The sequence below is a fragment of the Apium graveolens genome, chromosome 10 (genome assembly GCF_009905375.1).
Source record: "Apium graveolens cultivar Ventura chromosome 10, ASM990537v1, whole genome shotgun sequence".
NCBI classification, from domain to species: domain Eukaryota; kingdom Viridiplantae; phylum Streptophyta; class Magnoliopsida; order Apiales; family Apiaceae; genus Apium; species Apium graveolens.
The window spans coordinates 43495501-43567589 of NC_133656.1; the positions used below are offsets into that span (position 1 = coordinate 43495501).

Sequence of the window (72089 nt, forward strand, 5' to 3'; positions counted from 1 at the left end):
TCGTCAGGATGAGGATGATTCACTATGAGTTAAAGTTGATGGTTGAAGGCATAAGAGATGTACATATTGTACCCCCTTTAAGTTGGGAGAATTCGAGGAAACCTTGAGATAGTTCGAAGGATAAATAATGAGACGCGGATAGACTGAGGAGACGAAAGTAGGAAGTTAGGAAAATTGGATGAAGGAAGTGACCTTCAAGAATGTGAAGTGTAAGACCGGTGGCATGATACCCAGAAAGGGAGACACCAGGTATTAGATATCCCAATATTGAGATGACTGTTGAGGTAAACAACAAGAGTAACTAAGGAATTATTAAGAAGAAGTTCACGTTGAACACGACCAATATCTTCCAGAACATCCTTGTTATCGTTACCGAATTAGGCACATACTATCGAGGTGTGAATGATTGAATAAGACACCCTTATCAGGGATATATGACTTGATTTATCCATGGAAGGATGCATGTACCTTTTTAAAGGTGGAATTAAGGAAAGAACATCGGTAACTTAAAATGAATCCTAGGGGAATGCATAAAGGTTGGCATTTCACCCTTAATAGGGATGGTATGAGTTTTGACAGTATGAATTAGAAAGGATTAAGGTAATAACAACCTTTAAAGATCAGTAGAGAATTTTTTCAGAATTACATAGACAATGGTTCTAGTATTAGTAAATGGTATTTTGATATCCCCTGTATCTAGGGAATACAGGAGGAATGATTCAAGGATAACCTTAGGAGTTTTACAAGGAGAATGGTAATATTCAAAGTTCTCAAGAATAGAAATTTTGATAAAGGAATTATGACGTAATTATAATAATGCCAAGTGGGGCACATGTTAAACCATGAGAAAGTATAGATTGAACCAACGGAGGTCAGAACTGTCAAAGTAAGAAGGACCCAAGATAAAAGACGTCCTAAGTATGATCGAGAGTCAGTCGTGGCAATGTTCACATCTAAAGACTAAGGCAATGACTTATGGAAAAATGGTGATTTTTTTTCTTTTTTCTTTTTTTCTCACCAGGACTTAAGAGAAGCATTTTCACATACGTAGTGATTGAAGTGAGGTAGAAAATTTAGTTGGAGGTGGTTAAAAAGACATTGATTGTAAGCAAATTTTACTATCAGGAAAGGCCAAAGAGGTGGCCGACACTTTAAATGTAAGAGGATAATTATAGGCGCTCGTGCCAGAGGAATACAGTGATGATTGTTGAAGCCGTGAAGGTTGTATTATGGTTTGGAAGATTGACATTCCTTCTGATGACTGTGCAATACCCAACCGTAATAGTAGTTTGGTAAAGGTTTAATTCGTATAATCGCCATGAGCGGGCTATCTATCTTAGAAGGAACTATCCTGAGGATAATCCAGGACCATGTTTCAAAAAGGACTAAACGAACCTTCAAGTTAAGTCTTTTATTGAAGGTATATGATTAAGAATGGTATTAAACTGCTATCGTTGCTTTGATTGAAACTCTTCTGCAGTTTTATCTGCTTCATGTCATATGCACGTCAAGTTCAGGAGTGTTCTTCATGAATCATGAACGGTGATCATGTTACCTCCTTAGAAGAATTTGATACGACATGTATGGACTCCGTATGGTTAGCTATTAAGATTTCATAGAAAATGAATAACTACAGTAGGTCAGCGATGGACCACAGTAATGCAGCAATGATTCTGCGAGTAATGAGTCGATTACAAGCATGAGAGTTGTATTGGAATGGATGTTGAGATTGGGTACCACTAATCGGGTTGTGGTGATGTATAAGTTATCATTGATAGACTAATTAAGTCGATTATCTACCTATTGAATACTTATTCCTTCTTATCAATAGAGAGTCGTATTACTATACGAGAAAAGTTGTGATGCAAGCATAGAATTCTAATAACGATGATGTCTAGAATGAAATCCCAGATTCGATTTTCGATGTCGAGGGAGTTTCAAAGGTGATTGTTTATAAGCTCGAGCAAGAGCATGGGACCATAGAAACAATGGACAGAATAGTAGATATTCGGGAGCGTGAAATGTGATGCTATAATACTTGATGTTGATAAATATACACATATGTTTTGTTCTCCTATGACAAACCTCTATAGTTCATAGGTAGATTCCAAGCCAGATATTTGTGGCAGTGTTTTTCATATACAATTCTCTTCAATTCGTTCTTTTCTCTCCTTTTCATTTTGTATAAGCTGAGAAGAACAACCCTTACAGAAGGGGAGGTATTGCCGAATGACTATCTATCTGTGTGATAGAAGCCTAGTAGGATACCACATGTTATTTAATTGCTTGTCAAGTACTAAGGCTGGCCACCTTCTGTACTAACTATGCAATAGAACAAGTGTTCATGATCATAGTGATCTCTCAATAAATTCTTTTACTTCTATATGATGAATCAAGCTTTCGAAGATAGAAGCAGCTAGAAAGGAAGTAGTATCAGTACGGTGGTATTCTGATTCTAACACGTTCGTGATACTAAGGTTGACGTGGTTATTAAAAGGTTATAGAACGCTAACGAGCAAAAGTGTAACCAGTTTAGTATTATGTACGGAAGATAGTAATGACTACAAACAGGAAAAGAATGGGTATTGCGAAGCAAAATCCATAGTGCTAGAAGCTATGATGAGAGTCTGTGCAATAGACTTGAATTAATTTAGAATGATCACTTAACGCGGATTGAGTTTTCTTACGACAATAGATCATATGTCATTATCGAGATGTCACCTTATAAGATCCTTGAGGGAAGACAATGTCGATCTCCCTTATGATATGATGATGTTGCAGAGCGCAAAATGCTTAGACCAGCAGTCGTCCAAAGGACCAAGGATATAATAGATTTAATCAGAGGACGACTGGTAGTAGCCCGAGATGGACATAAGAAGTATGTTGATTCGACACGAAAGGACAAAGGATAGGAAGTAGGGGACCTAGTGTTGTTATAGGTATTCCCTGGGAAAGGATGGATGAGGTTCCAAAAGAAAGGAAAGCTAAGCCCTCGAATTTTTGGACCCTTTGAAGTATTAAGACGTATTGGGAAGATTAGCATATGAGCTATCCCTACCCCCGAACCTGTAGCAAATTCATAACGTGTTCCACGTATCAATGTTAAGGAAGTATAATTCGGATGCCAGACAAATAGGGGCATATGAGCGCATAGACATGCAACCAGACGTAACTTATATGGAGCAACCAGGAAGGGTTATAGATTGAAAAGGGACAAGTGCTTGGGAGAAGGGCTATCAAACTAGTCAGAGTTTGATGGTAGAACCACAATGTGGGAAGATTGACTTGAGAGTTAGAAAGTGCAATGCTAAGAAAGTATCCTAATTCATTTTTCCTGATTCCGGGACGAAATCCTTTTAAGGAGGGGAGACTGTAATAACCCCAAATTTTTGAACTTTTAGTAACCCTTATGAATAGTGTTTTGCTGATTATGCTGAATAAGAAAACTTTCCATGCCACACTATATAGGGGTTCTTCTATTGTTATTCTGAGATCTTATTATTACTTTATATGGGATATAAGTGTATGTAAAGATCATCAAAATCCAAATTCGAACACTTTGATTTTTCCCGAAAATCCACCAAATACCGAAAGAATGGAGTATAAGGGAACATGATAAAAAGGATTTAAATTCAACGATTATAAGAGGGGATCATAAAAGGAATATAATGTATTGAGAAAGGTTAAGGGAACCCAAGTAATAAGATCCCGGGTATGATCCCTCAAACGATAAACGAAAACGAAAGTTAAGCGAACCGTACAACAGACCAGCGGTCATTAGCCAAGTAATTAGGAGCTAATCAAAGAGGTTAGTGAGGCTGATGTCATCAAACCAATAAGAAGAGGACAAGCATGGGAAGATGACATAAGAATGATGACCTAAGCATGACCAAAAAGGAAGGAAGGTTGGTTGATTATAAACCACACAAAATTCACCATGGTTAAAAGGTAATAAATCAAAACAAAAGTGGATCAACCAAGCCAAACAAATCAAAAAACACAAAAACAAAGTTGACTCTCATTATTCAAGAGAAGCTCTCGGCTTTTCTTGTTTTTCAAAGAGAAAAATTTCAAAATCCAAGATCCAACCATTGTTAAATTGCAAGGTAATTATCCAAGGTTCCTTATGATTAGTTATGGCTATCCTAGGAGTTTAAGCTCCAAATTCCTTCACAATCTCTTTCAATAAATCATTTAAGAAGAGAGTGAATAGTGTTTTCAAGAAATTTAAATTGTTTGATCTTGTGTTTTTGGTTAGATTAAGCTTTGGTAAGGACTTTCAAGGGTGATTCCAAGCTTCTTAGTTACTCTTACTCACCAAGGAAGGTATAATCTCTTAACCTTGAATTGTTATTGAATATTAAGAGCTTATTATGAGTAGGATAGTTCATGAGAAGCATGGTGATTGAATATGTAGAGATTAGTTGGTTTTGTGATGTTTTTGGAGTTGTAAATCTTGGTTATTAGTTAATGAACTTAAGAATAGTTTTAGTTCATGTTTGAGAATAATATAAATTGGAAAACTTGAGGTGTTGGGGCTGTTGTAGTGATGTATGGATGGAGTTTGGTTGTATGGTTGAATTGTGATTGAATTGTGGTTGATTTGGAGTAGGATAAAATTTGGTGATCGCGTAAACATAGCCGTCGTAATGCCCGATTTACTTTAGACTGTTTTTGTTCTTAACATCAGGACCCATGAACTCACTTTTAGGTTTTGACCATTGCCATGATTCGATAGTTCATGTTACGAGCTTCGTTTTGATATGTGGTTCGCTTGAATTCGATGTACGGTTTAGGAAAAATGACCGTTTTAAGTAACGACGTTTCGCGAATGAACCATTACCCCTCTCCTTACTTTAAACCCTTGGTTAAGACCCTTAAATGACTAATTGGAGTATGAAACAATTATGTAAAGTGGATTAGGCAGTTGGTAGAGTACTCGCTAAAGAATTGCTTTAAAACTCTTAATTGTTAATTTATTAAAAATGGTGGAGCCGAGGGTACTCGAGCGACTTAAGAGAATCATTAAGCGCAAAGCGAGCGTTAGAGTCTAATTGGTTAAAGTATAGATTCTTAAGAGAATTTGGTTTAATTCCAACTTTTATGTGGTTTATAGGTTACCAGACTCATCCCAGGACTTTTACCACCCCAGTCGCTCAGGCAAGTTTTCTACCCGTTATACTGTTGTTGTGATGTATATATGTATATGCATTATCTTGTGATAGATGCATGTTGGTTAATTAGCAAATTTTGCGATATATTGAAGCATTCTGATATGGTATATATATGCATGTCTGTTTCGTAATCTGGTTATCTATCTGTTACAACCGGTATTTTCGTGTAATATTATTTGTGGATTTGGTATAATATTAAAGTCAAATGAAAATATATTCAATGATTGTACGCTAGTGTGAGTGAAAATTTCTGCATTATAAATTTGCTTTGTGTAGTACGTGATTTTTCAAAGCAAGAGTTTATTTAATTTCTTTATTTTTGATTTATGAGGAATATTCTAAGCCTTGGAAAATTTTTCTTTTAAAAGGTATTTTGTTCACAAATTTTGAAAATGATTTTATAAAGTCTCTAAAAATCCAAGTTATTTTATGGTATAAATTTTATAATTTTTGAACTTGTATTTTATTTTATAAAAATAAATCATTATAAATTCTAGTTGTCATATTTAGCAAATTACAAGAAAGCCCTTGCATGCAAACCACCCTCTCATTCTTTTCAAGGACAAAGAGGACAATTCCAACCCCACTAACTCTTATTTCTCTAGCCAATTTCCTTCTTTACCCTTGCATGCAAAATGCACCAAGTATAAGTGGAGGGATAGACTTGTCAATTCTCCTTTCCACTCACATTTTGTCAAATCAAATACCATAAAAACAAGCAAAGACATGATCATTTTTACTATCACCCACACCTCACTCTCTCCTCCCTTCCCTTCTCCCTCACTCTCGGCCCTCCCTCTCTCACTCTCGGGTTTAGCCGATAACCAACCCCCCCTCCCCATTTTTCTTCATTTCTCCACCAAGCTTCTACTCTTTATACAAGTAAATGTTATCTCCCATACCATGATCATTCATATTTCAAAGAGTTTTGAGTAGAAAGTTTAAGTTTAAGGGTTGCATGTAAAGGTTTTAGTGAAACTCAAAATACAATCTTGATTCTTATGGATTTAAGGTTGTTTTTGAGAGGACTACAATGAATGGATAAGTGCCAAGTCATGAGAAGGAAACTCTTGATGATTTAATGGCCAGTTCCATCCATTTCATTCGGCCATGACCATATGGGAGCCGAATGAATGGTCCTTGAAATCATTCTTGTTGTTTTGATCAATTTTTGCATGTTTATGTGATAATGACTTGAATTTTATGGTAAAAATTTGATAAAACTCCTTGCATGCTAAGTGATCATCTAGGTATACCTTATGCTAGGCTTGCATGTCAATTTTAAGATGGAATATATGTAGAAAATGTGTTGTTTTGGTTTGAAAAACCCGAAGGCATGCATGCATGAGGATTTCTCTTAGAATGTTGTAAGATTTTGATCATTTGGAAAGATTTTGTTAGTGAGACTTAATTTCAGTAGGTATAATGTGTTAATATTGATTTATGCTTCTTGTTGCATGGTAATAATTCGTGATTATCTTTTATAAAAATGCATACCTTGTTGTTTCAAAAGCATGAAGATTTGTGATTTGTGAAGTGTACATTCCCTTGTTTTGCCATAATTGTACCTTAGGTAAGGATGATCTCACCCAAGGTTATTTTGAGAATAAGGGAGTTAGTTCAGTAGATTACCATGTTTAAGTCTTGGTTTGAGTATTGGGTTGTTGGTAGTTGAGTTTGTCAAGTCAAAACCTTGGAGAATGAGAGTTATAGTTTCTGCAGAAAATCAGTTTAGTACCCTGAGGTTTAGAGTGAGTTTTGACCATGTCATTGGTGTGCACTTTGAGGCCCAAGCCACCATAAGTTAGTATTGGGAGTATATAAAAGGTTTTAGGAGTTGGTTGGAGGTTTGCATGTCTTTTGGTTAGGTGCACAAGTAGAATAACAAAATCTGTCCAGCAGGGGACAGTTTTGTTGCAACTTAGAAATAGGGAGATTTGACCATGTCATGGGTAGGCCCTCATTAGGCCCAATTGGGCCTTAGTTAGAGGGTGTGTCAGAGAAGTTTTTCCAACCATAGTTCATAGGATATGAGTTAGAACCATGTGTCACAAGTTAATTCAAGTCAGGGCATTTTCTGCCCAGAAAAATAGGGGAACCTTGGACTTTTAGCTTAGGCCCAAGAAGGCCCAAGCCAGGCCCTTAAGCCACATCAAGCTTGTGAGATGCCCTTAGGTCAGGAGAGTCTTGTGTAAAAGTTTTGAAGGAAAACTTGTAGTTTAAGAGTGTCTAATGCACTCAAGAAACTATAGTTGTCATTCTGAAATTTGCACCAGTGAGCACTTTCACTTATCACCTAGTTTTAGAACACTTAGGAGTAAGTATTAGGTCGACCACCACAGTTGTAAGATGGTATAAGGTCAGTAGAGCAAAAGTCAAGTGAGGGTCAATAGGTTTTGGATAATTTAGGAAAGGCACATCGAGTTAGGGAGCCAAAATTTGAAGACTTTGTCTAGTTTAGCGACCAAGTGACTTAAGTGGTGAGTCGAGATCATCCAAGCCTAGTGTTGCATTATGATATATATGGTGTTATTTGGTGTTAATATATGATATGTGAATATGTGGCTATGTGTGGGCAATTGTAATTTAAAAATGAATATAAATTAAGTGTGTATAGGCCTAAGTGCCATCCGTGTTTAATTTCGGATTGTAAATAGGTTAAGTTAGTGAGAATATATTATAATGAGGATTATTATTTATGTAGGATCTCGAGACGAGGGAAAACTTGCCATAAAAGTCGAGTGAAGCTCCAGTTGTTGCTCCTACCAGTCAGACCAGACCAGCCTATCTCAAGGCAAGTGATTCAACTTGACCTTCGTATTTACTATAAACAGTTCATATATATCGATGCAATTATCCTGAGTCATTTTGATATGTTTAAATCAAGCGTATCTCTCGCTTATCTTTGAATTACATAGAAATGTTGTGGCGCCCTCCAAACCCGGGTCAGAAGTTTGGGGTCCATAACACATACTCAATATATAAACCTGTATATAAATTATTATTTGCAATGACCCTACTTTATATAACCACGGACCGCAACAGGTTAAAGTATGAAAACAAGCCACAACCTTAACTTTTATTACATCGTACCAAATCCCAACTAATTTAATTTACAACTGATATAAAATTATTCTTACAACCTTACTATCTCACTACTGCAATAAGCTCCTGCTAGCTCGATCAACCATAATCTGGAATCCTAGCTCGAACATTGAACTGTGAAACCTCGCTATCAACTGTATCCTTTGTAACTGTAGCATACATAAAAAGATTTGCAAGAGTGAGCTAACTAGCTCAGCAAGGCATATCATTATTCACTGAGGTTAAACAATAATAAACAAGATGATTCAAAGGAATCAAGTTTCTTATTAAACAACCAATAGAATTGGATATTTATTTTAAGTTTTTAAAACCAAGGTTAGGCTGCTGATCAGTCACGCACTAACCCCGAGCAAAGCACACAACATTGCTCTAACTACTGGATCCAAGGCACACATTGGCCTAACTTGACCATTGATATGGTCTGGCCACGAATCTGGTCTACACAAAGAAAAGTATCCAATTCTAAAGCAGTTCAATATGATAAACAACAGAATTCAATAAAACCTGATCATAATCAATAACAATAAAACTTTTGCATAAAAGCATGGTAAAAATTCATGGTTACTGAAAGGGTATGTCAAAGTACATGAAAGAAGTGGCCTCCACCCTGCAGGACAATCGGGTATTAGATGAATAATGTTTTTACAGGGTTTTAATACTTTGATGTCACAAGGTATGGTTAAGTATAAAAGTTTCTGCATGTTTAAAACAATTTTGTTCCAGTGTTTGGTATGTGATGGTTATATATTTGTGGAGTAGTATCGTATATGTGTGGTTTAATATTTGGTAAATCAACCAGAAATGGTTCACAAAGATTAAGGTTTACAGCTCAAGATCAAATGATGTGGCTCAGGTTCAAGGCTGAAGGATTCAAAGTATTTCCAATATAAAACAGAGCTATTTTGAGTATTAACAATATGTCACAAGAGAATTTAGAAATATTTGCAATATATCTTGAGAAAGGTTTAGAAGTACTTGCCTTATCATAATCGATTTCAACTTCACTTGTACTTATCTACTGACTCCATTCAACAATCACTCGTCTGCTTTTCTTATGCCTCGCTTCTATTCTCTGATTACTTGCTGTATTTTCTACATGACAATTCTATTTTCTGATCACCTGCTTCCTTTTCTTACGCCTTGCTTATTCTGCTAGGCATTATAAATATCTATCAATATTTAACTCATACGATTCTATTCGACATATACTTCTATCTACCCTTCGTTTCACCCAAATCCGATTAACGGATTGAAAGTTATGCTATAAACAAGTAATCACCTAATATATAGATCGACAGTCAACCAATAAGTCACATATAACACATAGCACGTCATATAATCAGTGATATATCACTTATAAAGAAGTCTCAGGTCATAAACAGGCTTTCAGGTAATAAAAATGATTTTTAAAACATTTTTCAGAATTAAAACGGGTCGTGGGGATCAATTTCAGAGTAATAAACAGGGTTCGATTGGCCACATCTGGCTTCGAAACAATTTTATAATAATTTTCGAGCCTTAGAAATAATTTACAATAATATTTTAAAGCTCGAAACTATTTTTCGGAATTTTTAAATCATTTTTTAATAATTAAATCTAATTAAATAATTAATTAAAATCAATTAATAATTAATTAAATCAATTAATCAATTAATTTTTGAATTAATTGACTAATTAATCAATTAAAAATTAACTGAAATTAATTAAATAATTAATTCAAATTTATTTTTGGATTAAAAATAATTTTTGGAATTAAAATAATGATTTTTGAAATTAAAATAATCATTTTCGGATTTTTCTGAAATTAGAAACAATTTTGAAAATAATTTATAAAAAGAAATCTAAATTTTAAAAGAATTTAAAACAGGAATCCAGAATTTGTAAAATTCAAGAAATTTCAGGTACTAACTTGCAAAAACGCCAAAAATAACTTTGATTTAGGGATATTCTGGATCAAAACCGGGTTTTTAATAAAAAGAAACGGGTCAGGAACCGGGTCGCCGGGTCGGGATGAACCGCCGGACGAACCCAGAATTCGGTGACCCTTTCCGGATTCCGGTGACCTCAATCGGGGTCGAAAACAACCTCGTTTGATCTATTTTTCAATGCAAAATCAGTCTAAGCATTTCCAGAAGCCTAACCATTCAACAATCTGTCCACAACAATCATTTAATCAATTTTTCGGCCAAAACACGAAAAACTCCGGCGAGAACTTCAAACAACAACTCCGTTCAATCTAGAAATCGTCTGATAACATGTTATATACGATTAGATTGCAAATTTTAAGGTGAACAAAACCCACCCCTTTAGAACTTCTGATAATACCTAAATAAGAAACCCCCAATTTTAATCAAGAACATTCAAACAAATATAAACCCTAATTATACAATTCGAGAATCAAACCCTAATTTGAACATGTTATTGAACTCCAAATTCGAAGTATAATATACCAAAATGATCAGGAAAACAAGCTCTACAACATACAATCATCAAATCATTCAAACAACCATCCGTACAAAAATTCATAGTTTAAATACCAAGAAATTCGAATATGAATAATTAAATAGAAAATCACCTGATGTTTCTGGGTTGAAATTGATGGAAGATTTGGATTCTAGATTTCAGTAGCTTCGTTTTGAGTATATGTACGCCAAAATCGGATATCGATAACGCCTCCGAATTTGTGTTTGATTATGAAAAACATAATATAATTATAGTATTTTCTCTGTAAAAACTCTGTAAATGCTATTTGTAAATGATTTTCCGGTATAAAATAAAATACGGTAGAGGCTATTTATAATTACGGAAAATTAGTATCCCGTTGGATCATTCCGGATATAAAACGGTACGTTTATTTATAAAAGCTGATCCAAACGGTACCGATTTTCGAGATAATTATCCAAATCAGTACAATTTGTACTACGGTCTTGGTCTCAGCGCCTGGTTTCACGTATTACGAGGTGATAATTATGATATTTTAATAAAAAGCTCTCGTTTATCGAAAATACGAGTTTTATTGATTTACCGAAACGAATAATGTATCGAAAATATTGCGCCGGGACCCGCGCAGGACAAACCGTACGCCGGATTGAAAAAGTCGAAACACGGAAAATGCTTGGAATATTGCGATTAGGTTAGGAAGGAGTTCTCGGAAGAGTTTCGGGTTCTAAAAACGTAAAAACGAATAACGGTGGTTGGTTCCCGTTTTTATAAAATAGATTTTAAATACCCGGAAAAAGATTTTATAAAATCCATATGATTCTTATAAATTCATAAATCAACATAAAAATAATTAGGAAGATATGACAATTATCTGTATTTTATTTTGGACATATGAAAATTAAAATACTCAACTAATAATATTTTTAAACATCCAACACATTTAACACTTAACCAATAATTCACAGAATAGATACTGAACACATATAATAATTATTTAATAGCAAAAATAATTACACGATATATCCCGGATATTACATCCTTCCCCCCTTAAAAGGATTCTGTCCTCAGAATCTCCTAAGAAAATAAATGAGGGTACCTTTCTTTCATATTTTTTTTTTCTTAACTCCCAGGTTGACTCTTCAACCTTTGGGTTTTCCACAATACTCTTACTAACATCATTACTTTATTCCTCAATACTTTCTCTCTTTCCTCTAGAATCTCTATTGGACTTTTTACATATGACAAATCTTCCTGGAGCTTTATTGGCTCCTATTCTATTACATGCTTGGAGTCTGGATTATACCTCTTAAGCATCAAGTATGTGAAAAACATTGTGAATTTGCTCCATGTGTGGAGGTAACGACAACTCGTAAACTACTTTACCAACGTGCTTTAAAATGTCAAAAGGTCTGTCATATCTTGGGCTCGGTTTTCCTTTCTTTCCAAACCTCGTTAATCCCTTCCACGGTGATACTTTTAGTAATATCAAATTCCCTTCTTCGAATTCCATATCTTTCCTTGATTAATCTGCATATTTCCTTTGACTATCTTGTGCTGCTATCAATCTTTTCTAGATAACTTTAATAGCTTCCTTTGTCTGCTACACTAATTTAGGTCCAAGTACTTTGCGTTCTCTTACTTCATCCCAATACACTGGAGATCCGTATTTGCATCCCTAAAGGGCTTCATGGAGTGGCATCCCAACACTGGCGTGATATTTGTTGCTGTAAGCAAATTCTACCAGAGGTAAATGCTCGTCCCAACTTCTTCTAACATCAATAGAACACACGTGCAACATGTCCTCGATTATCTGGATCGTTCTTTTACTCTGGCCGTCCGTCTGCGGTTGGTACGACCGGTTGGTAAGCCGTACTCATATTCAGTCTCGTTCCCAAACATCCTTGAAAACTCTCCCATAATCTTGAATTAAATCTTGGATCTTGACCGGATACGATGGACACAGGAACTCCATGACGAACTACGATTTCCTTTGAGTACTGATTTGTTCGGTGAAAATCTCCTATTTATAGACAGAAAATGAGCTGACTTGGCAAATCTATACATTATAATTCAAATGGTATCATGATTAACTTTTGTGATTGGTAACCCCAACTATGAAATTCATGGTGATATGCTCCCACTTCCACTCTGGAACCTCTAATGACTATAGCAATCCACTTGATCTTTGATGCTCTACTTTAACTCTGTTGACATATATAACATCTGCTAATTCATTCCGTAATTTCCTGCTTCATATCTAACCACCTATAATTTCCTTTAAATCTCTATACATTTTGGTACTCCCTGAATGGATTGAATACCTCGAATTATGAACTGCCTGTAAAATTTCATCCTTCAATTCCGTCCCTGGTGGAATCCAAATTCTAGAAGAAAGCCTAAGAATACCTTGATCATCCTTTTCGCGTGCACAATTTTTCACCTACTAAATGATTTATATCCTGATCCATTATCTCTTCCTGACACTTCTTTATCTTTTCTTACAATTCTGATTGAAAAGTTATACTTATACATTCTTACTCCTTTTTAGATCATGAACTCTGACCTCCAATTCCAACTGCTAGAATTCCATAGATAATTCCGCTAGTATAGTCTCTATGTTCATTCTCCCTCCTTCTTACCCATCTCTTGCCACTACATTTGCTTTTCCTCGGGAGTTCATACTTCAAACTCTTATGGTCCGTATATATCTTCATCTTTCTCTATACTTATAATATTTCCCAATCTTTCAAAACAAATATTATGGTTGCTTTTAATTCCCAGTTGTGAGTAGGGGTACTTCCGCTCATAAGGTTTCGGTTGTCTGGATGCATATGCAATAACGATATTACTTTGCATCAACACACATCCTATTCCCTTACGAGAAGTATCACTATAAACTATCAAATCTCCCTGATTCTTTTAAAGTGATAAAATAGGTGTTGTAATCATTCTTTCATTTAACTCCACAAAATTTTCTTCATCCTTCTCCAATTCATATATCTTTCTTGCTTTTCCTGGTTAACCTCATCCAAAATATTGCAACTTTCAAGAATCTTGCACAATCTCTGATAATAACTGGTCCACGATAAAACTTCTTACTTTTGTTGGTACCTCTGGTTTTTCTTCATTCATACTATCTTTAAACTCTTCTGCTGAATCCTCTTTCTATCTCCTCCTTACTGACTGTCTATACTAAGAATTATACTTCCTGCCATTAAAGTTTTCACCTGGTAAACTTTTTATACCGCTTCTTCCTTCTTTGACTCCTCAGCTATCATTGTATAGGTTGCATGGTTCTTCTTAAGTAACACAAGTACGTCTTATCCAGATTCCTCCTTCAAAATTCTACTTGCCAAATTTAAATATCACTGGTATATCAGTTCATCCAACTAACATTTCTAGAATTTTGTAACAACAGTACTGACTTCTGAAAATTATCTTTGATATGTCCATAAGTTAAATTTTCACTTGGTAATATACCCAGTCTTAAATTAATCTTATAGAAATACCTTACTTCGCTCATTTAATTACACAAATCATTGGTTCGAGGTAACAGATATCTGCTTTTGAGAGTAAATTTGTTGAGCTTTCGCTACCACATAATCTCACCCTTCCATCCTTTTTATTAACACATCGTGCCGGTGCATTTTAGGGGGTACGCTAGGTCTAGTTGCTTTTTCTTCTAATCATCTCATGCGTTTGCTCTGGTAACTTCTTCATTTTATCTGGTGCCATTCTGTACGGGGCTATGAACACTGGCTTCATTTCAAGTGCTAAATCAATCATAAACACATTTTCTTTATGTAAAGGAAATATTGGTAACTTATCTGGAAATATATCTTGGGACTGTAAAATCTTCAAGTTCGGTTTGCCCCGGACTCTTAGTTATAATCGTCATAGCACTTATATTTTGGTCACTGTAACCTTAAATCGTTCTTAACAAATTCTTTACTTTCCTTTGTCCTTTAAACTTCTTCATGTTTTCATTTGGCGTCTTCAGAACTATCTTCCATCACGACGGTCTACCTGGGCATCACACTTGAATAGTTAATCCACTCTTGAAAATAATGTCAAATCCTCTTATCTCAAATGATATCAATTCTTCGCAGCTTATTGCAAGAAATATCGATTCCGCCATTGGTACTTACTTATTCAATAACTGCACGTTCTTTACTTGCTAGTCCTTTAGTCATCAACATATTGATTCGACAGGATAATTCATCTTATCAATAAAACTTTGAGAAATATATGATCAAATTGCTCCCACATCTTTCAATACTTTAACGCATAAGGTATCTGCGATAATCTTCCGCATTATCATATCCATTTTTTTAATAACATATTTCTCAGGAAAATCACAAATTCTCGTTCTCGGAGATGTATTCCTTATTAAAGTAGATTCCCTTGACTCGTAATATATTCCTGGCTAGGGCCAGTGATTCGTAATTCTCACTATATGCCCTTGTTTCCTTTCCATGCATGAGAGATAGATGAGACTTTGCCCGCTGGGTGTATAATATATTGACTTTTATTTGAAAAGCTCTCGCAAGAACAACGATACAACGAAACAACTAGAAGAATTCAAAATTTTAATAAACTTAGAGTTGAAAAGAAAGAAGAAATAATGATTAGAATAGGAATGAGACAACCACATTGGTACTTAAGATGGCCAGTCTTTCATACCGTATGACATACAACACATGATTAGGTGGCGTCCCACCCAACTCTTCATTATTCCGACAAAGCGTCTCATCATAACACTGTTTGTCCCAATCAGAAAGCAAAATCCGAGGGGAACAATTAAATTTGAAAGGAATGCAAAATCCTCCGTTTTGATATCACCAAAAAGAATTTGTTAAGAAAAGGAGTTCATACACTTTTAGGAACTTAAAAGGAATATATGCTGAAATGTTGAGGACGAGAATGATACCATTGGTCACTATCCACATTGCACTTGTATTCATTTTTCGAGCTTGCTCGATCATTTCCCAATTGTATCACATAACAACTTTAGAAGTATGCTAAGATTGCCTTCGCAACTAAGCATGATGGTAGATTCTTACTTGTTAAGTCTCGCGTCTGTAACGTCGTACCTACACGTATAATACTTTAACAATTCAATTATAATGGCGTTCTTATCAGATAACTTTGAGTTTCCACTTTTTAATTTGGAATAACCATGAATCATTCAACATAGCGATCATTTTATTAATAATATTCTTCCTTTAGAAAAGTCTGAAAATTTTCTCAATCTTCTTCGATCATACTCAGGCTTCCGTTTAATTAATGAATTCTTCGAATTAACAATACTGAATCTGAAACAACATCCTTCCAGATAATCCGGGTCCTTTAACAAACAAGAAACTCAAGTAGTAACTTGACAACCAAGGTTTAAAACTTATTTTATTCAAAAAGGCCTTTGGAAATTTTGTGAGGAAAATCTTTTTCGAAAATTTGTTAAAAATTTTGAAAATTTTGAAAATCACACCTCCGGTTGTCCTTACTGTATGAGTTGGTTGTTGTCCTTCTTATGACCAGATACCAAGTTAAAGAAACAATCACTCAAGGGTCCATTCACTTCCATTTATCTCCTTTCCTTCATTGGGGTCTATTATTCTCCGTAATTAAATGAAAACTTCCGCTATCGTTGCACGTTATCTTATTCGTAACTTCACATTAAGGCTCCCATACTGGTAGTATCCCCGTTAACCCCTTTGTAATCATTAAGTAGAACAGACTATCCAATAGTCAATAAGTCAGCTAATGTCGCATCATCTTGTTAGAATATATATATCATATCATTACAACACCATTTCCTAATTTCGAGAAATCTTCAGATCCCTAATCTCCTCTAACTCTCCCTCTTTAACACTTATCTACTCCATTCCACAAACTAGTCATGAGTGGCCTAATTACCAATAGCTTCTTGTAATCTGATAACAGCCATCCTCCAGAACACTTGAATCTTCTTTCTAAACTCCTTTCTCACCTTGATTTGTATCTCAATACTCACCATTTACTGCAGCTATCGTGTCCCTTCTCGCAAATGATGTTATTTCATTGGAAAGGTTTTTAAACTAAGGATATAGAATATAGTATATAGTAAAAAGAAAGGATATATTCATGGTTGAATGTTTAAAAGAACAAGAATAAGCAAATGAAGGTTCTTGAATAGGTAGTCCCGTATCGAGAAATGATAGAATAGCGCTGAATAACTTGGAGAGGCGCAACTGTTATAACAGAAAGTAATACCGCTAATACTGATGGAAGAACAAGGCGCAAATCGAATCTGGGAGAAGATGACGATCCTTAAACGAAAGGCTCCAAATGATCAGTTGATGCAGGGAAATCAAGATCTGCCATTGTCATTGCCTGGATATCACGTCGCTAGTTGAGAATCCCGAATCGCAACACGACCCGTGCCGAAGACCTACTATACATTCGCACTCAAACTCACGATAACCTATCTTTCTATTTCCTATTCCTAATCCTAACCCTCTACCCAATCCTGACAATATAGGCTTGTTTCAGTGACTTATAACCTGTAGCTCTGATACCAACCTGTGGCGCCCTCTAAACCCGGGTCAGAAGTTTGGGGTCCATAACACATACTCAATATATAAACCTGTATATAAATTATTATTTGCAATGACCCTACTTTACATAACCACGGACCGCAATAGGTTAAAGTATGAAAACAAGCCACAACCTTAACTTTTATTACATCGTACCAAATCCCAACTAATTTAATTTACAACTGATATGAAATTATTCTTACAACCTTACTATCTCACTACTGCAATAAGCTCCTGCTAGCTCGATCAACCATAATCTGGAATCCTAGCTCGAACATTGAACTGTGAAACCTCACTATCAACTGTATCCTTTGTAACTGTAGCATACATAAAAATATTTGCAAGAGTGAGCTAACTAGCTCAGCAAGTCATATCATTATTCACTGAGGTTAAACAATAATAAATAAGATGATTCAAAGGAATCAAGTTTCTTGTTAAACAACCAATAGAATTGGATATTTATTTTAAGTTTTTAAAACCAAGGTTAGGCTGCTGATCAGTCACGCACTAACCCCGAGCAAAGCACACAGCATTGCTCTAACTACTGGATCCAGGGCACACATTGGTCTAACTTGACCATTGATATGGTCTGACCACGAATCTGGTCTACACAAAGAAAAGTATCCAATTCTAAAGCAGTTCAATATGATAAACAACAGAATTCAATAAAACCTGATCATAATCAATAAAAATAAAACTTTTGCATAAAAGCATGGTAAAAATTCATGGTTACTGAAAGGGTATGTCAAAGTACATGAAAGAAGTGGCCTCCAGCCTGCTGGACAATCGGGTATTAGATGAATAATGTTTTTACAGGGTTTTAATACTTTGATGTCACAAGGTATGGTTAAGTATAAAAGTTTCTGCATGTTTAAAACAATTTTGTTCCAGTGTTTGGTATGTGATGGTTATATATTTGTGGAGTAGTATCGTATATGTGTGGTTTAATATTTGGTAAATCAACCAGAAACGGTTCACAAAGATTAAGGTTTACAGCTCAAGATCAAATGATGTGGCTCAGGTTCAAGGCTGAAGGATTCAAAGTATTTCCAATATAAAACAAAGCTATTTTGAGTATTAACAATATGTCACAAGAGAATTTAGAAATATTTACAATATATCTCGAGAAAGGTTTAGAAGTACTTACCTTATCATAATCGATTTCAACTTCACTTGTACTTATCTACTGACTCCATTCAACAATCACTCGTCTGCTTTTCTTATGCCTCGCTTCTATTCTCTGATTACTTGCTGTATTTTCTACATGACAATTCTATTTTCTGATCACCTGCTTCCTTTTCTTACGCCTTGCTTATTCTGCTAGGCATTATAAATATCTATCAATATTTAACTCATACGATTCTATTCGACATATACTTCTATCTACCCTTCGTTTCACCCAAATCCGATTAACGGATTGAAAGTTATGCTATAAACAAGTAATCACTGAATATATAGATCGACAGTCAACCAACAAGTCACATATAACACACAGGACGTCATATAATCAATGATATATCACTTATAAAGAAGTCTCAGGTCATAAACAGGCTTTCAGGTAATAAAAATGATTTTTAAAACATTTTTCAGAATTAAAACGGGTCGTTGGGATCAATTTCAGAGTAATAAACAGGGTTCGATTGGCCACATCTGGCTTCGAAACAATTTTATAATAATTTTCGAGCCTTAGAAATAATTTACAATAATATTTTAAAGCTCGAAACTATTTTTCGGAATTTTTAAATCATTTTTTAATAATTAAATCTAATTAAATAATTAATTAAAATCAATTAATAATTAATTAAATCAATTAATCAATTAATTTTCGAATTAATTGACTAATTAATCAATCAAAAATTAAGTGAAATTAATTAAATAATTAATTCAAATTTATTTTTGAATTAAAAATAATTTTTGGAATTAAAATAATGATTTTTGAAATTAAAATAATCATTTTCGGATTTTTCTGAAATTAAAAACAATTTTGAAAATAATTTATAAAAAGAAATCTAAATTTTAAAAGAATTTAAAACAGGAATCCAGAATTTGTAAAATTCTGGAAACTTCAGGTACTAACTTTGATTTAGGGATATTCTGGATCAAAACCGGGTTTTTAATAAAAAGAAACGGGTCAGGAACCGGGTTGCCGGGTCGGGATGAACCGCCGGACGAACCCAGAATCTGGTGACCCTTTCCGGATTCCGATGACCTCAATCGGGGTCGAAAATAACCTCGTTTGATCTATTTTTCAATGCAAAATCAGTCTAAGCATTTCCAGAAGCCTAACCATTCAACAATCTGTCCACAACAATCATTTAATCAATTTTTCGGCCAAAACACGAAAAACTCCGGCGAGAACTTCAAACAACAACTCCGTTCAATCTAGAAATCGTCTGATAACATGCTATATACGATTAGATTGTAAATTTTAAGGGGAACAAAACCCACCCCTTTAGAACTTCTGATAATCCCTAAATAAGAAACCCCCAATTTTAATCAAGAACATTCAAACGAATATAAACCCTAATTATACAATTCGAGAATCAAACCCTAATTTGAACATGTTATTGCACTCCAAATTCGAAGTATAATATACCAAAATGATCAGGAAAACAAGCTCTACAACATACAATCATCAAATCATTCAAACAACCATCCGTACAAAAATTCATAGTTTAAATACCAAGAAATTCGAATATAAATAATTAAATAGAAAATCACCTGATGTTTCTAGGTTGAAATTGATGGAAGATTTGGATTCTAGATTTCAGTAGCTTCGTTTTGAGTATATGTACGCCAAAATCGGATATCGATAACGCCTCCGAATTTGTGTTTGATTATGAAGAACATAATATAATTATAGTATTTTCTCTGTAAAAACTCTGTAAATACTGTTTGTAAATGATTTTCCGGTATAAAATAAAATACGGTATAGGCTATTTATAATTACGGAAAATTAGTATCCCGTTGGATCATTCCGGATATAAAACGGTACATTTATTTATAAAAGCTGATCCAAACGGTACCGGTTTTCGAGATAATTATCCAGATCAGTACAATTTGTACTACGGTCTTGGTCTCAGCGCCTGGTTACACGTATTACGAGGTGATAATTATGATAGTTTAATAAAAAGCTCTCGTTTATCGAAAATACGAGTTTTATTGATTTACCGAAACGAATAATGTATCAAAAATATTGCGCCGGGACCCGCGCAGGACAAACCGTACGCCAGATTGAAAAAGTCGAAACACGGAAAATGCTCGGAATATTGCAATTAGGTTAGGAAGGAGTTCTCGGAAGAGTTTCGGGTTCTAAAAACGTAAAAACGAATAACGGTGGTTGGTTCCCGTTTTTTTAAAATAGATTTTAAATACCCGGAAAAAGATTTTATAAAATCCATATGATTCTTATAAATTCATAAATCAACATAAAAATAATTAGGAAGATATGACAATTATCTGTATTTTATTTTGGACATATGAAAATTAAAATACTCAACTAATAATATTTTTAAACATCCAACACATTTAACACTTAACCAATAATTCACAGAATAGATACTGAACACATATAATAATTATTTAATAGCAAAAATAATTACACGATATATCCCGGATATTACAAAAGCCATGAACCCTCGGGTATGTATTGCAAGTAGTTCAAAAGTCTTTTCATGATAAGTTAAATGCCATGATAAAATAAAGAGTTGTTATATTACTTGATTGATCCTCTTGATTAACATGCTGATGATTCCTGAGTATTGATATCTCATCCTGATACTTGAACCCCTATAGAACCTTACCTTGAACTCTGATAGTCAGAAACTTACCAACATGATTCCTCATTGATTGATACCCTATTTCCTATCCTAAAGCTTGACAATTCTGATATATATATATATATACTTCCTGAGCTAGAGATCAATACCTTAACACCCATAGTATTCGTGAAGCTTATCTTCTTAATGATCCAACACCTGTACCTTGACGAGAAACCATTGCTTTGAGCCCAGTTTGGCATTACCCCTTCATATTATCCATTAGTCTCACCATATTTTCCTGTCCAAGTTCTAACATATGAAAACCTTTCGGTTATCCTAATAGAGTAAAGTTTTGTGAATCATGGCCCTGAGATTTAGTACCATATTTCCCATGTTTCGAGTTGATCTATAATCCCTTAATAAAAATATTTACTGTTAAAAGAGATTTTGTTACAATTCGGCATCAGCTTTTGAAATAAATAAAATGTGGGTTTTTCAGTCCCAAAGGGGGATAAATGTTTTCTTGAATAGTGGATCTGGACTGAGACGCGAGTCATTTCCACACTTATATTAGGCTTAAAAGTTGCCTAGGGATTCCCGTTAATATTTTAGAACCCAGCGAGGTTCGGGATTACTTCGCGGCTGATCACCGGCTGTAATCCGTAGCGTTATAAAATGATTTTGATTATGACATGATTTTAAAATTGTTTTGATACAAGCAAAATGATGCCATCTCATATAGTTTTATCTCTCGTTATCATTAGTTATATCTTTCCATTGTCATTCTTAAAAGTATATCTCAATTTATGTTTTATGTCGTACTGTTAGCACTTGTTGAGCATTCGGCTCACTCCTTGCTTTACCCTGATATTACAGCTAGCAGCTATGGTTAGATTCAAGCAGACTGCCCGTAAGACCTGTGATGCTGATGCTTATGTTCGAGCTCAGGTAGAATAAGTAATAATAGTTGTGTGAGGACTCGGTATTTGTAATCAGATGTAATAGTTGGTAGTGTTGGGCTGTTCCAAACCCTAAACTGTAAGATTTGGATTTGGTTGTGTATTCTTCATTAAAATGATGTAATAGCTATATTTATTTTGCTGTTTAAGTTGGGGGTGTGACAGGTTTTGGTATCAGAGCTACGGTTTAGAGTCCCTGGACAGCCCAAATAGGTTATAGGATTTGTGTGTAGGTTATATATATTATGCGAGAGAGTAGGTTAAGTAAATTATTATTAATACTCCTCTTATTGGTTGTCAGCAAAGGGCGCATTCCTCGTCATCCTCTGGGTCGGACGACACTATTGCTTTCTCCGTGTATGCTGAGTTGAGGCGCGAGTTCGACATGCTTCAGGGCAAGTATGACCGACTGATAGACCGACTGAAGAACGTGTATCCGGACAGCCGAAACTACGAATGGAAGCCCAAGGAGCAGATGACTGCGAGACTTGAGACCTTGGTTCAGTACGTTAACACTAAGCTTGAGGAGATGCCAGCACACCGGGACCGTACCAGCCAGTATGTCATTCAGATGGTGGCGGATGAGCTCCAGAGCATTGTGAAGACGCTTCGAGAGGAAAAGACTACCAAGCCCCGTTCAGATGGAGTGGAGCCTTAGTTCTTTCCATTTACCTTTCATGTTGTTGTACTATCAGACTCTATGGAATCCCCAGTTGTTTCCGTTTTTCTTTTAAATAAGCCTGTTATTCCTAGAAACAGACTATGTCCCAATCCTATGTATTGTGACCTTTAAAAATTTCAATAATTATGTTCTATTGTTCCATTTGCTCTCAACCGTTATTTTACATTTTTATATGCATCACCATATCTGCTTAATTTGGAAACTTGACCCCATATGTAAATCAGAATGCCATGTGATACCCTCGAATCATTTTATCATTCATATCTGTTTTGACACAACTCTTATTTCAGGATCATGCCTCCCAAAAAGAAGAACCCAACAACCACCTCCACCACAGACCCAAATATTCTTCGACTACTGGAAACTTTGCAACAGCAAACCAATGCTATAGCTCAACAACAACTAACTCTTCAACAACGAATTGAAAACCAAGATAACCGTGAGCCACACCAACCACCTGAACCACCAGTACCACCTAGACAAGTTGTCACTTTCAAGGCTTTTCAGAATGTGAATCCACCTGTATTTCATGATACCACTGATCCAGTGATAGCTAACACATGGATCAAGGAGATGGAAAGGGCTTTTGAGTTGGTACAGTTAGGAGACGATCAGAAGACGCCATATGCTACTTACTTCTTGAAGGGAGAAGTCATCTATTGGTGGGAATCAGTAAAGGCTATGGAAGTCACTCAGCAGGTTTCTTGGGAGAGATTTAAGAAGTTTTTTCTGGACAAGTATTACCCTAAGTACATGCAGAATCAGATGGAGCTAAAATTTTTTGAGTTGAAGCAAGGGAACATGACTGTATTGGAGTATGAGAAGAAGTTCACTGAGTTGTCAAGGTTTGTGACAAAGTATACCAGCACTGAGGAGGAAAAAGCAAAGAAATTTCAGCATGGATTGGAGCCTTGGATCAGAGATAGGGTGGCTATGTTTGAGCTTGAAACTTATGCGGGAGTAGTACAGAAAGCTGCTCTGATTGAGAATAATGAGATGCAGTCAAGGAAAGAGAGGGATAACAAGAAAAGGAAGGTTCCATTTTATGGAGAAAAGTCTGAAGCAGGAAGTTCACAAAATCGGAGTGTAAGGAGGATTGGTTTCCAGAAGGGCGGAAATTTTCAAAAGAAGGGAAATTTGGGCAAAAGGCAAGAATCAAAAGGGAACAACCAGGCAAGCCAAGGGAAAATTGGAGAAAACAGGTTCCAGAGACCGGAATGCAAGCACTGTGGAAGAAGGCACCCCGGAGTATGCAATAAGCTGAGCATGACCTGGTATAGGTGCAATCAGAAGGGACATTTGGCAAATGAGTGCAAGATGCCGAAGCCAGGAGTTATGTGCTATAAGTGTGGGAAGACTGGACATATAGCTAGGGAGTGCAAGGCAACCGGACCAGTCAAAGCTCTGATGAATGTGGCAAGTACTAGTGCAAGCGTGCCAGCCGAGGTATTGGCATTACCTCCACCACCCGCACCAACCCCGCAAGCAACAGCAAGGACATTTGATCTCACTACACCATAAAATGCCTACTGTAACACCAAAAAAATGTTGCATTAGGGGGTAAATATGTTGCTCTTGCCCCATTTTTAAGCTAAGGTAACATTTTCTTAAAGATAGGTTTTTCCATGTTGCCTTAGGGGTCTAAGGTAACATCTTTGGTGCCTAAGGCAACATCGTGTTTTAACTTGTTTATATGTTGCCTTAGCTTGCTAATGCAACAGAAAGAGAGATCAGTTTTAACTTATTTTTTATGTTACCTTAGAGTTTCAAAATGTTTTTAAAAAAGTGGGACCCACATATAGGACCACAGTTGTTACGTGGAATATGGGTCCCATTTTTTTGTATTATAACATTTTATAAAGCTAATGTAACACTTTGCTAATAAAAAAAATGAAAATTTGTTGTTGATATTTATGCAATCCCAAAAGCAAATTCATTAACCCAACGATCCATCCAACAATACCATTTCATAAAACCGATGTACAATTAAATGTACTATATCTAATACATCCCAAACTTCTTAATCTACTAAATACAAACATTACAAGTCTAATTTACGAGAATCGTAATTAACTCAACTAAGCTGGCAGCTATCTTTAGCTATCTCCTTCTAGATCAGTCTACCAAGGCTCTTTTCCACTAATTGATGTATATTGGGACTGGGGATATTGATTGTCCAGAAAATGTAGTTGTTAGCATCTGGACAAGGGCATTTACATAAGAAAGCCAATTCAATGGTGCCTGTGCCACAACAACCTCTATTTTCTATTCTAAATCCTGCAAAGCATATCACTCAATAAGCATTCGAATTCACTCAACAACCTCATTTATGACTCGTACACTAGACGTTTTATGCAAAAACAAGTACATGTAATGTAAGTGACTGAAAATGCAGTTGTCTTAGTAAAACTGATTCTCCCTTTGATAAGTTATGGCCCAATATATCATCATAAAAATGATACGAAGGATAATCGTAAAACAAAACACAGTTGTTACTACCTTGCTGCAGCCAAAAAACCAAGAGTTATCATCATTTCCCAACCATTGATATTGAGGCTGCCAAAAGAGAAAACATTTATTTCTTAAAATTAAATGATGATGCCAAATTATTACAGTGGAATTGTGTATAAATATATACCAGATGGAAAGGGCAACAATGGCAACCTATGCATTCTTCATGTTCCCTGTCAAAAGAATTAGTATCGTGTTGTACCACAGTTCGAGGCTGCGAAAGAAATCACATTTCTAAAATTAACACGCAGAGTTTGTGGAATAAAAAACAATGATCATTGTTTATAAATCATAATTTCTCTCTACTTTTCTAAATTAAATTCCTTCTTAATTCCGTAGTATGACCTCCAGAATGTTTACACCTATAGAATGATGTAAATATGTAATTAATACTTTAAAATAGGCAGAGAAGGTCATTCCAGGTCTCCGTGCCTCTATTAACCAATATATTATTAAGCCTTTGAACTTTGAGGCATGGATATTTCAGAAGAAATTTCAAGGTAATGTGTAATTTTATGAAGAAGGAAAAATTTCTTGCGGACACCTGTTTATTACAACAATAACATTACCTGGTTTGCTTGATCATCTGTACAATTAGTAAATAAAACTGGAATAAGGTGAATAAGGGTGAATTAAACTTACCAGAGCATAACACCTGATGACAAAGAAAGCTTGATAATAGGCCAGAGATCCTTGAAGGCCAGAATTGAAAATCCTTTCTATGTATCTGGGCACCATCCACCAAAAAGATAAACTAGTTGACCTATATTCGGAATCCAAATTGCCAAAATTGTAGAAATCATGGCACCGCCAAGTCCAAATTCATATTTCACTGTTAACAGCCACGAGAGAAAAACATGGATCATCAGTGAAATTAAAGCCAAGTATGCGATTATCATACACATCTCAATCCATACAAAAAAATGCTAATTCGGTAACATGGATCGGTAACATCTATATTCTTTTCTATTTATTTTCTCTTGCTCTTACTTTTGATCCAAAATCTGAATAGAAATGAGTGAACTGCCGATGTCAGTTCAAACCTTGTGTAATGTAGCCAACACCTCGTTATGCTTGTCCTTTCCAAGTACCTCGATTATAGCACATCCATGTGCTTCTGTGCTAAACCCTTTATCATCAATACCATCCACAAGAAGTGATTTTCCAGAAGTTCCAAGCTAAAGTGAATGATTATCTCATTATTAGCATTAGAGGCTATTGACATAAGATACGACATCTGACACAATTCAACATTTTACAAAATAAATAGAGAGTAATAAAGGTCTAACCTGAACAAGTAAAAGATAATTAAAATTCTAAAAAAAACCTTGTAAAGAATTTAAATGAATCCCACTGGTTTTAAAGTTAATGTTTCTACAATGTCATAAATATAAGGTTCATCTCATACCAAAGAAAAATAAATGTTAATGATAGATAATAGTGATCTATTAATAATTGGATTAAATACCTGTCCAAGTATATATATACAACCCCGCGTATAATTCTGTGTTTTATTATCCAGGGAATGAATTTCTGGTGGTTGTTGTGACTGTTGGGTTTGTAGCAGTGGAAGACCTTTATACAGGGTGATAATTATTGCACCTCCTACGCTAGAAATTGTTCCAAGAATTTTGGCCAAGCATTCCCTCCATAATATTAACTTTTTTCTGTCTAGAAACAATAGGTGCAAATCAAGTTATTATGTAAAAACATACTCCCGGAACCAACATTTTTTTAAATACAACTTATTTTTAATGTATATACTTGTTCTGTTTTCTTATATTAAATTTACCTCAAAGTAGAAGCCATGACAAAGGTTATTGTAGGCACTGAGTTCTGCATAGCAAAGGCCAAGGTTGGGGATGCATAGTACAATTCTAAGATATAACATCATTGATTTGCAGTAATTCTGATCAGAGAAGAAACAAAAAGTATTAGTGAATAAATGAAAGGAATATATTGAAAATTGATAGGAGTACATAATTAGGTATATACAGACATCAGATAATGACTGCACTTATTAAGTATATACAGACATCAGATAATGACTGCTATTTATAGAAGAAGAGTACATTAGTCATTTCTTTTTATAAAAAAATTGATAGGAGTACATAATTAGGTTCCAATAATCCATACAAAAATGAAAATGTCAATAAGTCTTCAAGTCCACATAATTTAACAAATCACTCCACAATACATATTTATTTATGTTTCCCGATTTTGTTCATGACAACATTTTCTATACATTTACAAGCAGATAAAAGTGACATACCTGTGAGGCTATGACTTTTTCGAACCAAATGGTAAATACAAAATTCTGGTAAGCTATACTGCAGCAAACTAATGATTGACTGTTTCTGATTAAGTAACAATGATTAAATACATGTGACTTGTTTAGCCAAACCTATTAATGTAAAAGTCCGATAAGCTATTATACGTACATGCAGTAACTAACAATTACTTAGAAGCTCAAATGGTGGTAGTTCAATACCTTCAGGTTTTGTTATTAATCTTAACTACAGTACTTGACAGTTATAAGATGACTACTTCTATCATGATTATCTACAAAATAAAACTATTTCTTAAGATTACAAGACACATAATGTAGTGGGCAGTGTTTATACTAGTGGTAGATGTTAACTTAAAATAAAATGAAAGAGTGATGAGTCAATGAAAACAGAGCAAAACATTGCAAAATATATGTAAAATATAAATAAGGCATAATAGAGAAATAAATTCCATCTCTACAGACATTGACCTCTCTTTAAGAGCCTAATATAATGCACATGTTATATATAATTAAAAATGTGAAGTTACCACTTTGAACGTATATATACTCCTAGATTCATAGATACTCATTTGGTTCTGTGTTCAAGGAATCGATTATAACAATGTTATATTTTCTGCACAAAATAACCTAAATCAGCTTAATTACAATAGCTATATTTTAAAATCTATAGGTCTGGAGCATAAGAAATTTCATTGGCATACATATCAACCAATTATGACTCTGACCATCAAAATGAAGTTGCAATACTCTATCAGAATGAAAGCAATAAGGACTTCAGTTTCCTACAAAATAAGTTGAAGTAGAGAGGGAAAAAAGAATTAAAAATAATTCAACTAAAACAAAGTCAAAGTTAACAATATTGATAATAAAGTAAGGCTTAGAAACACAGATTTGATCCATATTGTATGAATGGAGGAAGAAACACAGATTTGATCCATATTGTATGAATGGAGGAAGAAAAAATAGGAAATATTATATCCAGCAAGAGTTATAGTATAAAAATAAAATCCAGATTAACAAGAAGTAAACCAACTAAGTAGAGAAAAGCTACGAATACAACCAGATTTCTCCAAAAGTAGCAAAATTGTTTTCAACACCTGATATGTTAACTACAGAGGACTATCAGTCTATCACCCAGTATATAATAATTAGATTTCAGATTGGCTGCTTGTTTTTTAAATGCTGCCTTAATTATTTACTTTTGACAAAAAAATATGGGGGTAACTGGAACTCTTAGCTGTGAAAGTAGAAAATGTGATTAAAGTGTAATAGAATACACTAAAGTATTAATCAAGGCCCCTGCATTTGCTTTAGTAGGAGAGCTGCTTGTGCATGTACACGCATTAGCCAAAACATAGGAGTAACAGGATACACTGGTGTCGGTAGAGTGACAGTAAACTGTAGTTGATTATATGTAAAAACATGGCACCAGACACTTGATTTTGATTCACATAAGTACACAGTATGTAAGTCTAGTCTTCTGCATTATAAAATTCTATTTAAATTTACAATGCTAAAGAGCATATGTATGTACCTGTGTTACATAACCAGTATCAAGCATCCAATCCATTGGTATTCCAAATCCTTTGTACCTAATTGCTGCTGATTCTCTCATTCTTGAGAGGTTGTAGACGTTCTAATCTGCTACAAGGTAATAAAAAAGACACAACAAGGAAAGTCTAGTCAATTTTAGTGACAAGTCAAGAATAGAAAGAATAATTGCAAAATGTATGAAAATATGACCACTAATTGAAAGACATATGTTGTGCACACTAATCTATAATGCTTCTATAGACTAATCCATGATGGAAGTGATAACGTGTTCAGTCAGGCAACAATCTATAGACTTAACAACATAGTTACAATTGAATAGGCACTACCTTTCGAGTTCTCCTTAATTTCTTCCAGGAGAATCTCTTCATCCGATAATATATCAACATCTAAATAAGTACCAAAACTCCCAAAATACCTAAAATCGAAGGTCTGAAGCTCCAAATCCATCAACGGAGACCTAAAATCAAAGATATAGAACCTAATTAGTTGAAGTGCGAAGAAGCCCTAATTTCAACCCCAAGTACAAGAAACCCCAATTTGAAGCTCTCAAATTTGACCCGGCCGACTTAAATATGTGTAGTAAGTCATCAACGAATCGACCTGATATATATGTAGCCTAAAGTGAGAGTTGGGAAAGAGATGTAAAGCCGGGCTGAGACTGGGGGAGAGAAATAGAGAGGTTGGGGGAGAGAGATACACAGAGGGGTCACCTAGTGAAAAAATGAGCGGGCATTTTGCCGCTCTGACTAGCACAAAAAATTCACTGACTAATGTGCTTGTATGTTTATATCAGTTTATGTTTAATTTTTATTTAAAATTTAAAATTTTTAATTTAATAAATAAATTTTGTAATTAATATTAAACATACTAATGTATTTGTCTAGTAATACTTTTTTCTGAAAATATGTACTATTTACTTTTTGTCTAGTAATAAATTTTTAAAGATAAAAAACTATTTAATATTTAAATTAACATAAAAACTTAATATATATTTTAAATTTAATTAAACAAAATCATTATTAAAATTTTGGAAAAAACAATTTACTTATCTCGACGAATTTTACTTTTTAGAAAAATATATTGATTATTTTTATGTATTGTAAATATTTCTAGAAATGAACAATTATTTAATTTTATTTTATATTAAAAATAATATATTTGTTTAACAATAATCTAAGGTAACATTTATCCATGCATGTTGAAAAATTCAACACTATCTATCTAATACAACACCAATGATGTAGCTAAGGTAACATCAAAATTACAATGTTGTACTAGGTCAAAAGTAGCATACCTAAGGTAACATAATGAAGCAATACTCACATGGAGGGGGTTGCGATAGGCCATTTATGGTTTAGTGTCTAAAGATGAAGGATGCTGTTCAGAATTCTGAAGTAATAGCAGGTACACTTTTACTCAATAATGTCAAAGCTAAAGTATTGATTGATTCGGGAGCAACAAGATCTTTCATATCAGAATCTTTTGTTGATAAGCTCCAATGTGATAAAATGGTTATGAGTGAGGTAGTAAATGTGGTAATTACAAACCAAGAGAAGATTCCTGTGAATCAATTTTGTCCAAAATGTGAGATTGATATTTCGGGGTATAAGTTCTCAGCCGACTTGATACTCTTCAAGTTGGGAGAGTTTGATATAATTTTAGGAATGGATTGGTTAGGAGAGAATAGCGCTCAGATAAATTGTAAGACCAAGAGAGTGTATTTAAAGACGAAGAGTGGAGAGAAGGTAGTATTTAAGGGGCAGAGGCAAGAACAACTATTTCTTATAATTGTTCAGGCTAAGAAGTTACTTAGAAAAGGTTGTGAGTTGTTCCTGGCATATGTAGTGGATTCAGAGAGAGGTAGCCTCAGCATGGAAGATATTCCTGTAGTTAACGAGTTCCCCGATGTGTTTCTCGACGAACTACCAGGCTTACCACCAGGTCGACAAATTGAGTTCGAAATCAACCTTGCTCCAGGCACGGAACCAGTTTCAAAGGCCCCATATAGGATGGCACCAGCAGAAATGAAAGAGTTGGCGAGCCAGCTACAAGAATTATTGGATAAGGTAGTGATACGGCCAAGTGCATCGCCATGGGGAGCACCTGTTCTGTTTGTAAAGAAGAAAGATGGGAGTATGCGACTATGCATAGATTATCGGGAGTTGAATAAGGTAACGATCAAGAACCGCTACCCGCTACCAAGGATAGATGACCTTTTTGATCAGTTGAAGGGAGCAAAATGCTTTTCGAAGATTGATTTGAGATCGGGATACCATCAATTAAAGATCAAAGAAGAAGATATTCCTAAGACCGCATTCAGGACCAGATATGGGCATTATGAATTCCTAGTAATGCCGTTTGGATTGACCAACGCTCCGGCCGCATTTATGGATCTGATGAATCCGGTATTTAAGAAGTATTTGGACAAATTTGTCGTGGTATTCATTGATGACATCCTTATTTATTCTAAGTCGGAAGAAGAACATAAGCAGCACCTCTGGATAGCATTGGAGATACTCCGATAAGAGAAGTTGTATGCCAAGTTTACCAAATGTGAGTTTTGGTTAAAGGAAGTTCAATTTTTGGGGCATGTTATTGGAAATGAGGGATTTAAAGTGGATCCGGCAAAGATTGAGGCAATTATGAGTTGGGAGAGGCCAAAGACTCCTACGGAAGTGCGAAGTTTTCTAGGATTGGCCGGATACTATAGAAGATTCGTCAAGGATTTCTCGAAGATCGCCACGCCATTGACCAAGTTAACCAGAAAGAATCAAAAGTTTGAATGGAGTGCAGAATGTGAAGATAGCTTTCATGAGTTAAAGCAGAAGTTGGTAACAACTCCGGTATTGGTACTTCCAGATGATCAAGGGAATTTTGTAATATTCAGCGACGCTTCACATAAGGGTTTGGGTTGTGTGTTGATGCAACACAGTAAAGTGATCGCATATGCGTCAAGACAGTTGAAGCCGCATGAGTTAAAGTACCCGACGCATGACTTGGAACTAGCCGCCATAGTGTTCACACTTAAGATTTGGAGACATTACCTCTACGGAGAGAAGTGTGAAATCTACACGGATCACAAGAGTTTAAAGTACATTTTTACTCAGAAAGAGCTCAATATGAGGCAGAGGAGATGGCTGGAATTGATCAAGGACTATGACTGTTCGAAAAATTACCATCCCGAAAAGGCGAACATAGTGGCCAATGCTCTGAGTAGGAAGGAGAGATTGAATACGATGATAACATCAAAAGAGTTATCTAAAGAAATCGAAAAATTGGAATTGGAACTTTGTGCTTATGGAAAAGTCGAGGAAGTTTGTCGTGCAATGACCTTTCAGCCAACACTAGTGGAAAAAATAAAGAAGTGTCAAGAGGAAGTAATGGAAAAAGAGAAGAATCAGTTATCTGGAGAGGAGATTAATACTCAAAGGGATGAGCAAGGGATACTAAGGTTTTTATCCAGAATATGGATTCCCCATGTACCTGAATTAAAGAATGAGATCCTCCATAAAGCCCACAATTCAAAATTTTCAATCCACCCGGGAAGCACCAAGATGTATCGAGACTTAAAGCAGAACTTTTGGTGGCCAAATATGAAGCGAGACGTGGCAGAATGGGTTGCGAAGTGCTATACTTGTCAGAAAGTAAAGGCAGAACATCAACGACCAAGAGGATTAATTCAGCCCCTGAAGATTCCAGAATGGAAATGGGAAAATATCGCTATGGACTTTATAGTAGGACTACCGCGAACGAAATCCGGACATGACGCAATATGGGTTATAATTGATCGTCTTACGAAGTCGGCGCATTTCCTTCCAATAAACGAGAAGTCGTCATTGGACAAGTTGGTTCATCTGTATGTGCGCGAAATCGTACTAAGGCATGGAGTACCCGTATCAATAGTTTCAGACAGAGATCCCCGATTTAACTCGAGATTCTGGAAGCAATTTCAGGAATGTCTTGGCACAAAGTTGAATATAAGCACGGCGTACCACCCGCAGACTGATGGCCAGAGTGAAAGGACGATTCAAACAATTGAAGACATGTTGCGCAGTTGTGCAATCGATTTTACAGGAAGTTGGGATGACCATTTGCCGTTGATTGAATTCTCTTACAACAACAGCTATCATTCCAGTATCGGCATGCCACCATACGAAGCTTTGTACGGGCGAAAATGTAGATCACCAACAAGTTGGGATGAAGTAGGAGAAGGAAGAATTCTCGGCTCGGATTTGGTACAACAGTTGCATGACTCGGTCAAGTTAATTCAGAAAAGGTTGCTTGCTGCTCAAGATAGACAGAGGAAGTATGCGGATCCAGCGCGTAAGGATGTTCAATTCCAAATTGGCGAAGCTGTGTTGCTGAAGGTGTCACCTAGAAAAGGGTTGATGAGATTTGGCAAGAAAGGGAAGTTAGCACCTAGATACATAGGTCCTTTTGAGATTTTGAGTCAAGTGGGAAAGGTGGCATATGAGTTGGCCTTACCACCTCAGTATCAGAATGTGCATAATGTGTTCCATGTGTCGTTGCTTAAGAAGTACAATCCTAACGCTAGCCATGCGATAGAATATGAACCTGTAGAAATTCAGGCAGACCTGTCATTTGTGGAGCAACCGGTTAAAATACTCGACTGGCAAGTAAATAGTCTTAGAAATAAGTCAGTAAAGTTAGTAAAAGTACTTTGGAGGAACCCTAAGGTCGAAGATTCGACTTGGGAGTTAGAGTCTGATATGCGTTCCCGGCATCCTCATCTTTTCACTTAGATTCCGGGGATAGAATCCCTTTAGGGGGAGAGGATGTTACAACCGGTATTTTCGTGTAATATTATTTGTGGATTTGGTATAATATTAAAGTCAAATGAAAATATATTCAATGATTGTACGCTAGTGTGAGTGAAAATTTCTGCATTATAAATTTGCTTTGTGTAGTACGTGATTTTTCAAAGCAAGAGTTTATTTAATTTCTTTATTTTTGATTTATATGGAATATTCTAAGCCTTTGAAAAAATTTCTTTTAAAAGGTATTTTGTTCACAAATTTTGAAAATGATTTTATAAAGTCTCTAAAAATCCAAGTTATTTTATGGTATAAATTTTATAATTTTTGAACTTGTATTTTATTTTATAAAAATAAATCATTATAAATTCTAGTTGTCATATTTAGCAAATTACAAGAAAGCCCTTGCATGCAAACCACCCTCTCATTCTTTTCAAGGACAAAGAGGACAATTCCAACCCCACTAACTCTTATTTCTCTAGCCAATTTCCTTCTTTACCCTTGCATGCAAAATGCACCAAGTATAAGTGGAGGGATAGACTTGTCAATTCTCTTTTCCACTCACATTTTGTCAAATCAAATACCATAAAAACAAGCAAAGACATGATCATTTTTACTCATCACCCACACCTCACTCTCTCCTCCCTCACTCTCGGCCCTCCCTCTCTCACTCTCGGGTTTAGCCGAGAACCAACCCCCCCTCCCCATTTTTCTTCATTTATCCACCAAGCTTCTACTCTTTATACAAGTAAATGTTATCTCCCATACCATGATCATTCATATTTCAAAGAGTTTTGAGTAGAAAGTTTAAGTTTAAGGGTTGCATGTAAAGGTTTTAGTGAAACTCAAAATACAATCTTGATTCTTATGGATTTAAGGTTGTTTTTGAGAGGACTACAATGAATGGATAAGTGCCAAGTAATGAGAAGGAAACTCTTGATGATTTAATGGCCATTTCCATCCATCTCATTCGGCCATGACCATATGGGAGCCGAATGAATGGTCCTTGAAATCATTCTTGTTGTTTTGATCAATTTTTGCATGTTTATGTGATAATGACTTGAATTTTGTGGTAAAAATTTGATAAACTCCTTGCATGCTAAGTAATCATCTAGGTATACCTTATGCTAGGCTTGCATGTCAATTTTAAGATGGAATATATGTAGAAAATGTGTTATTTTGGTTTGAAAAACCCGAAGGCATGCATGCATGAGGATTTCTCTTAGAATGTTGTAAGATTTTGATCATTTGGAAAGATTTTGTTAGTGAGCCTTAATGTCAGTAGGTATAATGTGTTAATATTGATTTATGCTTCTTGTTTCATGGTAATAATCCGTGATTATCTTTTATAAAAATGCATACCTTGTTGTTTCAAAAGCATGAAGATTTGTGATTTGTGAAGTGTAGATTCCCTTATTTTGCCATAATTGTACCTTAGGTAAGGATGATCTCAGCCAAGGTTATTTTGAGAATAAGGGAGTTAGTTCAGTAGATTACCATGTTTAAGTCTTGATTTGAGTATTGGGTTGTTGGTAGTTGAGTTTGTCAAGTCAAAACCTTGGAGAATGAGAGTTATAGTTTCTGCAGAAAATCAGTTTAGTATCCTGAGGTTTAGAGTGAGTTTTGACCATGTCATTGGTGTGCACTTTGAGGCCCAAGCCACCAGAAGTTAGTATTGGGAGTATATAAAAGGTTTTAGGAGTTGGTTGGAGGTTTGCATGTCTTTTGGTTAGGTGCACAAGTAGAATAACAAAATCTGTCCAGCAGGGGACAGTTTTGTTGCAACTTAGAAATAGGGAGATTTGACCATGTCATGGGTAGGCCCTCATTAGGCCCAATTGGGCCTTAGTTAGAGGGTGTGTCAGAGAAGTTTTTCCAACCATAGTTCATAGGATATGAGTTAAAACCATGTGTCACAAGTTAATTCAAGTCAGGGCATTTTCTACCCAGAAAAACAGGGGAACCTTGGACTTTTAGCTTAGGCCCAAGAAGGCCCAAGCCAGGCCCTTGAGCCACATCAAGCTTTTGAGATGCACTTAGGTCAGGAGAGTCTTGTGTAAAAGTTTTGAAGGAAAACTTGTAGTTTAAGAGTGTCTAATGCACTCAAGAAACTATAGTTGTCATTCTGAAATTTGCACCAGTAAGCACTTTCACTTATCACCTAGTTTTAGAACACTTAGGAGTAAGTATTAGATCGACCACCACAGTTGTAAGATGGTATAAGGTCAGTAGAGCAAAAGGCAAGTTAGGTTCAATAGGTTTTGGATAATTTAGGAAAGGCACATCGAGTTAGGGAGCCAAAATTTAAAGACTTTGTCTAGTTTAGCGACCAAGTGACTTAAGTGGTGATTCGAGATCATCCAAGCCTAGTGTTGCATTATGGTATATATGGTGTTATTTGGTGTTAATATATGATATGTGAATATGTGGCTATGTGTGTGCAATTGTAATTTAAAAGTGAATATAAATTAAGTGTGTATAGGCCTAAGTGTCATCCGTGTTTAATTTCGGATTGTAAATAGGTTAAGTTAGTGAGAATATATTATAATGAGGATTATTATTTATGTAGGATCTCGAGACGAGGGAAAACTTGCCATAAAAGTCGAGTGGAACTCCAGTTGTTGCTCCTACCGGTCAGACCAGACCAGCCTATCTCAAGGCAAGTGATTCAACTTGACTTTCGTATTTACTATAAACAGTTCATATATATCGATGCAATTATCCTGAGTCATTTTGATATGTTTAAATCAAGCGTATCTCTCACTTATCTTTGAATTATATAGAAATGCCATAAACCCTCGAGTATGTATTGCAAGTAGTTCAAAAGTCTTTTCATGATAAGTTAAATGCCATGATAAAATAAAGAGTTGTTATATTACTTGATTGATCCTCTTGATTAACATGCTGATGATTCCTGAGTATTGATATCTCATCCTGATACTTGAACCCCTATAGAACCTTACCTTGAAATCTGATAGTCAGAAACTTACCAACATGATTCCTCATTGATTGATACCCTCTTTCCTATCCTAAAGCTTGACAATTCTAATATATATATACTTCCTGAGCTAGAGATCAATACCTTAACACCCATAGTATTCGTGAAGCTTATCTTCTTAATGATCCAACACCTGTACCTTGATGAGAAACCATTACTTTGAGCCCAGTTTGGCATTACCCCTTCATATTATCCATTAGTCTCACCATATTTTCCTGTCCAAGTTCTAACATATGAAAACCTTTCGGTTATCCTAATAGAGTAAAGTTTTGTGAATCATGGCCCTGAGATTTAGTACCATATTTCCCATGTTTCGAGTTGATCTATAATCCATTAATAAAAATATTTACTGTTAAAAGAGATTTTGTTACAATTCGGCATCAGCTTTTGAAATAAATAAAATATGGGTTTTTCAGTCCCAAAGGGGGATAAATGTTTTCTTGAATAGTGGATCTGGACTGAGACGCGAGTCCTTTCCACACTTATATTAGGCTTAAAAGTTGCCTAGGGATTCCCGTTAATGTTTTAGAACCCAGCGAGGTTCGGGATTACTTCGCGGCTGATGACCGGCTGTAATCTGTAGCGTCATAAAATGATTTTGATTAAGACATGATTTTAAAATTGTTTTGATACAAGCAAAATGATGTCATCTCACATAGTTTTATCTCTCGTTATCATTAGTTATGTCTTTCCATTGTTATTCTTAAAAGTATATCTCAATTTATGTTTTGTGTCGTACTGTTAGCACTTGTTGAGCATTCGGCTCACTCCTTGCTTTACCTTGATATTACAGCTAGCAGCTATGGTTAGATTCAAGCAGACTGCCCGTAAGACCTGTGATGCTGATGCTTATGTTCGAGCTCAGGTAGAATAAGTAATAATAGTTGTGTGAGGACTCGGTATTTGTAATCAGATGTAATAGTTGGTAGTGTTGGGCTGTTCCAAACCCTAAACTGTAAGATCTTGGATTTGGTTGTGTATTCTTTATTAAAATGATGTAATAGCTATATTTATTTTGCTGTTTAAGTTGGGGGTGTGACACTATCTGTTGATTTCAATGCTTATAGTTGCATAATACCTATGCTAGAGATAAGCAGTAATTGCGTATACCCTTAGTATAGGGGACCCGAAGGTGAACATTTGTCTAAACCCGGGAGTCGATGTTCCCGAGTATATTGTATATATATATATATATATATATATATGGATATAGTTTTCAAAACTATCAATCGAATAAGGTTTATTCGATAACTTTATTTTATTTAATGAATATTAGTTGAATATTCATTCGAGGACTTATGACTCCGTTTATTTTATTTAATGAATATTATTTTGAATATTCATTCGAGGACTTATGACTCCGCTTATTTATTAAATAATATTCTTTATTTTATTAAAGAATAATGTTTCGATAATCAAACTTATTTTCGATTATTCAACTAAAGATCATACTTTCGTATAAGTATATCTTTGGTTATTTATTATTCATTTCAAGTATAAGTTTTAAAACTTCTACTTCAATTATTTTTATAAGGATTATTCTTTATGGGAATATTATTTAAATAACAATATTCATATATTTTCTAATATATTGGGACTGATTTATTTTATTAAATCAGCATTACTCCAAACATTCTTAAAAAATGGTTTCGAGTCTTCAAAATGATTTTTAAAAGTTAGGGCGGATCCCAAAACCCATTTTTATATTTAAGATCTTCCTTTCGAAAGGGATTTAAATACTCGTTCAAAACCTGAGGGATCCGGCTCTGTGGTGTGTTTTATATTCACAACAAGGTTGCTATTTTGATAAAAGAGTTTTTGATTACTTACCCAACACTCGGGAAGTAAAATTCTTGGAACAAGTTAATCCATTAACAGGCATCACCTGGGAAATATCGGTAAGTTTTCCTTTCCAACTAGATACGACTTCTTGGTGGAGCCGTATCAACAAGTTTCTACTTGGGGAAAGTGGGGATGAGCTTTACGTTTCAGAGTCATGGATTTCATCTGAACTAGGAGTGGCGTAAGTGGTCGAGTGGCGCCGGCCCAGCCTTATTATATTGGCCCAATTGGCCTGGAAGTTCCGCTAAGACGCTCCATTCCTTAGGAGTCCAGTGTTCGGTTGACAAGTAAATCCGACAGGTTCTCCTCTATATGTAGAAAATGGTGGGGTTGCACTACTGCGACTGATCATCGTAAGTGGTCTTCCTGGCACGGCAAACTCCCCTAATGAGTTCATCATCCAGTTGGATATTTCTGCAACACTACCCAGAGCACTTCGATAGAAAGGCTATACAAGTTATGCCTTGTAGTATCATCTATGTGATTCTATACAAGTTATGCCTTGTAGTCTCATCTATGTGAAGTATCTCATAACTTCGTTTCTTTTGAATGATATTTCAAAGATTGATTCTATACAAGTTATGCCTTGTAGTCTCATCTATGTGATGAACTTTTGAAACTAATTATAACTTGAACGGTGGTAGTTCAAGTAATATTTGGAAAAGATATAAGTATATTGGAGTATCTTGTAACTTCATCTTTTAAACTTATATCTAGTAAATGATTACCTTGTGCATGTCAAAGATTTTCAGAAAAACGTTGAGACAAGGTTAGATATATGAGATCACCTTGCAACGATATTTTTATACAGTTATAAACTGGAACTCTGTGGATGTTATACATGTTAGAGGATTTCAAATATTGTGAAAAGTATATATATATATATATGTATATATATACTAAATATTTTGCGACTTGGTCGTGTTAAGATATCAGCTTGGTTCATTTCTTTTGACCAAGACTTTCATGAGTACTATGAGAATGCTCATATATTGTTAATCATTATACATATTATTTTGGTGGGCTTGTTGCTTACCCTTGCTTTCTTCTTTCATCACACAACAACAGATAGAAAAGATGAACAAGACCAAGCTTCCAATTCGCAAGCAGTTAGAAAACGTTCCGCAGTTTTCTGGAAGCGTTGATGCGCCGTAGCTGAGGTAGGAGCTACCAATAGGCTAGGTTTTCAACTATTGATGAACCAGACTTATGTATAATATGAATTGTAATAATGGCAAGGAATATGTAAATTATTCATAAACCCTTTTAAGGTGTAACAGTTTATAATTATGGAATAAAATGACTTGTGTTATTTTTGGTATTCATCTCTGAGACTATAACTTATGGTGTGTGTATGTGTAAATTGTGGGGTCACAGTACTCAATAGTTGGTTGACTGTTAAGATTAAGTATTGATAAGGGAAATAGAACTCGTGACAACCCGAATCCCCGACCCCGGATTTGGGGGTGTTACATTTGCCTTATAGTGTAGCTCTGGCAACTGTGTCAATGACCCAACAGTTGCCTACCCAAGCTACCAAACCATCAAAAATTTCTAAATCCAAGTCAAAGAAAGCCCCCTCTGGTATCTCTCAAAAGATGCCAGTTGCAAAATCTACCTAACCAAAAGAGGGGAGTGTGAAGGTGGGTAAAAAAGGTGCTAGATAGGGTGAACATCACAGAAACCCTAAGGATAAGGTTGGAGAGGTGAGTGTTTCCCAGCCTAGCCACACTGCAGTTTCCCAACAAACTACAGTGCTTAATAAGGACATAAGCTCATTGCTAGTTGCATTCTCCCAAAAGGATGTGACTATTGAACAAAACTCTCAGCCAAGAGCACAGGCCAAAAGGGTAAGGGACACAAGCTCACCCCAAACCTATACTAGAAACCCTTGGGGATGCACAGGGTTCACACACTGTACAAATTGGTGCTGAAGACACAGTCACTGCACCTTTTCAAAGTCAGTTTGATGTGGCTCCAATAAATATGGAGTCACAGCCAAAATCTTTAGTTATAGAAGCACCTCAAACACCAAATTCTCCCACAAATTCTCTAGATATGGATATGATCAACACATCAATTACTGATTCCCCTTCTTTAACTCTGTTGGGGAAGCCAAAATCTAGTGCAAGTGAGCATCCTCTTTTGGATGATTTGTTGGCTCACTTGCCAGTTCTTTCAGGAACTGCTGAGACATCTGTGCTAAAATTCTCTTCAATCGGCACAGAGTCCACAATAGTTTCCAATCCAAACACATTCATTTCTACTCACTCGATGGATACTGCTCATCCGTTGAGTAGTGATTGTATCCCGACGGATAAGCTTAACAGCAGTTATCCGTCGGATAGTCAAACTGGTAACCCGACGGATATCTCCTATATGTCGAGTGTCTCTGCACAGCTTCAAATTTCATCAATTATCTCAAGTGCAGAAGACTTAGTGGAAGTTCAATCACTCCTAGGACTGAGGGAAGGGAGTGAACTGAGTGAGAATCTGGGTTGCTCCCAGGAAAAAGGAGAGGAAAAGAGTGAAAATATGCAATCCAGTTCTTCAAGATTGGCAAAAAAGAGTGTGAGGAGTCCCACCTTAGATGGTGAGGGTGGTGAGCCAAGGTGAGACCTTGATGCAAGAAAAAAGAGAAAATGAGAGAAAAGCAGGTACTGAAGATATAAGGGTGGATGTTATTGTAAGTGAGTTAATGAATGTCCAGGATGTAGACAGGGAGGGACTATCTCAGCAAACTCAAGCTTTATAAATTCCACCTCCTTAGATGCTGAGACATTTACTCACCCTGTTCTAGCCTACCAACTTCTAGCTGGACAGGGCAATGACAATACAGAAAGGATGCTAAACTTGGTGCACAACACACAGTCCATACAAAGATCTAAAGATGCCATCAGCTTTGCCTTCTACAGCTGGTGATGATGATTATGAGACTGGTGGTTCAAAAAAATCCTTTGGAGGTGAAGGTGGAGATAGTGAAGAAGAGCCATTGGACATAGGGGGGGAAGTAGGCTCTAGTTCAAGATCAGGCATGCCATCTTGGGCATTTTCAAAGAAATGTGATGAACACTACTTCAAGACAACCCTGATTCAACTCATAAATCAGACAAATTCTGCTCTTCAAACCACCACAAACGCCAGCACCAAAAAGCTCATTCAAGCACATCTTGCTTCTCTGCACCTACAAAAACTCCAAGGTTTTCAACATGCTCAAGATGTCAACACTATCAAAGGTGATATTGATGAGATGAAAAAGGTCATTTCTAACAAGATGGACTCTAAACTTCCAGAAACTACAATACTTGACATTAAGAGACAACTCAGGAAAAATTCCGATCTTGCCACAAAGATAGATGCATTGGATACAAGAATGATAGTAATGAAATCATCTCTTACAGCAATTCATCTACACCAAGCTCAATAAATAGACTTGCTTCAGAAACTGGTGGCTGCACAAACCTCCTCCTCTACACAGCTTGATGATAACAAAAGGGGGAGAAAGAGAGTTTTATGAGTGAGGGGGAGCAAAAAGTGCTCAACATTCAAGTTAGCAAAGTAATTGTGCCTACAATTACTATCTCAAAGCCACCAGGTAAGGACATTATTGATTTGATAAAGGAAGCAGCAGCTACTTTGAAAGCAGCTGAAAATGAGCAGTTGAATCCAATCAACTGGGAGAAAATTGATGAGGATATTCAAAAGAAGTTTGGGCTAGCAAAGAAGCCAGAAAAGTCAGTCATTCATCACTCTCAAGTCAGGCAAATCTCTGTGAATGAAATGAGCATGAACTATCTTGAAAGAGGACAGCCATCCTGCATCAAATATCCAAAGGCTAAAGTACTTTTGAAGCCAAGGGTGAACTATCCAAAATCATCACTAAAGAACCCTTTGGATATAGTGTATTAGACACCAAAGCCTGATGAGAAGAAACTGTTATCAAGATCCATTGCCTTCTATAAGGATCCAGCTGATTTAGATTTGAAAAGGAGAATTGCTAAAGTTTTCAGGAATGGTAAAGAAATTTGTCTGGTGGCTGGACATCCTCAATTTGCTGAAGCAAAGAGAGAAGAAAAGGCAGGATTAGAGCAAGAAAAGAAGCAAGCTGTAGCTGCTAAAAAGGTTAAACAAAAGAAAGAGCAAGCTGCTATCTTGGCCAAACTACAAGCTGTGAAACCAACACAACAAATTCCTGCTCAGCCATCTGAAATCACTGAATCTCAAGATCCAAAGAAGCAAGTTGAACCACAACAGAAGAAATCTCACAGATACAAGGAATTGGCCAAAAGAACCAAAAGAAAATTGAACTTTATTGGTAAGGAATTAGAGGATCAGTTTCCCAAAGAATCCATTCCAACTACAACTCAAGCATCAAAACCCTCAGTGGTATTTGAAGACATTAAGGTGGTGGATCCTTACAAGAACATTCATGGTGAACCTATTGTGCCTAAGGAAGAACCAATAGACTGGGAAAGTCTACCAATTTCTGACTTCAATTTGCCAATCCTTAACCAACCAAAGAGAACAAAGTCAAGAGCAGTCAAGAAAGTGAAGTTGTCACCTCTCAAATCCAAATCTCTAACCAAAGCTCAATCCAAAGTCAACAAGGGAGATTACATGTACTAATGTGACATCAAGGAATTCTCTGATCTAAACCTCTATCTAGATGAACTGGAAGAAGTTAGAGGGATTGATGCCTACAGGAATCTACCTGAAAGGTTAGTTTTCAAGTACAAGGGAGGAAAGAAGATTCAATGGCCACTTCACAGGATCCTTCAAGAAAGCCAGTCTGTACTGATAAAGGTTTATTTATCATTTAAGAAGAACTTTGGATTCAATGTAACTGCAAGAAGACTTGTTCTAAAGAAGATTGAAAAACTGAGGAGTATTAGAGCTAAAGATGCACTCCCAAAGACTCTAACTATTCCTTACATATGGAGTAGAGTGCATTTAAGGCCCTACTGGCTGATGGAGTTCATGGATGACAAAGGAGTTAGAAGATTTTTCAGATTAGAAGACCAATTGAGCATCTCTAGCAATGAGACTCTTTTGGAAATGCAAGAAAAGCTAAATCTCTCAGAATCTGATGAACTGGAATTCTACAGACAGCTCCAAAATCAGATAGAAGAAAACAACAAAAAGCTTTGAAAGAGATCCAGATCTTCAAGGAATTAGATTAATCTGCTCAGGCTAGAGGAGCACCTTGGAAATGACTGTGAGCTAATCTTTGTGCATTTTGTTATTTGAAGCACTTTACAGTTTTATCTACTTACTTTTAAAGTTGTATTTTTAAAGTGTTTTGTTATCATCAAGTTTCTCTTAATTTATGGCTACAATTCCAGTAGACATAAATTGGGGGAGATTGTTGTGGATATGTTGTGAACTTGATGATTTCATTAATAAAACACCTTAGTAGATTTTACTTAGTGAAAAATGTAGCACTCGACGGATAAGGAATATAGTCCGAACGGATGACTCAATATAGTCGCGACGGATGATGATTTATTATCCATCGAGTGAGTAGCTTGTGTAATAATGAGTCTGTAGCACATTTCTACATACACCTTGTTTAGATTCTGTAGTAGCACTCAAGTCATGTTGACTTTAATTAGATATGAAGAATAGGTTTATTAATTGTACATAGATGATGTCTTGTAATTCTGCATAAATGAAATAAAGTCAAGTGCCAGATAGCTACCCGACGGATAAAAAATAATTCCACTCAACGGATGATCAACAAGGCAACCCGACAGATGATCATGTACCCGACGGATAATTAATTCAAACATCTGTTGATAGTGAAAACACAGTCACATGCGTTGAGTGTATGCAAAAGGAATGTGGAATCCTATTCAACTGGGTTTTAGAGAACAAAGAAGCATTGCCATTTCCATGCTATTATGAAGATATTCGAAGATGCTGGAATAGAGTAATGAAGCAGCATAATATTAGACTTGATAGGTTTTGTTTTATTATCTTGTCTTATTACTTTGTAATCTTGGTGATATATATAAACCAAGAAGTAGCAAATAGAATAACAAGAACAAGACTAAGAACATTATCTCAGAGAAACAATTGTAAACTACATCCTTAGCATTTCTCTGTAAACTTAGTTGTTCATATTTGTAAGCAGCTGTGAGCTAATCTTGCTACATAGAGTTCTCTTGATATAATATATATCTCTGGTGGATATATTCAAATCCATCAGAAAGTTTTTAAAGACTTGTGTTTTTATTTACTTGTGTTTTGATTTTACTAACTTCTTATTCCACACTTCGCAAATCAAACACTTATATATTATTAAGATAGAACATTTTATATTTTTTTTAAAAAAGGTTCAAGAATTCTATTCAACCCCCCTTCTGTAATTCTTGTTGCATTGGTAGGGACTAACATGGATGTAGAACTCGAAGGTGAGTCTCCAGGGCATTTGGGATAAAGACGGTATTACCACATGTTCATTTTAATAACACGGGACTGGTTAATCATAATTCCTTATAGGTTTCCCACGAGGGGGCATCACATGTGAGAACCATGAAGTCTAATTATTAATATACAGTTGAGGTTATCGACCCAAACTAGTTGAAGGTGTTATTTTACCAATGAGGATTTGAATATCGTATTAATAACGAATTCAACAGAGATAGTGTCCAATATAACCTTAAGGTTTTCATTTCTATTAAGGAATGTTTGAATATAATATAAGAATGTTATCATAAGACGATTACACCAGATGATATTATTAGTGTATTTAACATATAAGGTTATGATGGTTTAGCTGAGAGATCAAGAGCGTCAAGAATTGATGGCATGTCTATAATTAAATGGCGTAAGATTACAACGACTGATGGTTCGATCTTGGAACCTTCTAAAATGATATACCAATGAGTCTAGAGCGGAATCCTTCGGTAGAAATGATGTCAGAAACTACGTATATATACTTGTAGACCTCTAATATACTCGGTAATGTATGTTCACTTAAACACACATGCCCCCGAACTTATGGACTACATTGAGATCCCTGAGAGATCTCCTTGATCTGTTCCCAAGGGGAACTGGCTACTTTCAATTAGTAACGGATGCATATAGCAGGCCCCTATCGGCTTAATAGATGCTTTTGGAATAATTTTGAGAAAGGTCTTCGAGTTAAAACACCGGAATGACAGATATACTTGTGAAAGTCTGTGGCGCCCCAAAATCCGGGGTCAAAGATCTAGGAGGCCACGCCATCTTGAATAATATATAACACTTATCTCGTATCATAATATATAAATACTCACACTTTTACAATCCCACACTTATCACACACACACACACACACTGATAGGTTATTGTCTTGGAAATGAACCATTCATTACTAGAGTAAATCAATCCACAAAGTGATAATTATTACAACCCAAAAAGTAATTAAGTCTTACCAGGGAAATAACTTTAAGTAAGGTTAGTCCGTCGACCAAATATTCGTTTCTTATTCATTATCTTACATAAGTTATACTTGTAAATAAGCCAGACTAAAACTAACTGAAAACCAATCCTGCTTATTCGGTCTACCTGTCGTACAACACCAAACATCCTACGGAACAGTTTGCCGTTTCCTACACGTTCCCTAGCTGTAAGTTTCATGATAGGCATCTTGATTCACTGTTGTGTTGTGTCAATTTAGGAAAACAAGTGTGAGCTATAATGCCCAGCATAATAATGTACAGTATAAAATGACTATATGATAAACTCAAGTATAATGCTATATACGATACATACGTTTTATTAAAAATAGGTTTACTTGGTGTTACACACCTTCTTTTGAAAACAATTCTTTCGTGGATTTATTATCCTGCGAATACCTTAATAGTAAACCCAGCACCTAGGCTTGGGTTACGGTATTGCATCAAAATTCCAATTGGAAGTTAGGACATTCACTGGAGCCCCAAGATACGATGATTAGTTGTATAACGGTAACAGTAACCTTTTCTACATGTAGAGGGACGAGTTCCTAACATCCTGGTTGTTACCCAAGCCGCATTCGGGCTTTATATGCTTCCCCATTTTACCCGAGTATATTTTGCATACTTCGTATGTCCTTCAGTACATATGGTACATTCTCATAATGAAAATAAATATGGCAGTATCCCCAGTCCATGAAGTACTGGATCTCTACCCCTCCTTGTCCTTTTAAGAATCCTATCATATACTTGGAATCATCGAACTATATCGAAGTTCCCCAAGCATTTTACTTGTTGATAGGCACAGCTTTACCTCATATATATATATGTACTTTCAAAAGTTTTTGGAGGAAGTACTAAGGATGTGAGTTGACCGTTGTCCACAGATAAGTAAACAAGGGGGAGTTTTTTTTGAAACTATATTCAAAATATTTTAAAATAAGTCGAGATAATAATCTTCGACGATCTGAAATTATTGGAATGACTTTCCGAAAATCAGAAAGTATTTTAAATCATAATAAATCATTTAATAAATAATTAATAATTAAATATTAATCGTTAAATAATTAATCCTCGAATAATTATACTTTAAAAGACTATTTGAAATAATATTCCTCAACTAATTTATGTTTAAGTAATTTAAAGTAACCTTTAATAATAAATCGGGTTTGAAATAAATAATCGCTGGAGAATACTTCTCCTATAATAAATGAATAGTTAAATAATATTCATTATTCGAACAATAAAATATAGTTGAGGGAATACGATCTTTGGAAATCATTTTAATAAAAGTTTGAGGTATTTAATGTTTCGTAAGTGGACGTCGAGGTCCCTTGGAACACAACTACTACGGACTTTAATCGTTCTAAAATATCACCGGAATGATTCCCGGGTTTTTATTTTAAAATCCCGACCGAATCTCGGTCTTATAATTATACATCACGCTCGTGGCGGCGTTAAACATTTCACGACATATACGTATCGTACAACATCGCTACATTATGCGAAAACTCAATTACTTAGTATCATAGCATTTATGCAAGTTATAATAAAACAATCCTTTCACAACACAACAATGTATAGATTTGGGTTCTTAAAATTGCATGGGTATCTCGAGGTGGAGGATGCTCTAGGGTCCCCTCAAAAATCTATAACCATAAACACAAACCGTTTCGTTACGTCCCGTTCTAATTCACGGCGACTCGTACTCATATGCTACTTACTATTCATTTTATTACTTATTTTACCCTAATTATTCCTTTAATTACTTATTCACATCACGGTCGCTTCCTTTTCGAAGTACCTTATGTCCGTTTACATATTCATCGTCGGCTCCGCTTATGAGTTCTAACGGTTTTCTAATCGCGCGGTCTTGGTTCCGATATTTTTATAAAATTGAAAAATCATTATTTTCACTTGAAATTTTTACATAAGTTAAGGAACTATATTTAATACTTTTGTAAAAATTACATGATTTATGAACATTATTAAGTAGATAATTTTTATTTCCAAAGTTTGTATTTTGTAGCAATTTTTGTCGCGTAAATCACTTTTAGTAAAACGACCATAACTTTTGATCCATAAATCGGAATCAAGCGATTCAAGCACCTAAACTATGCTTATAACATTGTATATCATAATCAAGTGTTATTTTCAAGAAACTACAGTTTATATCTTCGGGATTTTCTGCAGAAACTTAATGTTAAGTTTTATTCGTTTTAGCGAGATTACCATCCGAGTTTCGTTTACGCCTTAAATTTCTATACTACACCAACAATCATACATCATCACCACCACATTAACTCCTCTCAAGAACATCATGTTCTTGAGGCAACAATCATCAACCTTAAATCTACTTAACTAAACATCAAGATTACAACAAATCATTCACCAAAACTATGTATACAACGAAGAACCTTAAGAGTCTTGAACTTAATACCTTAAATAAAGATGGGTTAAAGATTTATACCTTTACTGAAATCTTGAGATGTGTTCTTGATGATGGTGAAGTATTGGGAGTGTTTGGTAGGGTTTTTGGAACCTAAATCAACCATTAAAATCAAGATACCAAAGAAAAGTTAATATTCATACTATTCACTATCATCTTTCTTAAATTTATTTCACCCATCAAATCTAGATAAAATGAGCTTAAAAATTTATCTTACCTTATTTTATGATGTATGAAGCTTAGGAATTAATGAGGGATTTTTTCCATGACTGGAAGAGAGATTTTTGAAATTGATTTCTTCCCCTTTTTGTTTGGGGCCAAATGGAAGAAGGTAAGGGAGAGAGAGAGAGAGAGATTTTCAGTGTTTATTTCTTGATTCTTGAATAAGACTTGTGTTTGATTTGAATATTTTATACTATATGTCCTAGAACTAGAGTTATGTTGAAATATCTTTGAACAAATCTTGCTAGCTTTCCTAGGTTACATGCTAAACTACTTGGTTTAGGCTTTAGCTTACTATTTCCTAGCTTTAGGTGATCATTCCTATATATCTTAGCTTACTATTCAATAAAGTAACCATGGTTAATTTTCTACCATGGTTGGTTAGCGTGATACATTTATTTATTCGTTTACGCGTTTGTTTGGTCGCTTAATCATTTTCATAATAATTTATCATAAACGGTTCGCGGCGTAAATCCTTTCGTATTTATTCTTTATGTTTTGAAGTATCTTTCTTGGATATAAATCCGTAGGTTTTAAATTTGTAATTATGTTGTGATTCTCGTAATCCTCGATGATTCATAAATACAGTCATTTTTCAAAGTTCATTTTCTTTGAAAACTAATAGCGTTTACATACACTCATTTGGTACGTATAATCATGTTATAAACTCCGAAACTCAATTTCTCATGAACAATATAGTTTGGACTAAAAACATTTCCCCATCTTTCAGGGTTACTATTCATTATGCGTTTTTACAAAGTCTCAAAAATTTGAGTTATTACAAAGTCAAGTTACTAAGTGATTTTAAAATGATGTTGAGGGAGACACTAGTTGAAATATGGAATTACAAAAATGAAGAGATGGGGTCATCCCCGGATGGATAATGATGAGGGTTAGGATAATCAGTGAATTATTTTGGCATCTACTCACCATCGCACTACTCCCTCCAAACTGTTTATCATTCGCAATGCCTTGATAAGTCATATCAGGCAATCCTTTTAGTTCCCTACTTTGAACTTCTGATGTGACCAACAACTTGAATAGTCTTTCTCCGCAACATGACTTGTTCAATTCTTTTAGTTGATCAATGAACTTTCATTCATAGATTATGATCTTCTTGTTTGGCTCAGAGCTATTTATACTTTATTTCATTTATTCAATGAATTTTTAATAAATTTGCCTCAAATCATCGATGAATATTCATAATGAATATCTTCTTTTTATTCTTCTTTCATACTTACTCTTCCGATTCGAGATTGTAAATATTTAGCAAATTGTTAAAAATTTGGATGATCTAATATCCATAGATTCATCGGGAATCCTTTTCTTCTATGCGGGATGAGAATGTATATTGAACTTTGAAACCATAAGTAAGAGTATAAATTTAATATTGGTATTCCGAATTCAATTCTAATTTAGAATCTGATAAAGTATGTGAACGAGGGCACCTCTAAGTGTACCTTTTTATTGGCAAGAAATATTTGATGAGGGGCTATCGATTGTTCCGATGCCAAGACCACTTAATTCAAAGTTATAATTGCCTTTCTCGGCCCAAATTTGAAAACTCTTTATTCAAAATTATCATCCAGGTTGCCACAAATTCCTTTTGTGGTTACGATGTTGAGATTTCTACGAACAAACTGAAATATTCTTAGATGCATATGTTCTCATGGATGACTAGTTAATTGTCCTAACTAGTCCAAATTTTAATTAATACGAAGGAAACCTAGCTAATCGTCCTAGCTAGTTTCTCTGTGCCAAAGGAATTGAGCAGGCCATTTTCTTAGCCGGTTGATAAAATTACTTGATATGGACTAGTTATTATTTTGCTAGTTCCAGTTCCAAATAATTTTTTTTATTCCATAGTGCATTATATATGCAAAATTTATTTATTGATGAAATTTTCAAAGAATGATTTAATTGAGACCTTACTAGATCACCCACTCGAACAAGGATTCATATCTAGTTTTCTGAAATATTTCATTCATGAAATGTTCTATTCTTTCATTTATATAAAGAAGATCCATTTAAAATCATAAAGTGATTAAAGAATAATATACTTCCTTATTTGTTAATTATTGGATAAAATTCCTTCTTTTAAAATAACATCATTTTGAGACCTTAATGGTTAAAATTTGGTTCATGATTTTATTCGATATTCTTTCATTATTCAAAAAAAGAAAAGTATTCTTTCAATGGGGAAATCTTATAAGTATCATTCGTATGACGTTATTATTCAGCAATCATTGCTTTCAAGAGATATTCTCTATAATATCATAATATAAAATTATAAGTACATGGAAGGATAATCCTTGTTGTATTCTTTCTTCCAAGTTATAAATCTTTTGAGTGTTGCGACTCTTTTATTCAGAGCTCATTATTTCTTCAGATATTAGATTTTCAAATCTTGTTAAGATTGTCTAAATTACATCGATATCATGAAAATCATTTTTACAATGCTGATTGCCTTCCGAACAGAGATAGGTATTGTTGAGAACCGATTGTTGTAATATGAGACTAAAATCTCAGTGCTATGATGGTGCAATCAAAGCATCGTGATGAGTAAGTTGTTTTAAAAAGTGAATACAATGTTTAGTTATTATCATTTAGTTGGGGTCCGACGGTAATGAGTGGCTAAATTTAACAAAATCAACAACAAATACAAAAATAAAAATTACAACAATAATAACAGTGCAATGCTAACAGCATAAGCCAATACTCATAATAGCCGCTAACTACTATCGTAACCTACTAACTAAACTCACATGATCAGACTCGTTCTCGTGAGAGGGATATCTAGAAATCTCTATCGACCACTACCAATAGCACATATACCAGGGAGATACACTAAAGATCAAGGCAATTCCAAGATCCTCAATATATGTCAGGGTTACGCCTTCGAACCCTCGACTAGACTCTTAAACTTGCTCCTCTAAATGTGAGTTGCTGATTCATACCCTATCCACCAATTCTACAGCTTTCCAACTCTATACCTAACCTAAGTCAGGGACTTCAACCTGTAGCTCTGATACCAACCTGTGAGGGCCTCAACCCCGGGGTCAGGAGTTGACGTCACTAACAATAACAAACTGCAATTATCATACAATCAACTCATTTTTGTTTCAATATAAACAACCCCTTCACAAGATCTTTTCTAGGGTCAAGTATAATTTAGGTTACATAATTATTACAAATCAACTTATTCGAAAAAACCTGACATATCTAACTTTCTACAGTAACTCACAAACCGCACCTGGTCTGACGCAACACACTCAGAGGAGCTCAGCACATGAGGAACTGGAAATTGGCCCTTCCTATGACAGCAGAATTTCCTAGAAATCTGCAATATGAGAATATACAAAATATTTAGCAAGAGTGAGCGATCAATCGCTCATCAGTACCACTATATGAATAATAACCAAAATAGTTTATGATAAACAATTATAGGAACAGAATTCATAACTCGTTTATAAAAACAAGTAAACGGGTAAAACTGGAAATCAATAACCAGCATATGCTCTATAAAACATATCATTAATTGTGTTGTGTGAATATCAAAGTTCAATTTTATCATGCTATTTTTATTTCCAAATCTTCCATTCTATTACAGGAACCATAAAACCATATGTCCCGTTACGGGGGCCCAAAAAATTAGTTCCGTTATGGGAACCACAAAATTATCTCGCTTAGATATGTACGTATTGGATGATCCCTGGTGAGATAGCTGATCAGGCTATCTTCAGAGGACAGCTCCATCTGCCATCCCATGAAACTTGTTCTGAAACTGAGAGACTAGCTAGGTCCCTGTCACGCTGGACTAAGTGGTCTAAATAGGCTGCGCAACCACTTCGCCTCTTACGCTATCTTCCTGGCCTTACGGGCCCTTGCGCACGCTCATCCAATTATCTGATCTATTTTATCCAGTTTTCCAAACCACTTACCTCTCTCTTTCAAAACTGTTCTATCACAACATATTTTCCAAATCATTTTCAATTTATTCCAAACTTAGAGATAGGCATTTTCAGAAGTTACTTTTCCCCCAAAACATGAGTTAACAAAACAATTTGAAATACAGGGGATACGTAACTTAAAACGTTATATTCCAGTACATAATTTAAATAAATAGTTATTCATATACTACTAAACCATAAGATATGGCGAGTGGTACTTGCCTCAATAAGCTTTAACAACTATTACTGGCTAGCTCTGCACCGACCGGGATGTTCGAAATTTCGATTGGAACCTAAAGAACCGAAATACCATAAATTAGACGTCTGAATATGCTTGACATATCCTCCCTAACAATCCACACGTATGTTAACAAAACCCGACTCGTAACATACACATTATTGCAATACACATATCAATTAGGGGATCACGTTCTCGAAAGTCGGTTCGGTGTTCGTTTTCAGAAAATACGCATACTCGTCATTTTACGAAATTAGGGTTATTGGTTTTGGCAAAATATTTCACCACAACATACAACAGGTTTCGGATAGAATATATATATATATATATATTTGCTTGACCTCCCGATAATTATTGAATACGCTCCTGTATTTCCGTAATTTGATTTTCGGGCAGCTCTTCCTTTATATACCGGACTATCCCGTCGAAACAATTCGACGTCAATCAAAACAATTCCAACAACCAACCACAATAATCCTCAATTTCAAATACAAATCACCAATATGTATTCAATTATCAATTATTAACTATTATTCGCATTTTTATGTTTTTATTCGTAGGACTCAGAAATATTCATCACCGTCCACCGTCGGCTCGCCGAAGCTCATCGCCGACGGAGATAAAATTCGCGGGTTCCTGTTACATCAGATATCTTTCGCGAATTTCATCGATTAATATTATAAATCCGCATAATTTATTTATATCATGAAACATTAATCAATAAATCCTGCAGAGAAATAAAAGAATTTAAATTAATAAAATTTTTTAAAAACAAAAAGTTCAATTCGAATTAATTCGAATTAAACAACTCGAATTAAGCAACCAACAAATGTAACACGCGCCTACGCGTTGCAGTACATGGGGGAGGGTCGCCTTGCCGGAAAACCCATCGGAAATCGGAAAATCAAAAGAAACGGCAACAGAACAGGAGTAATAAGTCCACACAGACATACACACAGGACACACACACCATAATAACACACATACAGACGTGCACATAACGCGCGCAAATACAGGCTGATGGCTGGAGAACCGAGCAGCATACCGGAAATAAGGGCGGCGCCGGACTCACCCCTAAAAGGGAAAATCGGGGAAGTGAAAAGGGGAATCATAGAGGGAAACAGAGACACAGAGTACAACAGCGAGAGAAGAGAGAGATTTCGGAGATTGATCGAGAGAGGGATAAGAGACTCGACGGGAGAGATAATGAGGAGAGAGAGAGTTGTTGGGAGGATAAGGGGAAGACAGAGATAAAGATTAGGGGATTTTATTATGTCTTTATCCCGATATCTCTAAATTCTTACACCGAAATTTAAGAATTGCACGAGCATTTAGCGGGTAAAATAATTCAAAAACTCACGAAAATAGTTTTAAAAATCCCAAAATAATCCAAACCTAATAAAATATGAATTTCGTAATTTTTGAAGAATTCTGGAATTAAATACTGATTTTACAATTAAATGCAATCAGAAAATCATTTAAAGATAAATAATCAATAAAATATTGATTTCCAAATTTTATAAACTCCTAAAATTAATAAATAAAATTATGAAGCAATAAAAATTATTTTAGAGATAATCCAAGTATTTATGAAAATAAATCTTAAATAAAATCACCTTTAAATATAAAAACAAAACAACACAGCTTCACAACTAATTACACAAATGATCCTCGAACACCAATAATCACTTATAACTAATAAAAAAATAATATCCAGCTGATAGAACCCATACACACATTTTATTTATTTACTTATTCAATAATTACACATTCAAATAATATATAAAAAAATACGAATCGTTATATCCTTCCCCTTTAAAAAGATTATGTCCTCAGAATCTGATCTAATTAAACAAGTGAGGATATTTTCCAAGCATATCTGAATCTAACTCCCAAGTGGACTCTTCCACTCGTGGATTCCTCCACAGTACTTTAACTATGGGAATAAATTTATTTCTAAGGACTCGCTCTTTGCGATCTAGGATCCGGATCGGTCGTTCCACGTATGACAAATCAGGTTGTAGCTCGATTGGCTTATACTCAATGACTTGATTCGAATCGGGGATGTACCGCATCAGCATAGACACGTGGAACACATTATGGACATGCTGCAACTGCGGCGATATGGCTAACTCATAGGCCACCTTACCAACTTTTCTCAATACTTCAAACGGTCCGATATATCTAGGACTCAGTTTGCCTTTCTGCCCAAACCTGACCAATCCTTTCTAGGGCAATACTTTTAATAATACTAGCGATCCTATTTCCATATCCATGTCCTTTCGATATAAATCTGCATCCTTTTTCTATCTATCTTGAGCTGCTTCTAACCTTTTTCGAATAAATATAACTGCGTCCTTGGTTTGTTGAACCAACTCAGGACCAAATAACTTTTTTTCTCCTACTTCATCTCAATAGAGTAGGGACCTACACTTACGTCCATACAAGGCTTCTTAAGGCAGCATTCCTATACTGGCATGATAACTGTTATTATAGGTAAACTCAATCAACGACAAGTGATCATCCCAGTTTCCTTTGAAATCCAAAGAAAAAATCCTTAACATATCTTCTATTATCTGAATTGTTCTTTCACTTTGGCCATTTGTCTGGGGATGGTAGGCGGTACTCATCTTCAACTTAGTTCCTAAACATTCCTAAAATTTTGTCCAAAATCTTGACTTAAATTTTGGATCTTGATCAGACATAATTGAAATAGGGACTCCATATTTGGTCACAATTTCTTCCAAATACAGCTTGACTAACTTATCCATAGTATACTTTTCATTGATCGGGAGGAAATGTGCAGACTTCGTCAATCTATCAGTAATTACCCAAATATCATCATGGTTCGACTTCGTCCTTGGTAATCCTAATACAAAATCCATCGCGATTTCTTCCCATTTCCACTGTGGAATCTCCAAAGGTTGTAACAATCCACTTGGTCTTTGATGTTCTGCCTTTATTGTCTGGCATACATGGAATTTGTTAACCCAATTTGCAATTTCTTTCTTCATTCATGGCCACCAGAAGTTCTTCTTCAAATCTTGATACATCTTACTACTCTCGGGGTGAATAGAAAATTTAGAGTTATGAGCTTCCCATAAAATCTCATTCTTCAGTTCAGTCATATTAGGGATCCATATTCTTGAGGAAAACCTGAACATACCTTTGCTATCCTTTTGAGTAAAAAGTTCATCTCCAGTTAAACTATCTAGTCCTTGATCCATCATTTTTTTCCTGCCAGTTCTTAATCTTGTTCATCAATTTTGACTGAAAAGTGATCTCATACAATTGATTTTTATTATCCTCTGGCACTCGAACTTCAATTTCTACCTTTTCCAATCTTTTTGCTAGTTCCTCAGAGACTTTGGTCACATTCAAGCTTTCTTTCTTGCTCAGAGCATCTGCCACTACATTGGCTTTGACTGGGTGGTAGTTAATGGAACAATCATAATCCTTAATCAGTTCTAGCCATCTCCATTTTCTCATGTTTAGATCCTTCTGGGTGGATATATACTTTAAACTTTTATGATCCGTATAGATCTCACACTTTTCTCCGTACAAATAATGTCTCCACAACTTCAACACGAACACTATTGCTGCTAATTCCAAGTCATGCACTGGATACTTTTGCTCATTGGGTTTTAACTGTCTGGAGGCATAAGCAATAACTTTATCATGTTGCATCAACACACTGCCCAAACCTTTCAAAGAAGCATCATTATAGATTACAAAATTTCCCATCTCATCTAGTAATGCTAGCACTGGAGCTGTTACTAATCTCTTTTTCAATTCTTGGAAACTTTCCTCATATTTCTCTATCCAGATAAACTTTTCATTCTTCCTGGTCTGCTTGGTCAATGAAGTCTCAGTCTACAAATCTTCGGTAATAACCTACTAATCCAAGAAAACTTCTGACTTCCGTTGAGGTCTTTGGTTGTTCCCACTTGGATACAGCGTCAATCTTTACAAGATCCACCTTAATACCATCCGTTCCCACTACATGACCTAAGAATTGAACTTCTTCCAACCAAAATTCGCACTTCGAAAACTTAGCATAAAATTGCTTTTCTCTCAGCCTCTACAAGGCAATCCTTAAGTGTTCAGCATGGTCATCTTTAATCTTTGAGCAAATGAGGATGTCATCAATAAATACAATAACAAACTTATCCAAGTACTCCTTATACACTCTGTTCATTAAATCCATGAAAGAGGATGGTATATTGGTCAATCCAAATGACATCACTAGGAACTTGTAATATCCATATCTAGTTCTGAATGCAGTCTTCGGTATGTCTTCAGGCTTAATCTTCAACTGATGGTAGCCCGATCTCAAGACAATCTTCGAGAAGCAGCACGCTCCTTTAAGCTGGTCAAACAAGTCATCTATCCTTGGTAGGGGATACTTATTCTTGATGGTCAACTTATTTAACTCCCGATAATCGATATACAACCTCATAATTCCATCCTTCTTCTTTACGAATAGTACTGGTGCACTCCACGGAGATACACTTGGCCTAATTACACCTTTATCCAATAATTGTTGAAGTTGCTTAGCTAACTCTTTTATTTCTACTGGGGCCATTTGATATGAAGCCTTTGAAACTGGTTCTGCTCCGGGAACTAAATCAATAGAAAACTCGATCTCACGATCTGGTCATAATCCTCGCAACTCATCTGGGAAAACTTCTGGAAATTCTCTTACTATTGCAATCTCGTCCAGATTAGGTAATTCTTTCTCAATGTCTACTACATGTGCTAAATAAGCTTCGCATCCTTGTCTTAACAATTTCTTTGCCTTTAGTATCGAGAGAAATTTCTTTTCTTGCCTTAATCCTTGATAAATTACCTTAATGTTATCATCGGTAAACATCACAATCTTCTTGTTCTTACAGTCAATATTTGCCTTATATTGGGACAACCAATCCATTCCTAAAATCACTTCAAATTCTCTAGCTAAAAGGGTATTAAGTTAGCCTAAAAAGAATGCTCGTGGATTTCCAATTGACACTTGGGGCAAAACTGAATCACTAAAACTCTATCCTAATTAGCTACTTCTATGGTCAAAGGTTCAGTCAAGTCTTCTAACATTAAGTCCATTTTATTCACATAATCCTTTGATATAAAAGACTTAGATACTTCTGAATCAAGCAAAACCAGGTACGGAGTTGAGAGAGAGCGTACCTGCAACTACATCTAATTCCTGAGCATTGGACCTCTTGGTCATCTTGAAAATTCTAGCGTTAGCTGTGCTGGATACCAGTCCTTGAGCCGCAGTACCTTGAGTAGCCGTCTTACAATTTCTAGTAAGATGTCCAACCTTACCATATTTATAACAAGTAATGGCGGGTTTCTCTAAGTTGCACTATGATGCATAATGACCTTTTTTATGAAATTTGAAACACTGAACATCCCTTCTGCATAGACCACTATATTTCTTGCCAAATATCTTACAATCCACCACCAGTTTGCTGACTGGGTTGGAATGCAGGAAACTGAAGTGGTAGCAGGCCTAGCCTGAGGAAAATTATGTCTTCTAAATCTTTTATTTCTGTTTTGGCCAAATCTCTTCTAAAACCTCTGACTGGATCCTCCTGGATTCGTCTCATCAGTGGTACTTTCAGACTTTCTCTTCTTATCACCTTTTTCTTTGGCGGCCAACTTCTGATCACTTTCAATTACTAGAGCGGCCTGAACACAGAGGGATATATCTTTAGCTGCAAGGCTACAACCCCTCTATGGATTTCTGGCTTCATCCATGCTGGAACCTCTTCACTTTCTGAGCTTCAGTACTCACATACACTGGTACCAATCGGGCCAATTCCGTAAACTTGGCCTCATGCTCTTCCACACTTTTTTCATCCGGCTTCAATTCCAAGAATTCAAGCTCCAACTGATGTTGCAAACAATCAGGGAAATATTTTTCCAAAAACAATTCTGTAAACCTGGTTCAAGAAACAGGATCTTCTCCTTCCAAGGCACGAGTGGACTCCCACCAATAATTTCCTTCACCCTTCAGAAAATAACTCGCATAGTCTGACTTAAGATTATCACTTACTTGTGTGAGGGTGAAGGCTTTTACCATTTCCTTTAGCCATATTCTAGCAGCAACATGGTCCACTTCGCCCTTAAACTATAGGGGCTTCACCGACTGAAAAGATTTAAAGTTAACAGTTTGGTTCACCTCTCTTTGCTGAGGTAGTTGCTGAAGCTGTAGCTGTTGGAGTTTTTGTTTTTTGGTGTTGTATGAACTGCTTTTGTTGTTGCTGCTGTTGAAGAAATTGATGCTGCTGATGCAGAAATTGTTGTTGTCGTTGGTAAAATTGTTCTTACTGCTGAGCCATTTAGTTAGACTGTTGGCGCAGTAAATCTAGCTACTCATTCATGACTGGGCCCCCATCAGAATCTCTATTAGAGGAATTGGACGGGATATTCTTCTTGGGCAGCAACCTCCTGAAACATAACAAATGGTTTTAGTTTAAAAATTTCCCCCGGGTAGCAACATTTTCATGTGCCAAGAGAATGTTGCCGCAATAAAATATTCCCCTCCTCATTTAGTTGGGGTCTGATGGTAATGAGTGGCTAAATTTAACAAAATCAACACCAAATACAACAATAAAAGTAACAACAACAATAACAGTGCAATGCTAACAGCATAAGCCAGTACTCATAATAGCCACTAACTACTATCGCAACCTACAAACTGAACTCACATGATCGGGCTCGTTCTTGCGAGATGGATATCTAGAAATCTCTATCGACCTCTACCAATAACACATATACCAGGGAGACACACTAAAGATCAGGGAAATTCCAAGAACCTCAATATATGCTAGGTTTATGCCTTCGAACCCTCGACTAGACTCTTAAACTTGCTCCTCTAAATGTGAGTTGCATATTCATACCCTATCCACCAATTCTACACCTTTTCAACTCTATTCCTAACCTAAATCAGGGACTTAATCCTGTAGCTCTGATACCAACCTGTGATGGCCTCAACCCCAGGGTCATGAGTTGACGTCACTAACGATAACAAACTGCAATTATAATACAATCAACTCATTTTTATTATAATATAAACAAACCCTTCACAAGATCTTTTTCAGGTTCAAGTATAATTTAGGTTACATACTTATTACAGACCAACTTATTGGAAACAACCTGACATATCTAATTATCTACAACTCCTCACAGACCACACCTGGTCTGACACAACACACTCAGAGGAGCTCAGCACATGAGGAACTTGAAACTGGCCATTCCTACGAAAGCAGAATCTCCTAGGCATCTGCAATATGAGAATATACAAAATATTTAACAAGAGTGAGTGATCAATCGCTCAGCAGTACCACTATATGAATAATAACCAAAACAGTTTATGGTAAACAATTATAGTAACATAATTCATAACTCGTTTATAAAAACAAGTAAACAGGTAAAACTGGATATCAATAACCAGCATGCTCTATAAAATATCTCATTAATTGTGCAGTGTGAATACCAGAGTTCAATTTTAGCATGTTGTTTTCATTTTCAAATCTTCCATTCCATTACAGGAACCATAAAACCATTTGTCCCGTTACGGGGACCCAAAACATTTGTTCCATTACGGGAACCACTAAATCATCTCGCTCAGATATGTACGTATTGGATGATCCCTGGTGAGACAGCTGATTAGGCTATCTCCACAGGACAGCTCCATCTCCCATCCCATGAAACTTGTTCCGGATCTCAGAGACTAGCTAGGTCCCTGTCACGCTGGACTAAGTGGTCTAAAGAGGATGTGCAACCACTTCGCCTCTTACGCTATTATCCTGGCCTTTCGGGCCATTGTGCACGCTCATCCAATTATCTGATCTATTTTATCCAGTTATCCAAACCACTTACCACTCTCTTTCAAAACTGTTCTATCATAACACACTTTCCAAATCATTTTCAATTTATTCCAAACTTAGAGATAGGCATTTTCAGAAGTTACTTTTCCCCCAAAACATGAGTTAACAAAACAATTTGAAATATAGGGGATACGTAACTTAAAACATTCTGTTTAAGTACATAATTTAAATCAACAATTATTCATATACTACTAAACCATAAAGATATAGTGAGTGGTACTTGCCTCATACGCTTTAACAACTATTACTGGCTAGCTTTGCACCGACCGGGATTGTTCGAAATTTCGATTGGAACCTAAAGAACCGAAATACCCTAAATTAGACATCTGAATATGCTTGACATATCCTCGCTAACAATCCACCAGTACGTTAACAAAACCCGACTCATAATATACTCAATATTGCAATACATGTATCAGTTAGGGTTCACGTTCTCGAAAGTCGGTTCGGTGTTCCTTTTCAGAAAATACGTATACTCATCATTTTATGAAATTAGGGTTATTGGTTTTGGCAAAATATTTCACCACAACACACAACAGGTTTCAGATAGAATATATATATATATGTGTATATATATTCGCTCGACGTCTAGATAATTACTTGATACGCTCCCGTATTTTTGTAATTTGATTTCCCGGAAATCGGGCAACACTTCCTTTATTTATCGGACTATCCCGTCGAAACAATTCGACGTCAATCACAACAATTCCAACAACCAACCATAATCCTCAATTTACAAATCCCAATCACCATTATGAATTCAATTATCAATTATTAACTATTATTCGGATTTTTATATTTTTATTCTTAGGACTCAGAAATATTCATCACCGTCCACCGTCGGCTCGCCGATGCTCATCGCCGAGGACGATAAAATTCGCGGGTTCCCGATACATCGGATATCCTTCGCGAATTTCATGGATTAATATTATAATTCCACACAATATATTTATATCATGAAATATTAATCAATAAATCCTGCAGAGATATAAAAGAATTTTAATTAATAAAATTTTCAAAAAACTAAAAGTTCAAATTCGAATTAATTCGATTTAAACAACCCGAATTGAGTAACCAACACAGGTAACACACGTCTACACGCTGCAGTAAACGAGGGGAGGGTCTCCTTGCCAGAAAACCCAGCGACAACCGGAAAATCAAAAGAAACGGCAACAGAACAGGAGTAATACGTCCACACAGACATACACACAGGACACACACACCATAATAACACACACACAGACGCGCCCAGAATGCGCGCATATACAGGCAGATGGCCGAAGAACCGAGCAGCATACCAGAAATAAGGGCGGTGCCGGACTCAGCCCCAAAAGGGAAAATCGAGGGAAATGAAAAGGGGAATCACAGAGGGAAACAGAGACATAGAGTACAACAGCGAGAGAAGAGAGAGATTTCGGAGATTGATCGAGAGAGGGAGAAGAGACTCGACGGGAGAGATAAGGAGGAGATAGAGAGTTTCTGGGAGGATAAGGGGAAGAAAGAGATAAAGATTAGGGGATTTTATTATGTTTTTATCGCGATATCACTAAATTCTAACACCGAAATTTAAGAATTGAACGAGCATTTAGCGGGTAAAATAATTCAAAAACTCACGAAAATAGTTTTAAAAATCCCAAAATAATTAGTAGTTAAATAAAATAAAATTTGTAAAAATTTTAAATCATTTTTATAACGCGCATCGGACCCACATTTTACAAATTAACGAATAGACGTGAGGGTAAATAAAAGCCAAAAAACTTTCAAAATAATTTTAAAATTCTCGAAATATTCTAAACTAAATAAAAAATGAATTTCGTAATTTTTGAAGAATTTTGGAATTAAATACAAATTTTATAATTAAATACAATCAGAAAATCATTTAAAGATAAATAATCAATAAAATATTGATTTCCAAATTTTATAAACTACTAAAAATAATAAATAACATTTTGAAGCAATAAAAATTATTTTAGAGATAATCCAAGTATGTTTGAAAATAAATCTTGAATAAAATCACCTTTAAATACAAAAACAAAACAACATAGCTTCACAACTAATTACACAAATGATCCTCGAACACAAATAATCACTTATAACTAATAACAAAATAATATTCAGCTGACAGAACTCATGCACACATTTTATTTATTTACTTATTCAATTACAAATTTAAATAATATATAAAAAATACGAATCGTTATATCCTTCCCCCTTAAAAAGATTTTGTCCTCATAATCTGATTTAATTAAACAAGTGAGGATATTTGCCTAGCATATCTGACTCTAACTCCCAGGTGGACTCTTCCACTCATGGATTCCTCCACAGTACTCCCAGGTAGCTCGATTGGCTTATACTCAATGACTTGATTCGAATCGGGGATGTACCGCTTCAGCATAGACACATGGAACACATTATGGATATGCTGCAACTGCAGCGGTAGGGCTAACTCATAGGCCACTTTACCAACTTTTCTCAATACTTCAAACGGTCCAATATATCTAGGACTCAGTTTGCCTTTCTGCCCAAACCTAACCAATCCTTTCTAAGGCGAAACTTTTAATAATACTAGCGATCCTATTTCCATATCCATGTCCTTTCGATGTAAATCTGCATTCTTTTTCAGTCTATCTTGAGCTGCTTCTAACCTTTTTCAAATCAATATACCCGCGTCCTTGGTTTGTTGAACCAACTTAGGATCTAATAACTTCTTTTCTCCTACTTCATCCCAATAGAGTGAGGACCTACACTTACGTCCATAGTAGGCTTCATAAGGCAGTATTCTTATACTAGCATGATAACTATTATTATGGGAAAACTCAAACTCAATCAAAGCACAAACCCTTAAAATATCTTCTATTTTCTGAATTATTCTTTCACTTTGGCCATCTGTCCAACTTAGTTCCTACACATTCCTAAAACTTCATCCAAAATCTTAAATTAAATCTTGGATCTCGATCAGATACAATTGAAACAGGGACTCCATGCTTGGTCACAATTTCATCCAAATATAGCTTTACTAACTTATCCAAAGAATACTTTTCATTGATCGGGAGGAAATATGCAGACTTCGTCAATCTATCAATAATTACCCAAATAGAATCATGGTTCGACTTTGTCCATGGTAATCCTTCTACAAAATCCATTATGATTTCTTCCCATTTCCACTGTGGAATCTCCAAAGGTTGTAACAATCCACTTGGTCTTTAATGTTCTGCCTTCACTATTTGGAAAACATGGCATTTGTTAACCCAATTTGCAATTTCCTTCTTCATTCCTGGCCACCAGAAGTTCTTCTTCAAATCTTGATACATCTTAGTACTCCTAGGGTGAATAGAAAATTTAGAGTTATGAGCTTCTCGTAAAATTTCATTTTTCAGTTCAGTCACATTAGGGATCCATATTCTTGAGGAAAACCTGACATACATTTGCTATCCTTTTGAGTACAAAGTTCTTTTCCAGTTAAACTATCTAGTCCTTGATCCATCATTTCTTCCTGACACTTCTTAATATTGTACATCAATTATGACTGAAAAGTGATCTCATACAATTGCTTTTTATTATCCTCAGGCACTCGAACTTCAATTTCCAGCTTTTATAATTCTTTTTCTAGTTCCTCAGAGACTTTGATCACATTCAACCTTTCCTTCCTGCTCAGAGCATCTCCCACTACATTGGCTTTTCCTGGGTGGTAGTTAATTGAACAATTGTAATCCTTAATCAGTTCTAGCCATCTCTGTTGTCTCATGTTTAGATCCTTCTGGGTGAATACATACTTTAAACTTTTATGATCCGTATAGATCTAACACTTTTCTCCGTACAAATAATGTCTCCACAGCTTCAACGCGAACACTATTGCTGCTAATTCCAAGTCATGCACTGGATACTTTTGCTCATTGGATTTTAACTGTATGGAGGCATAAGCAATAACTTTATCATGTTGCATCAACACATAGCCCAAACCTTTCAAAAAAGCATCACTATAGATTACAAAATTTCTTGTCTCATCTGGTAATGCTAGCACTGAAGCTGTTACTAATCTCTTTTTCATTCTTGAAAACTTTCCTCACATTTCTCTGTCCAGATAAACTTTTAATTCTTCCTGGTCAGCTTAGTTAATGGAGTCACAATCTTAGCAAAGTCTTTTACAAATCTTCGGTAATAACCTGCTAATCCAAGATTACTTTTGACTTCTGTCAGGATTTTTTGTTGTTCCCACTTGGATACAGCCTCAATCTTTACAGGATCCACCTTTATACCATTCGTTCCCACTACATGACCTAAGAATTGAACTTTATCGAACCAAAATTCGCACTTCAAAAACTTAGCATACAATGGATTTTCTCTCAGCCTCTACAAGGCAATCCTTAAGTGTTCATCATGATCGTCTTTAGTCTTTGAGTAGATGAGGATGTCATCAATAAATACAATAACAAACTTATCCAAGTTCTCCTTATACGCTCTTTTCATTAAATCCATGAAAGCGGCTAGTGCATTGGTCAATCCAAATGACATCACCAGGAACTCGTAATGTCTATATCTGGTTCTGAATGCAGTCTTCGGTATGTCTTCTGGCTTAATCTTCAACTGATGGTAGCCCGATCTCAAGTCAATCTTCGAGAAGCAGCACGCTCCTTTAAGCTGGTCAAACAAGTCATATATCCTTGGTAAGGGATACTTATTCTTGATGGTTAACTTATTTAACTCCCGATAATCGATACACAACCTCATACTTCCGTCCTTCTTCTTTACGAATAGCACTAGTGTACCCCACGAAGATACACTTGGCCTAATTACACCTTTATCCAATAAAAACCTGAAGTTGCTTAGCTAGCTCCTTCATTTTTACTGGGGCCTTTCGATATGGAGCCTTTGAAACTGATTCTGCTCGGGGAACTACATTAATAGAAAACTCGATCTCACGATCTGGTGGTAATCCTCGCAACACATCTGGGAAAATGTCTGGAAATTCTCTTACTATTGGAATCTCATCCAGATTAGGTACTTCTTTCTCAATGACTACTACATGTGCTAAATAAGCTTCGCATCCTTGCCTTAACAATTTCTTTGCCTTTAGTATCGAGAGAAATCTCTTTTCTTGCCTTTGTCCTTGATGAGTTACCTTAATGTTATCCTCGATAAACATCACAATCTTCTTCTTCTTACATTCAATATTTGCCTTATATTGGGACAACCAATCCATTCCTAAAATCATTTCGAATTCCCCTAGCTCAAAGGGTTTTAAATCAGCCGAAAAAGAATTCCCATGGATTTCTAATTGACACTTGGGGCAAAACGGACTCACTGAAACTTTATCCAGATTAGCTACTTCTATGGTCAAAGGTTCAGTCAAGTCTTCTAACATTAAGTCCATTTTATTCACACAATCCTTTGATATAAAAGACTTAGATACTCCTGAATCAAACAAAACTTTAACAGGTACGGAGTTGAGAGAGAGCGTACCTGCAACTACATCCGAGTCCTGAGTATTGGACCTCTTGGTCATCTTGAAAATTCTAGCCTTAGCTGCACTGGATGCTGGTCCTTGACTGTTAGTGTTTGTGCCCTAGAGACAACACTATTATGTTTATATTATAAAACATTTGGATTATTAATTAAGATTATATGGATTATTCTTTAGTAATTTTTTATATCTTTATTTTCTGTGATAAGATGTTAGATTAATAAATGTCCTTGGAATATGATATGTAAATCTATATCACTAAGTACGTGACTTAAAAATGAGATTATGAGAATAGTATTGATATTCCTAAAGGTCCCTAGTCAAGTATTATTGTTAAGGGACGATAATAAATACATTAAGACTAGTGTGTTTGTTGGCTGATGATCACATCTCATTGATCATAGGTATGGTGATACTAAAGTCAAAACACAAGCACATGTATTAAATCATGGTGTTGGATTGACCCGTTGTGAGATATTACATGTTTATAGTGTCATAAGTTAATCTCACAATGATAATGATGTATTGGTCCTTTGACCTGAAATTATTATATTTCTATACGAGAATTAATATACTTTGATACTATTGATAGTTATCCTTGACCGGGTAATAATAAAAGTAGACATTGGGTACATTATGAATCATATGAGAAATATGAATGATCTAGATGGGATTTAGCCCTCCTTTGTTGAAGTAATGATATTATTGGCCTCTTGATTGAGTAAGACTATAAAATGCATGACCGTGCTCCAATACTGATTTGTGTAATAGTTTACTCATTGATCAAGGAATGAAGGATTGAACGTTAACAGAGGATGACACAATGCATGCCTCGAGTTTGATCTATAGTATAAGGCTAAAGGTATTATATTACATTGTACATTATTCACGAAAGGTTTAATTGATCACCGATTTAATTGTTATTACTTCAGTAACAATGATGTATTACTAGAATTAGGGTTACACATTTTATTTGATAAAACATAAACCCTAGCAGCTTGAAGAGAGATAGAGAGCAAGAAGGCGGCCTCAAGAACGTGCTAGTACACACCCATCCTCCGGGCGATCATTCGTGTGGATACCTTCAAGGCGTAGATCGTTCCAGCGATGGGCTACGTGGTGATCATTCAAGACCTCCATCTTTCCATTAACGTAAAGTTTCTTAAGGTAAAACATCCATTCTCCGTAATTATCCGTTCATTATACATAGATCATGTGGTAGGGATTCGAAAATTTTATTTTTCCGTTGTCTTTTTATGCTCGAATCCCAAACATTGAGATGCGATACCTTGAGTAGCTGTCTTACAATTCCTAGCAAGATGTCCAACCTTACCACAATTATATCAAGTAATGGCGGGTTTCTCTAAGTTGCACTCTGATGCATAATGACCTTTCTGATGACATTTGAAACACTGAACATCCCTTCTAAATAGAGCACTATGTTTCTTGCACATATCTTACAATCCACCATCAGATTTGCTGACTGGGTTGGAGTGGAGGCAACTGAAGTGGTAGTAGGCCTAGCCTGAGGAAAATTCTGTCTTCTAAATCTTTTATTTCTGTTTTGGCCAAATCGCTTCTGAAACCTTTGACTGGATCCTTCTAGATTCATCTCATCGGTGATACCTTCAGACTTTCTCTTCTTATCACCTTTTTTTTGGCGGCCAACTTCTGATCACTTTCAATTACTAGAGCGGCCTGAAGAATAGAGGGATATGTCTTAAGCTGTAAGGCTACAACCCCACTACAAATTTTTGCCTTCAATCCTTGCTGGAACTTCTTCGCTTTCTGAGATTCAGTACTCACATACACAGGTACCAATCGGGCCAATTCCGTAAACTTGGTCTCATACTCTACCACACTCTTTTCATCCTGCTTCAATTCCAAGAATTCAACCTCCAAGTGATTTTGCAAACAATTAGGGAAATATTTTTCCAAAAACAATTCTGTAAATTTGGTCCAAGAAACGGGACCTTCTCCTTTCAAGGCACGAGTGGACTTCCACCAATAATTTACTTCACCCTTCAGAAAATAACTTGCATAGTCTTACTTAAGATTATCACTTACTTGTGTAAGGGTAAAGGCTTTTTCCATTTTCTTTAGCCATATTCTAGCAGCAACAGGGTCCACTTCGCTCTTAAACTCTGGGGGCTTCACCGATTGAAAAGATTTAAAGCTAATAGTTTGGTTCACCTCTCTTTGCTAAGGCTGTTGCTGAAGCTGCAGCTGTTGCTGTGGGATTTGTTGTTGCTGTTGTTGTATGAACTGCTGTTGTTGCAGAAATTGTTGTTGCTGCTGCTGAAATTGTTCTTGTTGCTGAGCCATTTGGTTAGACTATTGGCGTAGCAAATCTAGCAACTCATTCATGACTGGGCCCCCATCAGAATCTCTATTAGAGGAATTGGACGGGATACTCTTCTTGGGCGCCATTCTCCTGAAATATAACAAATGGTTTTAGTTTAAAAATTGCCCCCGGGTAGCAACATTTTCATGTGCCAAGAGAATGTTGCCGCAATAAAATATTCCCCTCCTCATTTAGTTGGGGTCGACGGTAATGAGTGGCTAAATTTAACAAAATCAACAACAAATACAACAATAAAAGTAACAACAACAATAATAGTGCATTGCTAACACTATAAGCCAATACTCATAATAGCCGCTAACTACTATCGCAACTTACTAACTGAACTCACATGATCGGACTCGTTCTCGTGAGAGGGATATCTAGAAATCTCTATCGACCGCTAGCAATAGCACATATACCAGGGAGATATACTAAAAATTAGGGCAATTCCAAGATCCTCAATATATGCCAGGGTTACGCCTTCGAACCCTCGACTAGACTCTTAAACTTGCTCCTCTAAATGTGACTTGCTGATTCATACCCTATCCACCAATTTTATACCTTTTTAACTCTATTCCTAACCTAAATCAGGGAGTTAAACCTGTAGCTCCGATACCAACCTGTGACGACCTCAACCCCGGGGTCAGGAGTTGACATCACCAACAATAACAAACTGCAATTATAATAAAATCAACACATTTTTATTTCAATATAAACAACCCATTCACAAGATCTTTTCAAAGTTCAAGTATAGTTTAGGTTACACACTTATTACAAACCAACTTATTGGAAACAACCTGACATATCTAAATTTCTACAGCAACTCACATACCACATCTGGTCTGACACACAACACTCAGAGGAGCTCAGCATAGGAGGAACTGGAAACTGGCCCTTCCTATGACAACAGAATCTCCCAGGCATCTGCAATATGAGAATATACAAAATATTTCGCAAGAGTGAGCGATCAATCGCTCAGCAGTACCACTATATGAATAATAACCAAAACAGTTTATCATAAACAATTATATGAACATAATTCATAACTCGTTTATAAAAACAAGTAAACAGGTAAAACTAGATATCAATAACTTGCATGCTCTATAAAACATCTCATTAATTATGCTGTGTGAATAACGGAGTTCAATTTTAGCATGCTATTTTCATTTTCAAATCTCCCATTCCATTATAGGAACCATAAAACCATGTGTCCCGTTACTGGGACCCAAAACATTTGTTCCATTAAGGGAACCACAAAATCATCTTGCTCAGATATATACATATTGGATGATCCCTGGTGAGACAGCTGATCAGGCTATCTCCCTAGGATAGCTCCATCTGCCATTCCATGAAACTTGTTCTGAAGCTCAGAGACTAGCTAGGTCCCTCTCACATTGGACTAAGTGGTCTAAATAGGGTGCGCAACCACTTCGCCTCTTACGCTATCTTCCTGGCCGTTACGGGCCCTTGCGCACGCTCATTCAATTATCTGATCTATTTTATCAAGTTTTCCAAGCCACTTACCTATCTCTTTCAAAATAGTTCTATCACAACACACTTTCCAAAACACTTTCAATTTATTCAAAACTTAGAGATAGGCATTTTCAGAAGTTACTTTTCCTCCAAAATATGAGTTAACAAAACAATTTGAAATACAAGAGATACGTAACTTAAAACGTTTTGTTCCAGTACGTAATTTAAATCAACAGTTATTATTATACTACTGAATCATAAAGATATGGTCAGGGGTACTTGCCTCAATACGCTTTAATAATTATTACTGGCTAGCTTTGCACCGACCGGGATGTTCGGGATTTCAATTGGAACCTATAGAACTGAAATACCCTAAATTAAACATCTGTTATGCTTGACATATCCTCGCTAACAATCCACCCGTACGTTAAAAGAAATGGTTTCAGCTGTGGTAGGCCCATGCGGGACCAGGAGCCATAGTTGTACTAGTAGTGGAACTACTCCTCATGTCAGGCATATGATAAGGATAAGTTTTAAATTTCTCCAACATAAATTCAGTGATATTAAGACTTACCTTTTCCTGATTTTTAGTATTCAGTTGGCCAAATAAAATTTTGGACATTGACTTACAAATGTGTAGTTGAATAGCATTAATCCCTTGAGTTAGGTGAATGTCATTCACCTTATGATTTAAAGTAGATATATTAAATTTAGGGAAGAAAATTTCCTTACATGTACTTACAAAAGGCATTATTAGCCTAGTGCTCAGCTCTCCTAGAATTAGGCTTCCAAAATCAAGATACATGTCATAAGCCATTAAAAAGACTAGTTTCTGAATCACACTTATGTTGTCAAAACCAGTTTTCCCGCATATGAAAGTCCTTGTGACAGTATCAAAGACAAAAGACCATTCTCTCCTCAGGTGTTCTTGTTCAGCCTTACATGATCAACCTTATCTCCATAGTTGATGAAGTCCATGAAGTCTAAAATTTTTTGGGAGGTAGGAGCATCAACCATATTTTTTGTGGAAATTCCTAGAGCATCATTCATGTCTTTAACATTGAACTCTACATTCAAATCTTTGATTCTGCATATTACCACCATTGATACTTCTTGATTCTCATATGTGCTGATGTGTACAACAGCATTATTGTAGAATTCATTCAATACATCCAACTACGGAGTTATTTTGGCAGTAAAAGCTCCTTACATTAATGTGCTTTGTCCTCGATGATTGAAAGGATTACCAATAATGGATATTGCACTAGTATTATCACATATGATAGTAATCTTCTCTAACACTAGTCCATAATCCTTTAGTTGATTTCTAATCCAAATCACTTGAGCACAACAACTTCCAACAGCTATGTATTCAGCTTCAGCTGTGGAAGTTGAGACAGACTATTATTTCTTACTATACCAGGATACAAGTGTTTGACCAAGAAATTAACAGCTTCCACTAGTGCTTTTTCTATCAACCCTGCATTCAGCACAAAATCTGCATCTGTGTATCCAACAGATTCAAAACCAGTTCCCTTAGGATACCACAATCCCATGTTTGGAGTACACTTCAAATATATGAAAATTCTCTTGACGACTGATGAACGTGAACTTTATCTTAATATTATCCCTATATCTTTTTTATTTTATACTGATTTGGATTTTTATTTAATGAATATTAATATTTTATTGTAGGTATAAAGGAGATATAATAAAGGAAGCCTTGGAGTTAAAAAAAAATCAGATTTGGAGTTTAATTGGATTAGAAATCGGATTTTATGGGCCAGCTGCGCAGTCAACACTATTTGGGCCATATCTGGAATTTTAGAGGTCCGATTCTGATGATTCAATAGCCCATAGAAATATTATGAGAAGATCTTCAATTCAGAATTGGTCTTGAATTTATAGCCCAGCCGAATCAGCCTATAATCAGAGCCCAAAAGTCAAGTA

The 72089-nt window shown here is 35.6% G+C and overlaps 1 protein-coding gene across 4 annotated transcripts; it reads right to left on the reverse strand.

Moving 5' to 3' along the window:
• Window positions 1-24624: 24624 nt before the first annotated feature.
• LOC141692768 (auxin-induced protein 5NG4-like) lies at window positions 24625-29785 on the reverse strand. Of its 4 annotated transcripts, XR_012562906.1 has the most exons (10): window positions 29654-29785; window positions 29380-29510; window positions 29034-29140; window positions 27002-27118; window positions 26678-26880; window positions 26200-26387; window positions 25852-26041; window positions 25337-25382; window positions 25198-25254; window positions 24625-24975 (listed from the first exon to the last, which is right to left on the reverse strand). XR_012562906.1 is itself a non-coding variant. In XM_074497707.1 (9 exons), the coding sequence occupies exons 3-6, from the start codon at window positions 27049-27051 to the stop codon at window positions 26039-26041; spliced, it is 387 nt and encodes a 128-aa protein (XP_074353808.1). In that variant the 5' UTR covers window positions 27052-27118; window positions 29034-29140; window positions 29380-29785; the 3' UTR covers window positions 24625-24975; window positions 25198-25254; window positions 25337-25382; window positions 25852-26038. The 4 variants fall into 4 exon arrangements, 1 of the variants encoding a protein (XP_074353808.1); XR_012562905.1 differs by having other exon boundaries at window positions 29380-29785; XR_012562907.1 differs by having other exon boundaries at window positions 29034-29143; window positions 29380-29785.
• Between the last annotated feature and the right edge of the window lie 42304 nt (window positions 29786-72089).

Coding starts and splice junctions, on each gene's coding strand:
- LOC141692768 (XM_074497707.1), bottom strand. CDS start 27,051: ATGCAGAACTCAGTGCCTACAATAACCTTTGTCATGGCTTCTACTTTG. Junction 26,877..27,001: donor GTCATGGCTTCTACTTTGAG/GTAAATTTAATA, acceptor GTTTCTAGACAG/AAAAAAGTTAATATTATGGA. Junction 26,388..26,677: donor GTATATATATACTTGGACAG/GTATTTAATCCA, acceptor CATTCACTTTAG/CTTGGAACTTCTGGAAAATC.